Source organism: Berghia stephanieae, chromosome 3 (assembly GCF_034508935.2).
Source record: "Berghia stephanieae isolate SIO BIC M18660-M18661 chromosome 3, UCSD_Bste_1.3, whole genome shotgun sequence".
NCBI classification, from domain to species: domain Eukaryota; kingdom Metazoa; phylum Mollusca; class Gastropoda; order Nudibranchia; family Aeolidiidae; genus Berghia; species Berghia stephanieae.
Genome location: NC_088362.1, coordinates 27,199,605 through 27,260,839, shown reverse-complemented (window position 1 = coordinate 27,260,839; position 61,235 = coordinate 27,199,605). Strand labels below are relative to the sequence as shown.

General features: G+C 34.3%; 2 protein-coding genes across 3 annotated transcripts in view; one reads left to right on the top strand and one right to left on the bottom strand.

Annotated features, from left to right (window-relative positions):
• The first annotated feature begins 1,544 nt into the window (after positions 1-1,544).
• LOC144967457 (L-sorbose 1-dehydrogenase-like) lies at positions 1,545-23,890 on the top strand. The gene is made up of 12 exons (XM_078904735.1): positions 1,545-1,657; positions 5,089-5,227; positions 7,539-7,747; positions 9,653-9,842; positions 11,487-11,615; positions 15,030-15,151; positions 15,794-15,961; positions 17,240-17,390; positions 18,018-18,166; positions 19,318-19,495; positions 20,304-20,526; positions 20,865-23,890. The coding sequence occupies exons 1-12, from the start codon at positions 1,655-1,657 to the stop codon at positions 20,992-20,994; spliced, it is 1,791 nt and encodes a 596-aa protein (XP_078760861.1). The 5' UTR covers positions 1,545-1,654; the 3' UTR covers positions 20,995-23,890.
• A 25,890-nt stretch (positions 23,891-49,780) lies between these two features.
• Positions 49,781-61,235, bottom strand: part of LOC144967456 (uncharacterized) — a 119,921-nt gene continuing 108,466 nt past the window's right edge. For both annotated transcript variants that reach the window (XM_078904733.1, XM_078904734.1), the window contains exons 5-6: positions 52,459-52,614; positions 49,781-51,498 (exon numbers count right to left, since the gene is read on the bottom strand). In XM_078904733.1, the coding sequence (XP_078760859.1) occupies positions 51,427-51,498; positions 52,459-52,614 (228 nt within the window). In that variant the 3' untranslated portion in view covers positions 49,781-51,426. The remainder of the gene's footprint in view (positions 51,499-52,458; positions 52,615-61,235) is intronic.

The following is a 61,235-nucleotide window of genomic DNA, read 5'->3' as shown; positions in this document are numbered from 1 at the left end:
AAAAAAACACACAAAAAAAAAAAAAAAAAACAAAACAAAAAAAAAAAAAAAAAAAAAAAAAAAAAAAAAAAAAAAAAAAAAAAAAAAAAAAAACAGAAAACACGCGCCATTAATAAAAAATCTGACTATAATTTACCATTTATTATATATCAATTCGCTATCTAGAATCTAGATTTTCCCACATAGGCGTATGGCGGTTTGATCATGGATGCGTAAAGGCCATCGTTGTCTCTATAGATGTCGTTGATAACGATAACACTCAACGTACACATATTATTTAAGCTTACGGTAAAACTCTATTTTGCTGCCTATACTGATTAATTTTTTTTTTTCTTTTTCCTCTCCCTCCCCCCTTCTCTCTCTCTCTCTCTCTCTCTCTCTCTCTCTCTCTCTCTCTCTCTCTCTCTCTCTCTCTCTCTCTCTCTCTCTCTCTCTCTCTCTCTCTCTCTCTCTCTCCCTCTCTCTCTCTTTTTTTTTTCTTTCTTATTTTTTTTTTTCACCAGTGACAGCAAATTTTTACTGCATATGTGACTCACCATCTCTCAACTCTATGCCTCGATGGATCTGACCCCGAAAATATTCATTTAGAATTAAAATGATAAGAGATCGGTATTATGAACTCATTTATTATATATATATATATATATATATATATATATATATATATATATATATATATATATATATATATATATATATATTAGCATTTGTATTTATTCTCCACGGGGGTCCTGACAGCTCAGGTGGTAGAGCACTCGCTTCATACGCAAAATGACCAAGATCGATCCCGGGTACGGACGAGATTTTTTCCGACTCTCCTATCCAGCCAACATTGAATGGGTAGTTGATTCTGTTAGGTTGTGCGGAAAGTACTATGCGATTTTCCAGCGTCCTGTCAAAAGGATAACAAGAAATTGCTATAGTCCGTTTCACGCTATAGAAACCAAATAAACTCGGCTCCATGGGCCAATTTAACTACTTTGATTTATTCTCCACCATAACGAGAAGCCTATAATTTAGCCCTGGGTTTCCAAATCATTTGTGGCTATAAATTCAATTTTCAACACCAACTTCTCTTCGACAGAATATCATTTCGAGGCGGTGGGTCACATAATTGTACATAATTTATGTGCGGCTATGTGGTCTTCTGGTATGACGCTCACTTTCGGATCGGAAGGTCCTGGGTTCGAGCCTCGCTCGTCGCATAGTTGAGTCCTTGAAAAAGGTTCTTTACTCACATACTCTCATTGTACCCTATTCAGGCGTAAAATGAGTACCTGGCCGTTAACAGCTCTGTCTCTGTCCGAAAAATTGTAATATCGTCTAACAGGCGTCATGTCCTACATGTAAAGTGTTGCCGTTGGTCAGGGACCTGGAGCGCCTTGAGCACGTTTAGTGGATATTGCTCTATATAAAAGCTCTAGTTTAAAAAAAAATCTGTGCAGCTTCATCAATCGGTCAATATACCATTCATGTTTGTTGAAAAAACTGCATGAACTAAAATAACCACGGAGCGTCATCGAGCTACAACTGTGTACACTTCCGCTTTCGCTTTTGTTTTTACATACCTAGCTATCTTTCTAGCTTAGCCTACATTTTTCCAACAGGGCCGATCCTTGCCCTTTGACTCCGATCGGCTGTTTATTGACACACAATGGTAAGCTTCATTGTTCTATTCAGAAATGGCTTTTCAATCTTTGTGACATATAAAGCTTCTTTACTTTTGAGAAATACAGTCTTCATACATTCATATTTTAACATGTTAAAACGTTACATGGTCTTGCGTCGGAGAGTTGATGAGCCGCTTGTTGATTTGCGGCGTTGGTGGATGCAAGTTGCAACGTAATCGTAACAAACGAAAGTAGGGTAGTGCTAGAGTGTCCAATACTAATAAATAAGATTTGAATTGTTGCGCGATAAACATTTTAGTTGATCCAATGCCGCATATTCCAAACACTATACATTATCATTTGCATCCACAACTTTTTTTCCTACTTAGTAATTTCTATCTAGATTTTGCCGAAGAGAAGAGGAAGTTGTCTTGGTCGAGACTGTTTTTTTTTTTGAAGCATTTTCATTTTTTACTTCATTTCATTCAATTACTTTTTATTACTTACCTACTACAACAACAACATCTACGACCACCACCACCACCACCATTACTACTACTACTACTACTACTACTACTACTACTACTACTACTACTACTACTACTACTACTACTACTACTACTACTTTATCAACTACTACTACTAGGTAGGTACTTTGGTAGAAAATTCAAATTGGATAGAGCTCAATGAAACCTATATCATTGTAAAGTGCTTTTCAACACGACTCTAATTCTAATGATACCAAAACTGTGAAAATCAGATAAGCAGAAGAAAAGTTATGCTAGATCTAGCTGAAAAATTGTCTTCTATTTGCCAAGGCGATTTGCCTTTGTTGTTTACTGACGGACTTTGTGACCTGAAACTGTTGCATTCCCGGTAGTAACCACCATTTGGATTTCAAAACTGGCCTAAGATTTGAGTAAGGATTTTGCTGCAACGAATTTCATGGATGCGGTATACACAGCTTTGCCCTGAATTTAATTTTATTAAAAGTTAAGATGTTAACTTAAATAAACGTGTCATCATGAAATATTTCTAATTTTTTAATTATCTAAAGCTATATTTATTATGCCCTATTTTATTCACAATCAAAAGATATCCTAAATTGTCATTGCTTTAAAAATAAACTACACCAAACGATAGAGTAAATTCCTCCTGAAGAAAATAAGACATAAATCATTAAAATCCATCCATAAACAAAAAATCTATGGAACTCTTTCTGAGACCCATCACTCAAAAGTCCAAAAAAAAAAACATCGGGTCACAGCACTAGGCCATTTATCAGCTCCCTGCTGGAGAGCCAAATGGACGTTTACCAAAGTACATACTACTACTACAACAACAACAACAACAACAACAACAACAACAACAACTACTACTACTACTACTACTACTACTACTACTACTACCACTAGTACTAGTACTACTACTACTACTACTACTACTACTACTACTACTACTAGGAAGTTTAACAAAAATTCTAAATGTAAGCACGCACTTGAAACCAATGTCAAATGAAAGAGCTGGAACACTGCTTACAAAACAGTTTGAATTTTGTTTCTATCTTGATAAGGAATGTAGTTATGACAGTTCAAAGTCTGAAATTTCAGACTGATTTTTACCCCAAAATTACCATTGGAAAGTTGTGACCGAAATCGCGTGCTGTTAATAAAAAAAATGGTTAAGACAGTCAATATGGAGTTCTTATTAACAGATTGTTCGTCTTATCAAGGACAATGCATTTACAATATAGAGGAAGATACAAATTTCAAAATAACACATTATTACATAATATGATGCAAATGTTACATAATTTAAAACGTTCAAATAAATTGAAAAGGAATCACACAAAGGCAGTTTGTCTATTTTAATGGGAAGGAAAGGTCTGGCTTTTAAAAATTCTGCTAAACCACTTTGGGTTTTTATTGCTATTACTATTACATCATTTGAACTGACAATTTTATCGCTCCCCCCCATGTGGGTTGTCAACATTTATAACTAAAAGAACTTCTTACCACAATTATTAAGACCTTTAGAATATGAATACAAATGATAACAAATATATCTAAACATATATTATGGGAAAGAAACTTGATGACTTGAGGGCAAAATTAAATAATATTAAAGCAATTGGTGGTTATTTTGTTTGGCCAAGAAAAGATTTGGAAGATCTTTTTTGGTATTTGTTTTGGAAAATATCTAATTTTCAGCAAACCATTTTTGTTGATTTCCAAGATCAGCTTCATCTAATAGAATTGACAAAACGTTACTTTTGAACTTGAATATGCATGGATTTATTTTCATTGAAATTTTCTTTGCATTCCAAAGTTTGTTAGGGTACCAAAAGTCAAAAGTTTTATGGGCTTTTCTTAGCCTTTGATTTAATTTATCTTCTTATTTGAGTCCCCATCTTCAGACATTTTAGCTCCAAGATAGCAAGCTGCGTCCATGTGTTCTAACTATCTCTTAAAGATTTATTAGGTTCCTTGTGTTTTGGGTTGTTTTTGTCTTGCTGATCAGGGCATTGCATGCAATCCTCTGTGATTTGATTTCTACGTCCTGCAATTTTTGTGACAAGAGAATGCCATCTAGAAAATCCAGATCTTCTAATATTTCAGTTTTGGTCTCATCCATCGATTATTTCATAACCCAATCAAATGCATGTAGGAATAGAGATGGGGATAGCATACATCCTTGTTTTACACCAGTCTCGATATGAAATCTCTCAGAGAGTCCTTGTTACTTTTGCTTTGCAGCCAGTGTATAGCATTTTTACACTGTTAACTATTTTTGGGGGCAAACTGTAATAACTCATGGTGTTCCATAGTGCCTGGCAATGAACACGGCCAAATACCTTTTCGAAGTTTATGAAATTTGCATATAGAGTTGCATTCCATATATTGCTCTGTTCAATGATTTGTCTCAATGAGGAAATGTGGTTGGATAAAGTCTAGATTATCTCTGTGTGAAGAGAATGAACATAAGTCTCTAAAGTGGGTAAATTGGAATTTTACGGTATATTTAATAAGAGTTCTATATTACTGTGTGATAAGGAAATTTGATTCTATATAATTGCTGGAGAGAAATAAAGTGAGCATTTTGTGGCTCAATTTTCACAGTGAAATGTTAACATGTGTGTTTTTATTTGTTTAATTTTTGAATAAAATAATAAAAACAAAAAAAAAGTCGTCCTTCAGAACCATCAGGCTAATGGAGCCAGATTTTATCCCAGATTGGATAGTAGCAATTGCTTGTTACCCTTTGGATAGGACGCTGATCTATTTCAAAGTTCTTTCAGCCAGATCTAACAGACCCAGCTACCCAACCACTGTTGGGTGGACAGACGGGTCCAAAAAATAATCTCAACTTCGCTTGGAATTGATCTCAGTCCCTTTGCGTGTAAAGTGGGTGCTCTACCAACTGAGCTGTTGGGACCCCCATTATAAAATTAACATCACATTTTTTGTTTGTTTTTCAGTCATACCAGATGGGACCTTGGTCTTACTTCCTGCTGATCACCAGTTCATTGCTGGTGACATATTTATCGTTACGTGCATATTTAAACAAGATTCCCCCTCTTGCAGACAGTGCTAGCAGAGAGTATGATTATATTATTGGTAAGTGTATATATATAATCCAGCTGTTTATTTACAACAGATGAGTATGATTATCGGTAAATAAATATATAATCCAACTGTTTAGTTATATCCGCTAAGTATGATTATTGGTATATATAATCCAGCTGTTTATTTACATCAGCTGAGTATGATTATTGGTAAGTGTATATAAATAATCCAGCTGATTATGATTATCGGTAAGTGTTTATATAATTCAGCTGTTTATTTACATCAGCTGTAATTGATTATATTATTGGTAAGTGTATATATATATATAATCCAGGTGTTTATGTACATCCTCCGTGTATGATTATATTATTGGTAAGTGTATATATATATAATCCAACTGTTTATTTACAACAGCTGAATATGATTATTGGTAAGTGTATATATATATAATCCAGCTGGTGTATATATAATCCAGCTGTTTATTTACAACAGCTGAGTATGATTATTGGTAAATGTGTATATATATAATCCAGCTGTTTATTTACAACAGCTGAGTATAATTACCAGTAAGTGTATATTTAATTCAGCTGTTTACTTGTATCAGCTATTTATCTGCATAATTTGACATCATAAGGTGACATCATTTTTTTGGTAAAATATATATGTACTGATTAGTTTGATAATTTGCATCATTTAATTTTGATGCTTTTCAAAAAGTTCTTAGAGGTAGTTAAAGGAGTTTTTTTCTACCAATTTAAAGGTTGTTTTGTTTTGCTATAGAAACTGATGCGAGATAGTGTAAAAAAAAAAGTGAGCTTTTATATAGTGCAATATCCACTTAACATGCTCAAAGCGCTTTACAAAGGGTCCCTGACCAACGGCAATACATAACAAATAGAATGAGACATGATGCCTGTTCGACGATATTACAATTTTTCAGACTGAGACAACGCTAATGACCAGGTACTCATTTTACACCTGAGTAAGGTGTAAGATCATTCGCTTCATAGCCGAAATATCTGATTGACATACTTCAGCCATGCTAATGCTGTGATTAATACAGTAATTTCCCCATAGGGATGAATAAAAGATATTTTATTTATTGATAATTTATATATTTATTTGTATGTATGTTTGTTTATTTATTTATTTATTTATTTATTTATTATTATTTATTAATAATTATATATTTATTTATTTATTAATAATTTATTTATTTATTAATAATTTATTTATTTATTAATAATTTATTTATTTATTAATAATTTATTTATTTATTAATAATTTATTTATTTATTAATAATTTATTTATTTATTAATAATTTATTTATTTATTAATAATTTATTTATTTATTAATAATTTATTTATTTATTAATAATTTATTTATTTGTTTTACTAAGAGTGAGATTAAGGTTCATTGTGAAGACCAATGATCATCATGATCGTTTTGCAGTGATTTTTGAATATGCTTAGAGGTCTCGATTGCTCAGTTTTTTGAGTACTCACTTCACAAGTAAAGTGGCAGGTATTCATCTTAGGGACAATCAAGAGTTTGTTTTTTTCACCCACACAGCAATAATTGGACAGATTTTTTTTTATATGGTGGAAAGTACTTTAAGACAGACCAGCATTCTATCCAAAGGATAATTCAGACATGCCTAATACTACGAAAAATTCGTAAAAATACGAATTTTTGGCTTCAACAGCAGAAATAAATGGACATTTGTGATTCAATTCAATGTGTTAAAATTAAAACTTTGGTGCCACAAAGCATATATTCAGGGTTTTGGAGGCACATTTAATACTGCTTAGGGTAAAATATTAATTTGTAAAGTTAATTATAGTAACTTGTATTTTTTTCCTCTGAAAACTACGAATTTTTAACATTTCAAATAGGCAGGTCTGGTAATGTCATGATCATCATCACCATCATCATTATCTGGCCGTTATCATCATCAACGTTATCATCATAATCAGCATACTCAATGTCTCAATCGTTTCTATGTTATATGTTTGTGTTGAGAATATTGGCTATTAAGCTTAACTGCTGGTCAAAATTATTCGCGATGGTGGTGTACGAACGAATCGGCGGTCTCAAGAAGTGGGTGAGAGAGGGATCTAGAATGACTTTGGGTTTGAAACGAATATTTTTGTGTTCGTGGATAGCTCACACGGTAGAGCCACGCTCTCACCTGCCAGGCGGAGTTGTCGTACCAATAAGGTCGCAGGTTCAAATCCCACCACCGCCGCGAAAAATTTTTATTCTCTATTGTCTTCTGGCACTTTTCTATTCACTTCATATCTTGTTGTTCATCATAATCACCCATCATAAATTTTGCTCTTTTCTTTTTGTTTTCTTAGTGGGTGGTGGATCGGCAGGGTGTGTTATAGCCAATCGTTTATCCGAGTCGTCAGGGACCAAGGTCTTGTTATTAGAGGCAGGCGTTGACGATAGACACAATCCATTATTCACGATACCCATTTTTGCCAAAATCAAAGATGTAACGGCATATGAATGGAATTATAAAACTGTCTCTCAAAAACATGGAATTACTGCATTGAAGGAACAAGTAAGTGATTTGCTATTCATATCCTCGTTATATTGTCGTTTTTGTTTTTTTTTGTTTTTAAATTAAAATAAAATTTCCAGTTAAATTTTTTTTTCTTTTTCATTAAATGTTCTTACTATTTTTTAACATATTATAATAATAATAGTAGTGGTAATAATAGTAGCAGTAATTATAGTGGTAAAAGTAGTAGTAATAATAGTAGTAGTAGTATGTATCAGTAATGATAATAATAATAATAACAATAATAATAATAATAATAATAATAATAATAAAGTCCACTCCGGATAATTGCAACTCAGTTAATAGCACCATTTCCCAAGAAATGGAATTAATTCTATATAAAAGTCACTGGTTAATCTCAGCAAGTTTTTGACCTCAAAAAGTGGCAAAATCAAGAAATCAACAAAATCTCATGATTAGTTTTCAAAATGGGTGAAATCATGACAGTTTGAAGAATCGAGATTGGGTGGGGTTTAATGTTCCAGTAGTGTGTCACCACTCTATTAGACACAAAAGAGGGTGGGGCATTGCAGTATGGGTTTATGAGGTCATCTGTGACCATTAGTTAAAAGGCTGGGTATAGTTTTAAAAAAATATAAAAATTAAATTCCCTTCATTCATCCCATAGGGGAAATTTGTCTCTTCGGTTTATTCCAAGGGAAGTCTGGAATAACCCAGGCATCAGCCACAGTGCAGCGCTTTAAATTGAGCTAGGGAGAGGTGACTTACTCAAGGCCAAACACTGCAGTGGCCGGTGATCGAACTCGGTACTATTCGGGTACGAAGAAAAGACCGTACCGCTGAGCCACGCTGCCCCTAAACTTGTCAAGGCAAAAGGAAGACACCGACAGTTGTAAGGAGAGTCTGAGCAAAGATATCCTTTGTTTTGGGATTGACAACTATGCATTTTGGCCAATGGGTTTGATGAGAGCTTATTGTCTCTCATCACACCTAATCTTGCAAATGTTGAGAACATAAGAATGAATGCTAATCCAATCTGAATAAGATGTGGGCTTGTATCAAAGCTGATTTTGCTTGTCAAAATCTATACAGGGCTGCCAAATTGTTTTTGTTATCAATCAAATTGCACAGTCTGTGTTGGACTATAACAACTGGTGTATGGTATGAAACTGGTCTGTGGTCAAATCAAAATTTCTATAAAAACTTACAACAAGCGGTAGTGAAAACGGTGTCCCATCATTCATCTAAAATCGACCAATGATGCTGCAGCCATGGACGGTCCCACGCTCATGTGAACTCAGAGGAGAAATGTTGCAATAGTGGACAGAAAACTCAACTTCGGTTAATCGCAACATTTTCGCTGATCCCAAGGTGTTGCAATTATCCGGAGTGGACTGTAATAATAATAATGATAATAATGATAATGATAATAATAATGATAATAATAATAATAATAATAATATAATAATAAAAATAATAATAATAATAATAATATAATAATAATATTATTAATAATAATGATAATAATAATAATAGTAATAGTAATAATAATAATGATAATAATAATAGTAATAATAATAATGATAATAATAATAATAATAATAATAATAATAATAATAATAATAATAATAATAATAATAATAATAATAATAATAATAATAATAATGATAATAATGATAATAATGATATTAATAAGAATAACAAGAATAATAGTATAATAAGAAGAATAAAAAATGATGATAATGTATTATTATAACACTGTACCCTGTGTGTAACACAGGTCTCTTAGACATTTGGAAAGTATTTAACACCTTGGAACTGTTAAGGTATGATTACATTGGACTGAACGCTCTGAGAAATTTTTATTTATTTATTGTCATTCATATGAATTGACATGAATATACTGACAAGATTAAGCAAAGCCAAACAAAAATTCGTCCCCAGCGAATGCCGTTGAAGACAGCTAAAGTTCTTGGTGGTTCATCAAACTTGAATGACATGTTATACCTGAGAGGCTTCCCCAAGGACTATGACAACTGGCATGAGCAAGGAGCCAACGGCTGGTCTTACAAAGAGTTACTGCCTTATTTTATGAAGTCGGAAGATAATGAGAACGATTACCTAGTCAAAACTGGTAGGTGTCCATTTCTTGTTTCCAATCAGGGATGCCTCCCATAGTGGGCAGGGAGGAACTTACTGTGTCTTCTCTATCCCCCTTTATCTTCTTTCCAACATGCTTTATGTCTTTTTCTTGGGATGAAATTACTTGGTTTTGTCCTGGCATAGACCGGATACCCTATCTAGGAGGGAAACAGTCAAATATATAAGTTTTGGGAAATGTAAATTGCTCTCTGTTATGCACTGTATTATGTTTTGTTAACATATTATATATAATGATTTATTAACATCTGAGTGTGTTCCTCTTAGTTGGGACCTTTGCTTGTGCCTGGATGAGACTTTTAGGTGATCTCAAACTAAGTACTTTGATCGTGTGCTCTTGGAATCTACATCTGTTTCCTATTTAAACCAATTCCCCTTTGTCTTACCTTTTCTTAGGTGCTCTAATTGTAATTCTAGAACTTTTTAATATCTCATTTTCTTCCTTTTTACTTGCGCTAATATGACCTTAATGTGTCGCAAACGCCATAAAACCCTTAAAAACAAAAACAAACAGTCAGGGATGCCAACTGTCTATTTTTTCCGACTTTTTCCATTTTTTTTTCACAACTTAGTTCACACCTCAGCAACTTTTCCTGTCTCCAAGAAGATGAGACCATCACAAAGGTCTTTCTTCTCAAGACAGAAATAAACAAGATTGCCAATTTTCCGTATATTTACGGAATTCAGTATGTTTTAAACCCTCAGTATATTTTCCAATCACCTACTAAGTGGTAAAAAAAGTAAGTAGGCTACATTATATCTTTTTACAGGAGTTCAGCACTCAGGAATGGGTCAATCAATGTGTTTGTGTAAAAGTTCAGTAAATTTTTGCCTCCTGAATTGGCGACCCCGAATAAAATTATTGAAATTGATGCATCAAAGGCCCCACATATTTGCAAAGGACAGGGAAGGGAAGGGTTAAACGAGTTTTTGTTCTTTTACAAGGTGTGTTTTAGGTGAGATGTTTTGCTTCTGCTTGATTTCACTTTTTTTTTTCCAAAAATGATTTGGCATCATCCCTGTGTATAGTATAAAATGATGATTATATTGATGATTTTAATGATTATTTAAATGATAAAATTAATTTTGGTAGTGATAATTGTAACAAATTTTGTTGATGTACAGCATTGCATGACACTTTCCATTGGACCTGTATGTCCCTGGTTTGAGTCTCATTGTTCATATTCTCTCACTGCACTCAGGTGTAGAGTAAGTACCTGGCTGGTAACAATGTTTTCTCTGTCAAAATGAATTGTGATAGCGCCTTACAGGGACCTTGTCTCATCTAAATGTCAGGTGTTACTGTTGCCTTGGGACACTTATAAAGTGCTTTTAGCACATGTATATATTGTTCCTTTAAAAAAAAAAACGTAGGAACAAAACAAAATTAAAAAAATGTCATTAGGGTCTATTCCAAGGGAAGACTGGAAAAACCCAGGCACCAACTGCAGTGCCGTGTCCCAAAGTGATCTAGAGTCAGATGACTTGCTCAAGCCCATATAGCACAGCCGATAGTCTTTCAGTACCTTTCTGGTACAAAGCAAAAACCATATGGCTGTACCATCCTTCCCCTTTCATAGATAGCATTAAAATTAATTCTGACAATTCTTGTTTTCAGGATACCACAAAATGGGTGGCCCATTGAAAATCGGGCGGTCGAAGACCCACAATCTAGACAATTTCTTGATCAGAGCAGGCAAAGAACTGGGTCTGAAACTATTGGATATTAACTCAGAATTTTCTGAAGGTAGGATTCCCATAATGCCGTTTGTTTAACTGGTCAGTTTAATGGATGAATGGGCTTTCCTGCGTGAGTGGGATATCCTGCATGAGTGGGCTATCCTACATGACAAAGGTTTTGACAAAGTTACTTGAATGCCATTTTTTTTGTTTTGTTACAATAGACATCTGTTAGTTCAAGAGCATACATTCTTTCAGATTAACATGCAGCGACCTGGGTGCTGAAAAAATATGAAAAGTGAAAATCTGTGTCTTGAAATATTATGGTATAGCCTTACTGTCCTTACTTAATGCCGTCCATCCAATTGTTTCTCTTTCTTAATCATCGCAATCAAATCAGTATTTTATGTATGTGGTCCATTAACACCTTGTGCAATGTAATATTTAGTAGTACCAAGTATTCAACTCATTATGTTTGCAGACCTGTTTACTTGAAATTGGAAAAAAAATTATAGTTTTTAGGGGTAATAATATATTAGACATTATGACTACCTTTAAAGATTACCAATTTCTCATCAAAACGTTAAAATGATGCTTTAAACTCCATTATATACCAGCTCTTGCACCAGAACATTGTTTTCAAAACGTTTTATTCAATTAAAGATCTTAATATAGTTTTACGGTTGGTACCAAAGATTTGTAATATTACAAAATTTTCATTGTAGAAAGCAGATCTATGTTTGATAGGATCAGAAGAGCATTTCTCGGCAGTTTTGTTTTAAATGTTACGAATGTATAACAGGGAACATGCCATAGATCACGTGACCTTTTAAATATTTTAAATATTTTTTCCCCTTTGAATCATAGTTGTTGTACACACTTAAGATAAGATGTGAAAGATAAAATGTGATAGATAAGATGTGATAGATAAAATGTACTTCATACATTCATAATTAGACATGTCTCTTATAAAGATAAATTCTTTAACCCTTTACAAGCCCAATTTCATTTTACTCTAATCTGACATGATACATTGATATTAATCAAGGTTGCCAATTTTCCATTTATTTACGGAATTCAGTATGTTATAAACCCTTAGTATATTTTCCAAACACCTGCTAAACAGAAAAAAAGTAAATATATAATGTAAACGAAAAAAAGAAATTACATAATGTCTTTTTACTGGAGTTCAGGGCTCGTTAAAGGGTCAGTCAGTGTGTTTGGGTAAAATTTCAGTAAATTTTTGTCTCCTGAGTTGACAACCCTGATTAATGTTATCACCAAGACAGTAGTAACAATTTATCTAATTGGGATTCCTCAGTCCAAGCTTCATCGGTGCCCAAATTGTATTACTGTTTTTTGCTCTCTATGTGGTGTAAAACAAAAAGGCTTCATGTCAGATTGGAGTAGCAGTCAAAAGATATTGTAGATAAAGATTTTTAGATCAGAAGTTAAAAAGAAAATTTGTGAATTAAACATTTAAAAAAACCCCAAACAAATCAACGTTTTTGGTGTTAAGGATATTTTTCTACACCTATTTCTATTCTACCTGTGATTTCCCTATTATTTTGTTTTTGCGAACAAAAATTTTATGCATTTTGTTAATTCCACTCAATTTGGAACTCCTTAGTTACATATCAAATGCTTTTTTTTTTTTGGTATACTTTCCAAGATTTTTTTTTACAGAGAGGAACTACATAATATCTCTGTTGTCTATCTGGAATTTAGTAATGTATTTGTCTTTATTGTTTTTTTTTTTGTTGTTGTCTGAAGAAGGATTTTGAGCCTGAAACGTTCCATTTTTGGTATTTTGTTCTTTTTTGAAGCTGTTATATTCATTTTTGTTCATTACTCATACCTGCCGAATTTTGCGAATTTTAGACAAATTTCATGGCCAAATACGAAATTTTATGGAAAATTACGAATTTTTAATTCTTAGTAATACTTAAATGATAATAATAAGGATAATAGTAAGAATAATAATAGTAATAATAATAATAATAATAATAATAATAATAATAATAATAATAATAATAATAATAATAATAAGAATAAGAAGAAGAAGAAGAAGAAGAAGAACTACTACTATACTACTACTACTGCCTACTACTACTACTACTACTACTATACTACTACTATACTACTACTACTACTACTACTCTACTACTACTACTACAAACTACTACTACTACTACACTACTACTACTACTACTACTACTACTACTACTACTACTACTACTACTACTACTACTACTACTACTACTACTACTACTACTACTACTACTACTACTACTACTACTACAACAATAATGATAATATTAATGATAATAATAATAATATTAATAATAATAATAATATTGTGGTTGTTCGTACACGATTTCAGAAATTACGAATTTCTTAGTCAAATTACTAAAAATTGACATAAAAATTACTAAATTTGAAGTTTTCAATTTGGCAGGTCTGATTACTCTTTAAAATATTGAAGTACATCTATTTCTGAACTGATCAATTTTCAATCAATATGATTACGACTAAACGTTTGGTTCATTTTATTGTCATGTCAGCTTTTGAAACTGTCACTGATACTTTATCTGAGTATATTGTACTGCACTGATAAATGTGATAATGGAAAGGGGCAATGGGGCAAATTCTTTCTCACAGGTTATCTAAAGTGTGATATTTTTACATGATTTACTTTTCCTTTTGTTTTTTTTTTGTATTCTTTTTAATTTGCTGATTTGTGAAATGTACATAACTTTTTTTTTTTTTTTTTATAGCTATAATACTCATATTCCCAATATACCAACTGGGGTATTCTAATATCATTTGGGGTTATCATCCCGTAAAACATGATAGTCAAGTTTCATCATATTATAATGTAGTGATATGATGGGATGTGATATGATCTTTTTGTGAATAATTTTATCATAAACATTCATATAAAAGGGGTTTAAACTCTTGCATCATAGTTTTATACACATCCCTCTGCCCCCCCCCCCTCCATTACCCTAGTAAATCATTTCTCTAATATGATGCAGTGACTATGCTTTGATTTGTACTAAAAGAATTTGAATTCTTGTATTTTGTATTTACTGGGATATTCTGCCTTTGTTTGTGTTGGACTGAACACTCAAGTTGATTTTCCCTTAGCCTTCATCTGCTCTGAGCTTTGACTCGTTCCCTTTCTTTTTTCTTTTCTGCTTCTAGAGGCAGATAAACACTTTTTTCATTATCTGTAAGAAGCTTTAAGAACGGTCTATTTCCTCATGCTTATAATATGACCTAAAAGTGTCTCAAGCACTGTTAAACTTAGAAAATAAAATTTTGTTTTGTTGATTCCCCCCCCCCCCCCCCTTTTTATTTATTTATTATTTTAAATTGGCAAATGAGTCATGGTAATTTTCGGGGTTCAGTTGCAATCTCCAATTGTCAAGCTTGACTTGGAATATAAGCTGAACTTATTTTTCTTTGATCTCATCAGGCTTGATAGAAGTCCAGTCCACCCTTCGTAAAGGTGCACGCCAGAGTACATCCAAAGCATTTTTGTATCCAGCACTAAAGAGGTCCAATTTAGATGTTCTCACTGAGGCTACTGCAACAAAGGCAAGTTCTAATTGGGGCAATGAAAAGTGTCCTGATTTGCTAGTTTATGTATTACATGTTTGTCCATTTTGTAATTGAAGATCGATTTTCCAAAAATCAATATTCTTGTAAGAAGTAGATAAGTATAAGCGATCAAAATGAATATTGATTTTAATAATTTTATAGCAGTATGAAGTGACAATTCATAGATAGAAGAGTTTTATATCCGACATTTTGAGTGGAAACATAAAAAAAATAATTGAAGTACAGATATTCAGATTTCTTCTTTTGCTACTTGTGGCTGGTCTGCTTTGTCACAGAATGTTAATCATTGAAATATTCACTTTAACTGGGCAGTTTGGACATTTCTTTCCAGTTCCCTCACCTGGCATAATGATACCAGGTGTTTTGCATATTGTTATACCGTTCTGAAAAGAAAAAGCGAATAGGTGACTCAGAATTTTCTCAATTAACTTCACACCTTTTTATTTTTTACCATTTGATTCATGCAATTACACAATTTTACTTTTATTTATTCATTTAATTTTTTACTTTTCCAGATTATATTTTATTTATGCAATTATCGTTATTCATTTTTATTCATGGCAAGGAAAAACAAATTCATCAAATTTTGTTTTTTTTTTCTTTTTTTTTCTTTTTCAGGTTATATTTGAAGGAAAACAAGCAGTAGGTGTTGAGTTTGAAAAGAATGGAAAAAAGCAGACCGTTCGTGCCAAGAGTGAGGTCATTTTAAGTGCAGGCACCATCGGATCAGCTAAATTATTGTTGCTGTCTGGGGTTGGACCTAAGAATCATTTGGAAAGTCTAAAGGTTTGGAATATATTTGACACTAAAGAGAATTTCAGTTTATCTTTTTTAGTTAATGGCTTCTTTAAGAATAGAAAAATAAAAAAGATAAAATTTCAAGGACTCTTTAATGAAATGATGGATGAAATTGAAGTAATTGATAAGTGAAGTGTTGTTTGATAAAGGTTGGCTACAGCTATTTTCAAATAGAGGATAACAAAATATAATTTTTACTTTGAAAGTTTTTCACATCACTACGAAGTTGCTTATGTCAATAAGTATGTAATTTAGTCCGTAATAGGCTGATGTAAGGAAAGTTTACAAGAAAATATGGTGGTCTTTAATGGACAAGAAGTGTAATTGAAATATGTCATAGTAACAATTTTATCAGGGGGGAAGGGGGGGATCAATAGAGCTTTTATCAGTTTCATTTTTAATCTTTTCTTTACTGTTTAGAATTTGTTAAAAGTGATTTTGATTGTGGAGATTGTGAAGTGTTAATTTTGTCAAATATGTCTATATCAAAGTAAAACTTTTGGAATTTAGATGTACTAAATTATTTGTCAGATTGAAAACTTGATTGTATTGTTTGAAATAAAAATACAAATTTAAAGTTTGTATCAAAATGCTGGAACTTGAACTGATTCTATGTTCAAGATAAAGGTATGAAAAAACTGTGTATGAATCAGTATCATGGCAGCACATCTGACTGGTGAATCAGTATCATGGCAGCACATCTGACTGGTGAATCAGTATCATGGTAGCACGTCTGACTGGTAATCTGCGGCTATGTGGTCTTGGGGACTCGCTTTCGGATCTAAAGGTCCTGGGTTCGAGGCTCGCTCGGCACATAGTTGAGTCCTTGGAAGAGACTCTTTACTCACATTCTCTCACCATACTCAGGTGTAAAATGAGTACCTGGCCATTAACAGTGTTGTTTCTGTGTGGAAAAATTGTAATATCGCCTAACATGCATCATGTTTCGTTCTACATGTTTCGTGTTGCTGTTGGTCAGGGACCCCTTGAAAAGTGCTTTGAGCACATTTAGTAGATATTGCGCTATATAAAAGCTCAAGCTCAAGTTTTTTTTTTCTTATTCAGTCAAGTCAGGTCGATCTTTTGGAATTTTAAAAATACTCGTATTTATTTTACTTGCTTTGTCGGACACTGTTTCATACACACTTCTTCAGATCTTTATCTTACACCAGCAGTGTCATTTTGAAATTTTCTACGTTAAAGACAGACTTAAATGTGTTGAACGAGATAACAATTGAATGCTTTCAAATTATTGTTCTAATCTAGATTCCTGTTAAAGCTGATTTGCCTGTAGGAGAAAACCTTCATGATGGACTTGAAGTGGAGTTCCCCATTGGTGTCAACGATAGCGTTAGCATCACAGAAGAGAAACTTGAATCAACATGGGAAAACGTGAAGTATAACCTTATTGGCAAGGGTAAGTGTAGTGAATGAGTCCAAAATGGTTACACACATTTAGAGTCTAAAGTTTTGAATTGGATGGGGTTCTGTGACCTCCCATAGTCTTTGTCTTGGAATGAGATTACTTGGTTTTGTCCTGGCCCTGGCCAGATACCCTGGCTGGGAGCGAAACAGTCAAATGTATAAGAGTTTTGGGAGGTGATATTTTTTGTCTTGTAAATCATCTCTCTGTTATGCACTGCATTATTTTTGCTTTACATATATATTATTTGTAAACGTTTGAGTGTATTCCTCTTAGTGGGGACCTGTGCTTGTGTCAGGGTGAGACATTTAGATGATCTCAAACAAAGTACACTGATAGTGTGGTCTTGGAATCTACATCTGTTTCTTATTTGAACCAATTCCCCTTTGTCTTACCTTTTCTTTGGTACTTTAATTGTAATTCTAGAACTTTTTACTGTCCCATTTTCTTTCTTTTTACTTGCGCTGATATGACTTTCATGTGTTGCAAGCTCCTTAAAACCCTTAAAAACAAAAAACAAAACTCTTGTCATATTTATTTTAATGCATCTGATTTTAGAAATTTTACATTGAACTTTGTAACTGAAAAATATTATTGGCTTTGTATTGTCGTTTGACACAGGAATGTTGTCATCCACTGGTGGGGTGGAAGTTGTGGTCTTCACGCATTCCTCCAAAAACAAAGATGCCAATTGGCCTGACTTACAGTTAAGATTCCTTAACAGCCTTCATCACCTCAAGTCAAAAGCAAGTTCATCTTTTGCTCTCGCGGTAATTATTGTTGTTTTATTTTGGATATAGAATCAATTTTTAGATAATTAAGGGTTAACAAAATATCACTGATTCTCCTCTGGGGGACCTGATAGCTCAGTTAATAGAGCACTCGCTTCACATGCAAAGGGACCGAGACTGATCCTAGGTGAAGTCAATATTTTTTCTGTCCACCCAGAAGTGATTGGGTAGCTGGGTCTGTTTGATCTAATAGAAAGTAATTTACAATAGACTTGTGAAGTATCCATCGGATAGCAAGGATTTGCTATTATCCGTTTTACTCTACAGAAACTGGGATAAACACTGGCTTCATGGGCATCATGGCACTGAAGGACTACAGTAGACTCTCCTTAAATGATTTTAACATCCCTGCCTTGCCTTCCACTTTCATTCCTATTTTCATTCTTCCTTTTCCACTATTCCGCCATTGTCTCTAACATTCCGATTTTCAATAATTGACGATAATGGTAAGAAGAAATAAATGGAGTGGGGTTAAAAAGGTGAATTTTCTTTTTCATGATTGCCGAAAGGGATCATAGTAGGAAAATTAATTGCACTCCTTTCCCTCTTCCCCATTCCATTTCCTGTTACATGTGTTATGTAATTTTGCCAGCTGTGCATGAATACTGTCTTTATGTATTTGGTGGCAAAGTTGGTAGCAATTTTGATACAGGATTATCCATTGTTAAGAAATTCCTATTTTTTGTCTCAAATTCCTATTTTCTGATATTCTGATTCCACTTTTGGAATATGAAGGGTTGGCAGGTCTTGTTTCATCACAATGGTGCTGCTATGTGGTCTTGTGGTATGACACTTGTTGGAAGGTCCTGTGTTCGAGCCTCGCTCAGTGCATAGTTGAGTGCTTGGAAAAGGCTCTTGATTCACATTCTCTCTCCGTACTCAGGTGTAAAATGAGTACCTGGCCGTTAACAGCGTTGTCTCCATCAGAAAAAAATTGTAACATCGCCTAATAGGTGTCATGTCTCATCCTACATGTTAAGTGTTGCTGTTGGTCAGGGACCCTTTTAAAGTGCTTTGAGCACGTTAACTGCGCTATATAAAAGCTCAAGATTTAATTTTTTTCTATTTAAAATGATTTTTTTTTTAATGGTATTTTTTTTTTTTTACCATTTGAAAATGACATTCTTCAGGGTATAAAGGAGCTTTCAGGTCGCTATCGACATGATGAAGGTATGCTATGCCTTGGGACCCTTCTCAGACCAACAAGTAAAGGAACTTTAAAGTTGAAGAGCTCTAATCCCCATGACCACCCATTGATTGATCCCAATTATCTCCAGAACCCTTCAGATGTTGACGTACTTTTGGATGGTGAGTAGTTAGGCATACCAAACGAAATGATCTAAGAATCTACATTGCCTGTTTTTAAATTACAATTTTTCTATCATCAAACACCAACTGATATAGATTTCTAATGACAGATTATTTTAATGCAATGAGACTTATTTATTTAGATTTAGGGGTAGAGCGTTTAAATAAGAGTAGAAAATGACCTCATACTACACATTCCGGTGCTGGACTGCGGCTGATGCCTTTGCTTCTTCAGTCATTTCTCAAGATAGACCTTAAAGAAAAATTTCCCCTGAGGATCAAAAAGGAGAATATTCTAACTTTCTCTTTTTCTTTCTTTCTTGCTCTTTTTCTTTCTTTTTTTTTTTTACCTTCTTTTTTTTCTTTCTTTCTTTTCTTTATTTCTTTCTTTTCTCTCTTTCTTCATTTTTTTTTTCTTTTTAAAAAATATTTCTTTCATTCTTTCTTTTTCATTGTTTGTTTCTTCTTTTTTTTCTTATTTTCTTCCTTTCTATCTTTTTGTTTGTTTGTTTCTTTAATTATTTCTTATTTATGTATTTATGAATTTATGAAAAACAAAAGAAAAATTAGCAGTGTGTAAATGGTTAGTAGAAAGTGACTTGGTTTTCAATTAAGGTGTCATATTGGAATCAGCAGTTATGGGTTACTTACGAATTTGTAAACAATGAAAAAGTGAGAGAAAGAAATAATATTTTAATTTTTTTTTTCAGTTTGTGTTAGATTCCAAATGAAATCCAAGTGTTGTTTATATCACTAGTAAATTCTATTATTTTTAAAAAAAATTTTTTTTTTTTTTTTAATGAATTAGGGATTAAAAAGTGCAAACAGTGGTTGACGCTGCCATCCATGCAGCAAATCGGAGCAGTGTACGCCGATGATCGGTCATCATCCTGTATGAAACATTCCGTTGGTTCTGATGAATACTGGCGTTGTGTCATTAGATCACGAGCCCAGTCTGTGAATCAACCTGTGGGAACCTGTAAAATGGGGAATCCTGCTGAGAAATCCACTGTAGTAGACCCTCAACTAAGGTAGGCTTATATCACTCTTTGTCATTCCCACCTATATGTGAATACAACACTGAAATGTCAACAATCCTCACATTGACATTGCCATCATTATCATCATCATCATCACTACCACCACCATCATCGTTGTTGTCATTATCTTCATCATCATCATCATCATCATCATCATCATCATCATCGTCATCGTCATCGTCATCGTCATCGTCTTTATCACCACCACCATCATTATCATATTTCATTTTAATCTCATATTTTGCCCCCAATTTTTTTTTTTCTTTTGTCATTGAAAATTTGGCACCTTAATATATTAATACATTCCAAATTCATTTTGGGTGTTTCAGAGTAAAAGGGATTCAGGGATTACGAGTGGCTGACTCGTCTATCATTCCGTCCAGTACAACAAGTGGTTCCCACATTCCAGATATCATGATTGGGGAGAAAGCAGCTCATCTAATAGGCAAATCAAAATGAACACAACATGAAATAAGTGCTCAGTATTAATTTCATTGTAGAATTTCTTTTTTAAATAATTATTATTAATAATTTTTTCAATTGATTTTGTTTAAAAATGTTTTAAAATAATGTATTTTCTAAACAGATTTATTTCTTTTTCTTTTCTTCTTCTTCTTTTTATTCTTCTTCTTCTTCTTCTTCTTCTTCTTCTTCTTCTTCTTCTTCTTCTTCTTCTTCTTCTTCTTCTTCTTCTTCTTCTTCTTCTTCTTCTTCTTCTTCTTCTTCTCTTCTTCTTCTTCTTCTTCTTCTTCTTCTTCTTCTTCTTCTTCTTCTTCTTCTTCTTCTTCTTCTTCTTCTTCTTCTTCTTCTTCTTCTTCTTCTTCTTCTTCTTCTTTTTTTAAATTATACAATTTCCATATAATGTGACTACATTTGTATGATACCTTGGTAAAATATTAATAAGAATGAGAATAACATGGAGGCATTAAAAAAAAATTGTATTTTAAATTCTAGAGAATTAATTAATGAAAAATCTTGATGCCATATTGAAATAATTTTAATTAATTGTGATGTTCATTAAATACTTAAGATGGATTCCATTGTGTGTTAATGTACAGTTTCAATATTGATTGGAGTTTTTAAAAAAAATATTGCACTTCAACTTAAAGCCATTCCCAAATATACGGATAAATGAGAAAATATCTATTAATTTGTTAAATCATTGTGTAATCATTTGTACATCGTGTACTTTGTAATAAATAATGATGGCTGATAGCCAATCCAACTCATTGAATAGAACGTTTTGTTTGAGCTGATAGCCAATCCAACTCATTGAATAGAACGTTTTGTATGAGCTGATAGCCAATCCAACTCATTGAATAGAACGTTTTGTATGAGCCGATAGCCAATCCAACTCATTGAATAGAAAGTTTTGTATGAGCCGATAGCCAATCCAACTCATTGAATAGAACGTTTTGTATGAGCCGATAGCCAATCCAACTCATTGAATAGAACGTTTTGTATGAGCCGATAGCCAATCCAACTCATTGAATAGAACGTTTTGTATGAGCCGATAGCCAATCCAACTCATTGAATAGAACATTTTGTATGAATAACTCGGATCTCCCCCAATTAAAAAAATCTTATTTATATGTTAACCTTCACACTTAATACTCGTAAATTTATATTCAAACATAATTTATGTAATTGTAATTTGTTTTTCTTGTTTGTTTTACTCCATTAATAATATCTGTTTTAAAAAAATTATTGTAATTTGTATTCTGGAGTGAATTGTCGCAATGAATTTGCAATATGAATATTTGTTTTTTGTTTGTTTTGTTTTTGTTTTTAAAAAAATCAAAAAAATCAAATTACACTTTTTTCTAAAATCACCTTATATATTAAAAGTGGTTAACTTGCAGTTAAATATCTCCCCAAAAAAAGAAAACATATAATCAGTGATAATGCTACTACAAAAAAAAAGACATCTGAACATAAGAGCATAATTTATTTCTGTGACTGGTGAAATGGGTGAGCACCAAAATCATTTAGGAGCACATTGAAAACAAAGATAATAGGAATAATTCATTCAAATTTCAATGAATATTATTGCTTAAATGAAAGGTAAAATATTATCACAAGATTTCAATTGTGAGTAACTCTTCTGTATTAGAAATTCGTAAATGTCCTTTGCCTTTTTGTATAGAACCCCGTTGATTGTTGTTTTATTTCCCTCTCCAAAAAAATATTGCTTTAACTGCTGAATGAAAAGTGATTTATGGCAAAGTCTGTGTGTCAAATGGAATGTTTATATAGCGTGTTCTAACCTCATACTAATCTACTTATTTACTTTTATCGCTTACTTATTCCTGTTCATGAAATTATGATGTGCGACTCTCCACCTTAAACCAGTTTGATGTGGATTTGAATCAAGATGCCTAAAAGTGAATTTTAAATTATCATGATCAGTTGTATGAAATTTTGGCTTTTTTGCATTGAAGAAAAATATTTTTTTTCTTTAAATTATTCTTATAGACATAACCCAGGTCTTATGTTATTGGCTTAAATGAATTTTTTTTTAGCATCTCAACAACCCTGACATTAAACTCATTTGGGGTGGTTGGTCACATATATTCATTGGAAAATTTTATTGTGACATTGAGAAAACAGTAATGGCCATGTCATGTAACATGGACTTCTTTGGCTTGGGCTTCGACACTCCTGATCCGTTGGTGAAACAGGTCATGTTTTTGCCGTTATCACCTGATTTTTAATGGAAGAATTTTTGGTTTGAAAGGATTTTTTGAATTTGTCACTTAGGGCTTTTATATAGAAAAATCTAAAATTTAGGAAAAGAATAATTTTGACCATTTAATTTTTTATACTTTTGAATAATAATATAAGATATATAAATTTTCTTGAGTTGTGCTTGACTGAAAGTAGAACATATTTGTTTGATTGCCGATTTATGCGAATACAAGAGAGTTTTAACTTTATGAGTTTCATTTAAGTGAAAATCTCAAAGCAAGATGAAAACGTATTGTTTCGTTTAACATCAAACTTCTACTATTTGTTTTGTTATTGTAATTTTTTTCCAAACTCACACTTTTTATGTTTCTTCCTCTAAAACTATGATCTTCCCACCTCTGATTACTGCTCTCATTAAATTGTTGTTAATTTTTTAAAATATAAACACAAAATTCCCACATCTTGAATCATTTGTCCACGAATCATTTAAAAAAATTGTCTTTTACACTATACAGTTGTTTGGCTGAAACTTAGTTCAAGTTTTTATTTTCTATTTGCCGAGCTCCATATTTGGGTTGTGTTCTTTTCTGTAACAGCCAATGTGCTTTATACCATCCTGATGTCATTATTTTGTCATATTACGTTTGAAAATAAATGAATTTGTCTATGTTGTTGTAGAGGTTCCATCTTTTCATAAAAAAAGTTACATATTGTGAATGCAATGGTTCTGATAGAAAGGTATCCGATTTTGACAATCCATTGAACAGTGACAACATTATTCCGTTTCGATTTACCAGTGCCATATTCAGATTTAACCCAAAAAAAAAAAAAAAATTTTAATTTTAAATTTGGTTTAGTGTATTCGATTTCAACATAATTTGTCATCATTGATAATTGTTCATTCTTCACCGTAAAACAAATCTCTTCACCTGTTGGATGGAATGCATAAGCCAAGTCTTTTAACTCAGATTTGAAATGATCAACAATTTATTTCTGATAGATTTAATGTTATTCGGAAATATGTTCATTTTCAGGAGTTGTAATTGCTGTTTACACCCTCTAACTACACAATTTGAACTTGTATAGGATGGACACCATCATCCTTCACATACTTCACATTATCTCTAAATACAGGTATTGAACGACCCTCAGCCGGGATTTGATACTAGGCTGCTAGAAGCTGTGGACTGTAAAAAGCAATAAACAGAAATGAATATAACACCTTAAAAAAAGAACAAAATACCAAACATGGAACGTTTCGGGCTCAAAACCCTTCTTCAGCCAACAACAAAAAACAATAAAGACATAAATACATTACTAAGTTCCAGATAGACGACAGAGATATCTGATATATGTATATGTAATATAACTGTTATATATTTTAATATTAATCAGTATTTTGGTCTCAAGATTAATATCATTTTTAAAATAAGAGATTAATGGCTTAAAGATCAAATTGAAAAGCTTTACTTAAACTATACTAAGAATAAAATTGTCTTCAACAATGTTAATAGTGCGTATTGTTTTAAATATGAGATTTCTCATTATACTGTATATTGACTGTACTTCATAGAAACTATAGCCAGTGTTTATAAAGTAAACACAGTTATCCGTATTCAGAATTCTGCTGTATAATGGAGAAAAATATTACCTCATACATCAATAGATTATAATGATTCTCAGCTCGTGAAAAAGTCTGAAAATATGACGAGTCTAAGGAAGTCTTTGGTAAATAATACACGAGGGGTCTATTAATCTATGGATATATGAAGTTTTCTAACTAAAATATTTAAAAAGATAGATGTTTTAAAATTGCACATCCCCATAATGGGCAGGAAGGTCACTTACTGTGTCTTCTATACCCCTATGTATGTTTTCTAACTTGCTTCTTACTTGGAATGAGATTACTGGGTTTTGTCCTGGGTCTGGCAGGAGTCCTTGGCTGGGAGGGAAACAGTCAAATACATAGTTATAGTTTTGGGAGATGATTTTGTTTTCTTGTAAATCATCTCTCTGTCATGTGCTTTTGTATTTAAAAACATTATGTTTTGTTTTTGAATGTATTAATGATTTATTATTATTCTAACAGAATCATTTATTATTATTATTATTATTTGTAAAAAATTTGATTGTATTCCTCTTAGAAGGAACCTGTGCTTGTGTCTGGGTGAGACTTTTAGGTGTTCTCAAACGAAGTACACTGACAGTGTGTTCTCGGAATCGACATGTTCCCTATTTGAACTATTACCCTTTGTCCTACTTTTTCTCGCATGATTTTGATTTTAAATCTAACAGTTTTTGACTATCCCATTTTCTTCCTTTTTACTGATACTTAAATGTGTCACCCTCGCGCAAAACTTGAAAAATAACAAAACAAAACAAATTGCTCATTGCTTTTGCTTAAGGTTGTGATTAGCTTATTTCAAACATACAGCTTCTTTACATTATCACTTTTTAAAAAGAAGTTGACATTAAGCATTTTATATCATTTATCTTACTGTTCAAAGTTTCTTAAAAGAATGCCCTCTGTTTTGTTAATAGTCAAATTGGTAATCGCACAATTTCTTTTCTTTTTTTTTTTAATATTAAAATAGATAAATATATTGTCATAGCTGAACCCCAATAGCTAAATACTAACATTTATGAAAGTTATGCTGTGACACTGTCAACGCAGATTATTGATAGCTATGTCGGTTTTCTCTAGTCTTTCAACCTACCTCATGAGAAAATTTCACAATAACAAAAATAGTTGTTTGGAATAGTCATTTTGTGGTGTTGAACTCACAGCAAGACTTAAATTTGACCATTTTCAGGACATGGAGGCTATCCCATAATTCTCCCATAGGTATATGCTCACTACAGTGCACTCTCCCGATAACGACCTCTCCGAATAACGACATTCTCCCGATAACGACATTGGCCCCCGGTCCCGATTTTTTTACTATATGTTATTAGTAATGAAACTCTCTAAGTAATGACATACTTTTTAGACCACTCTCCGGATAACAACATTGAGTTAGCAATAATCGGCTGTGACTTTGCTAGATACAAAAATAAAAATACAGTGCACTCTCCCGATAACGACCTCTCCGAATAACGACATTCTCCCGATAACGACATTGGCCTCCGGTCCCGATTTTTTTACTATATGTTATTAGTAATAAAACTCTCTAAATAATGACATACTTTTTAGATCACTCTCCGGATAACGACATTGAGTTAGCAATAATCGGCTGTGACTTTGCTAGATACAAAAATAAAAATAGCTAAAATGTTGTTTCCGGTAAGTTTCATTTCATTCTCTGAGCCAGAGGCACCTCATAGCCAATGAGATCACTTTGTTATCGGCCAATGAAATGTTTAAACAAACAAGAGCAATAAATGCCCCTACTTCTGGCCCCATTATCCGCGAGCAGGCCCGACTTATTGCGGAGAGGCTAGGCGTAACAGATTTTCAAGCAAGCAGCGGTTGGCTGATGACATTCAAGCAGCGACACGGCAACAGAGGGAAAATGACACACAAAAAACAACAACAAAAACAAACAACAAAACTACACACACACACACTTCGTGTATTTTACATGTTTGGAAAGTCCGGTCACTGATCACCCACTATGGTTGGTACATTAATGTACATTCTAAGGGTCTAACCACACCCCTTTTTCCGCTATCTTGAAATTTTCCGAATAACGACATGTTCCCGATAACGACATGCACCTCTGGTCCCGAGCCATGTCGTTATTGGGAGAGTGCACTGTATTTATTACTTTTTAGATATGAGTCTCAGCCAAGTTTTGTTCATCACACAATGTGAGTATTTCATGTGAAGATTTATAATCATAAAAAATGAATATTCTTTAGATAAAAGAAGCCTAATAAAATTAATGGTATCCAAAGACTTTTTATGGCTATGTGGTCTTGTGGTATTACACTACTTTTGGATCGGAAGGTCCTGGGTTCGAGCCTCGCTCGGCACATAGTTGAGTCCTTGGAAAAAGGCTCTTTTCTCACATTCTCTCACCATACTCAGGTGCAAAATGAGTACCTGGCTGTTAACAGTGTTGTCTCTGTCAGAAAAAAAATTGTATTATCGCCTAGCAAGCGTCGTGTCTCTTTCTACATTTTACGTGTTGCTGTTGGTCAGGGACTCTTTTTATGATGCTGGATACCCCATTTGTACTGAAAATTAAACAATTATTTATATTTGGCGCAGACCGGACTACCTGAAAATTTGAAAATTGGTAATTTTTAGGAGATCAAAATTATAGTCACTATAGTTAATTTGAAACATCATTTACCCTAACAAGTATAATGACACTTCAAAATCCTTACAATAGATAGGAATCTTGCTAGGAATTAGATACAGCTATTTTTTTTTTCCTCTCGTTACTTGTTATATTTGGGATCATTTTCGATTGTTGGTTATATGTTTAGCTTTCACATTGTGCTAATGTCTGTATTCAAAAATCATTTGTACTTCCCACCACTTGCAGCGTAATCAGTTTTGTAGAATGCTACGTTACTTCTTTCATGCATTTAGCCAGAATTTTTGATATTCTTTCAGTCTTTATACAAACAATTGTATGCTTATTTGACTTGATGCTTTTTGTAAAGTGATTTTTAAAAATTGAATTGTATCCACCAGTGGATATTTTGTTCATCGCCATGTAGATGAAATTGTAGATAAAAAGGACGATTTTATGCTACTTATCATACAAGGAAATTCATTGCTCAATTATTTAAATTTAGCTCCTTGTGATAAATTTTCTCTCATTTGTCAAAGTGAGGGTCCTTGACCTTCCCCCTCCCCTATGTGGACAAGGGAAGACAACTCTTTTTGCCTCTTTTCCTCTATATCTGTTTTCTCTTCCATGTTGCTGTCTATCTTTGCCCCAGGCTTGGCTGGGATTCCTCACTGTACGGGATACCGTATGTTTCTGTTTTCTTTCATATTTATTATTTTATTTTGGGAAATGATTTATTTTTTTCCCCATCATGTTTAATGGTAGTTAATAGGCTTCAAATTCGTGATGTCACTTCCCTCGAAATGATGCATAGTAACTTAGTAAGTGGTTCTAAACTATCAGAACAATGGCGGACGTCCTTATGAAATACTTCTCTGACGGGCATAAAAGTGTATCCAGAGGAGAAAAACATTATAAATCTGATCATGTTTTGACTTTTATAAATTCTGATCACATGACATGTGAAAAAGTTCTAGCCAGCATGAAGAATACGAAGTACCGATTTTCTTTGTTTTGAACCAAGCTGCTCGTTGCTGGGCGGATGTGACAGCGGGATGTTTGGAAGTCTCAGATGAGTCACTTAGATACTCTGCCTTTGGGATCTATATCCATTTTCTATCTAAATTATCCTCTTGTCTGATTTTTACTTGAGTGCTTGTTAGTCCAGCCTTACCGTGATCTATAATAATAATAATAATAATAATAATACTAATAATAATAATAATAATAATAATAATAATAATAATAATAATAATAATAATAATAATAATAATAATAATAATAATAATAATAATAATAATAATAATAATAATAATAATAATAATAATAATAATATAATAATAATAATAATAATAAGAAGAAGAAGAAGAAGAAGAAGAATTAAAATAAAAATAATAATGCATTGCATTTGTTTAGGAATGACTATCCTTCACAAATCTTTGGGCCTCTTTTTCACTCACGAAGTGCCCGAATTCGCGTCAAAATATGGGACGAAGCCGGTTTTGTATATGCTATTTAAAAAAATTAATTACGACGCTGTTTATCGATGAATATGACTGAAAGTTGGCACACAGTTAGAAAAAAGGTCATTTTAGATTATGTCAAGCGACAAAACTCGTGCGATTACCAGAAGACAGTTAAAAATAGATTTTTACTCTTTGGAGTAAAATATTTCTAAAACTACCGGGCGTGGAGGTTTTGTCGCTGACAAGGTAATACATGAACATTTCTTCTTTTTGGTTGTAAAATTTCATATGAATATGAGATGGGAGCATCACCCTTGAATCGTATACCTATGATGTTCGCATGGGTGTACGATCCGATAGTGATGTCGTTTCTTCTTCTCTTTACTAGCCTATCCTGCTTCTTTGGTTTGTGATTGTATTTTTGACAGGGGATATTTTTTTTCCTGTAAATCCTCTGCCTGTTTGTTCTTGGTTATTTATAATTTAGCTTATGATATCTTTAGGTTATGATTTTGATTGACATTTGTACTATTTTTGTTAGATTGCTTGTTTTTTTGTTTCAGCGGTCTCTCATATAACCTCAATTGTGTTGGAAGAGACCTAAAGCAACAAACAAACAAACAAACAAAAATATGACAAGTACTTTTCCCGTATTTTACAAAACACCATCCTAATTTGCTCTTCAAGTTTCAATCTTTTAATCCATTTATTACGCAAGATACAACCATAGGTCGAAAAAAAAATGCCGAAAAAGCGTCCCATATTTTCGCGTTTTTTTCCTCTTTGCGGTCATCCAAATAAATGACACCTTTGAAACTGCATAACTTGTTTATTTATGAATGGATTTTCAAAATTCAAAAACATTTTTACTCAGTGGAGATAGGGCTTTGATTTTAGACAAAAAAAAATTCCTCAAAAAGAGAAAAAAACATTTTTCATAGTCATTGCTAATTTGTTGAGGGCTCTACCATATCATAAGGAAATGGTCAGAGTGCTTTACACGTGCATCCACATTTTAGTTCGGAAAGGAACAAGGTCTCTAGATGCTTTTTTAACATATCTTCCAACCAACAATGCTCTATATCTTTTGGAAGTTTGTTCCAGAGTGTTGCGATGTTTCTAGAAAAAGTGCGTTCTCGAAACGACTAGAAAGATCTCTTTCCTAGAGCAGTTTTCTGTTGGCTGACAAGTGAAGGAATTGAGTCGTGGTATAAAACTTTCAGTTTATTATAGAGATAAATTGGTTGGCGTATGTTAAGACATTTAAAGCAAAATAACTTTGTCTAATCTTTTGCATTTCTTTGTCGTTATCTTGTTACTGGTACTAATGTGGAAAGTACCATAATGCTCTTTGAAAACAAAGTTTCTTTTGTTTATCTTGCTTTATCATCCACTTCCTTTTTATGAAACAACCAATCAGATTTGGTGTAAATTTTATTTGTTTATGAAGATTTTTGCTTAAACTCATTTCTTTCTCCATGTTTCCTAATTAACAGGCAAGGAAATGGATTACTTTAATATGTCGGTGAAAACGTCAGATATTGACTTCAACAACTTTGGATTTACGTCGTTGATGATTAAATTTCCAAGGAAATCCAAATATGAAATTCCTGATTGTTTTGACAGTTGTTGTCTATTCATCTACAAAGCTGTTTTAAAATTTTTTTTTGCAACTGTCCAGTTTTCAATTAATATTTTAATCTCCTTTTGTACCTATAGTAAATATGTCAACAATCCTCTTTATGTATTTTTATTTTTATGAAGTTCATTCAAAAAGGCTTTTAAAATTATTAACTCTCTTGAGTTCACCATAATTGAAAATCAAACAAATTTGTTGGATTTTCCATTTATGGGAACTTGAGAGAGTTTAGAAAGAAGTAGAATAATAAAATGGTTCTATAACTTTTTGATTTTCACAAGAATTGAATTTATAACTAAAACATTGAAACGACAACAGAAATTTGGTTTATCAGATTCACCCCCCCCCCCTTCCAAGCTTTCTAGTGTTGGTTTAGAGGTTAAAATGGTCAATTTTGTAGTTATTTCCATCTTATCTTATATCTTATCTATAAATAATTAAATTTTATTGTGTAAAGATAAATATTTTTTTTTTCCTTTTTTCTTTCTTTCTAATTTCATCAATTTTTCCTCTTCCTATCATTTCTGCCTTTGCCTTTGCAATATGCATGTATAATCTTTTCCCATCTCATATTTCATAACACAATTTTAAATATTTTTTCTTCTCTTTTTGCTTCAATTTATTTAACATTCATCAATCATAAAAGATGATAAAAATAAATGATATATTTCTAAATTCTATTTTTTCCCTTCCATATGGTTACTGAATGATTTATCCCATGAGAAAGTCATATTAAACCACTATGTTCTATGTGTCTTGAACCAAGGTCATCTTGAAATTAACAGTGTGTGTGTGTGTAAGTGCGTTTTGTGTGTGTGGTGTGTTGAAATAGTCAGACTAAAGGCCCATTCCCATGATATCATTTTGGTTGTTTTATGATGTTGTTTCAGGCTTATTATTTATCACACGTGATTCGATCCATTTATACAACTACTTTTAAAAAATCTTTTTTGTTTTTTTTTTTGTTTGCCAAATTCAGATATTTATCAAACATGTAAGGATTTTTAAACTCAAGATTTGAGAAGGTTAATGCAGGTTTCGTTTTTTTTTGTCATGAAATTTTGGATTGTAATCAGTAATAGATACACGGATTGTAAAAAGTAGTGAACAAAAACGAATATAACAGCTTCAAAATAGAACACCAAACACGGAATATTTTGGGCTCAAAACCCTTCCTCAGGCAAAAACAAAGATAATAAAATCATCATTACATAATTACTTACAAAATAGACAGATAGCAGAGAATTATATCCGCCGTTTATCTGTTTTTTAATCGATTTATTTATGTTTTTATTGATTTTGTTATTGACTGAAGGAGGGCTTTGAGATCGAAACATTCCATATTAGGTACTTTGTTATTTTTTATTATTTTTTTTTTGTTCATTACTTTTTCCAGCAGTTTCGCATCACTTTAAAAAAAAATATTTTTTTTCTTCTCAGAAATGGATAAATGGTCAAACTGAACTCATCAAGTCTAAGGCATTTAAAAAAAATTCATGGAGAATAGAAATCTTCCATTTCAAATTGATAAGAATTTTTTTTCTCCTTCAAATTTGGATTGACATTTTTTTTTTTTTACATATTTTGTTTTTGTTTGTTTGTTGAGTGTGTTGTTCTTGTCTTCAGATTTTGGGAAAAGACCCCTTGGGAATGAACAGACCTTTAGTAAATGAATTCCTTTCAATGTATCTATTGGATATAATGCAAATGTCGCTGCTGCTCGAAGCTCGAAGAAATAAATAACAATGATAGTGCGGAATAGAATCTTAGATTTAACCTGTTAACTGTGTTGTACTCTGGAAAAACTTGAATTTTAAAATTTGGCCAAAAGAATTCGTCCTTTGAATTTTGATCGATTGAAATGACCCTCATCTTGGTAAAAACTCTCAAACCTGGGACTTTGCAAAGTGTTCCTTAAGTCCCAGGTTTTAGAGTTTTTGCCAAGATAATGGTCATTTCAATCCATGGAAATTTCAAGGACGAGATTTCTGGCCAAATTTTTAAACACCAAGTTTTTCCAGAGTGCGGCAGTTAATTGGTTAATTTCCAAAGACAGATGATGTGGACATTTTGAGTTTCCTCATTGTCTACAAAACATGATGCATGAAACACTGAAGACAAATGAGAGGTGAAAGGATGGCATTGTTGAGGCGAATATTCACCACTTTAAACATAGCCGTCCTCTTATCTCTCATTCACCTTCAGTGTTTCATTCATTATGATGATAATGATAATAATAATAGTAATAATAATAATGATAATGATAATAATAATAATAATAATAATAATAATAATAATAATAATAATAATAATAATAATAATAATAATAATAATAATAATAATAATAATAATAATAAACTCATAGATCGCATGGTATCCTCAACAATGAGGCTCTTGGAGCTTTAAATTACATCAACACAAAAAATATAGAAAGTATATGACATCAAAAAAGAAATGTTTTCAAGGATTTCTTGAAAGCAGACAATGATTTGGATTCTCGTATGCTCTGTAGAATGGTGTACCATACAGACATACCAAAATGAGAAAAGGACCTTGTTCCTGCCTTTGTATACGAATGCGTGGGATAGCCAAATGGGTGGTGTCATTGGAGGAACGCAAAGGTCGGGTTGTCGAATATATCTTTAGGAGGTCTATGAGCTGGGGAGGGGCAGTATTTTCCCGACAATGATAAACTAGGACACGTGCTCCGAATTTGACCCTTTTCTCAACAGGCAGCCAGTCTAATTTTCGAAGGAGATGTGGATAAATGGGAAACCCGAAACACCCACATCATCTGTCTTTGGATATTAAATTGAAGCTTCTATTAGATTTTATTACTGTTTTTTTTTGTATCTATTGGATGTATTTTGTGTACTATTCAGATATACCCACCACCGTGCCACAATATATACTGAATTGATGATATAATATACTATAATATATCATATATCTGATAATATATAATATCCTTTTTTTAATGAATTCTTTTTCGTAACTCGTACTAACACACTTTTTATTCTATAAGATTATACTGTATGTTTATGTGTGTGTGTGTGTGAGTGTCTGTGTGTGTATATGTGTAAGTGTGCGCTCATTTGGGAATACCATTTTTGTTTTCGAGCTTTCATTTTAATTTTATCAATTCAACTTTTACAGATCAAGCTTTTTATATTTTCCTATAGACTAGAATATACAATATTTCAAAGACGGAGTCTACGAGAGGTCTTCTCTCGAGTTCAATAAGTTACCGACTTCAGTTAAAAGCTAGATTATATTATAACACCTTATCCAGATGTCCAAGAAAATTTAAGAATATAAAATGGGAAAATTGAATGGACTCTAACACCATGACTTATTTGTTTGCGTCCCACACACATCATCAACACATCATCATCCTTACCACACACATCATCAACCTTACCACACACATCATCAACCTTACCACACACCTCATCAACCTTACCAGACACATCATCAACACATCATCATCCTTACCACACACATCATCAACACATTATCAACATTACCACACACATCATCAACCTTCCACACACATCATCAACCTTCCACACACATCATCAACCTTCCACACACATCATCAACACATCATCAACCATCCACACACATCATCAACACATCATCAACCTTCCACACACATCATCAACACATCACATCCAACATCATACAATCACTTCCACACACATCATCAACCTTCCACACACATCATCAACCTTACTACACACATCATGAACCGGTCAGATATATTTTTTTATCCGACCCGTGTTTTTGTTTTTTTTTAATAGAGACAAAAATGGAAGTGAGATGTTATGCTTTGGAATTATCATCAAGGTAAAGAAAATAAATTGTTATTAATACAAGTCATCTCTCTTAAATATTGATCAGATTCAGTTCAAAAGATGATGATGTAAATTAATCATTGAATTTTCCAACGTTAACAACCTTCATTTGTCAACAGTTAATCGTCTTACGGTCTTCCCATTGGCGCTTAAATGACATCAAATCCTCGCAATTTGCCTTGAATTCCCTGAAAAGAAACATTATATACACACACTCAAATGTTTTTTATGAAAATGCCTAAAACTGGATTGTCGTTATAGCAAAAAAGGAAAGAAAAATAATGATATTATGATGAAATAAAGTATACCGTATTCATAATTTATGGTTTAGTTTCTTTTGTGTCTCTTTTCAATCTACTGGCAGTTTCTGAAGCTACTGATAAGGTCTACTTTATCCCGCCTTATATCTGTAGTCCTTTGTAGTCTTTAATCCTTCATGAGAAGTCTTGGTTTTGCCCAGGAACTGTCTGGGTTTCTCTGTCTAGAGGGAGGCAGTTGGTTCCATGGGCGTGTTTTTTGTTTCTTTTAGGAACGGTTGTTTTTTTTTTTTTTTTTTTTGATCCCCTATGGAAGTCCATTGTGACCAGACATCTCAAAACGTTATTATGTTGGCATGGACCTGATGCTTAAAATCAAAATAAAATTTTAACTAAAGATACATGTCACCATTGAGGACAGCTGTTTTTGTTAGTTAAGCGTTAAAAAACCTCCAAAACAAACTAAAAAACAAGAACAAACACATGCACACACAAAACCCACAGAAAACAAAAATAAAAACAAAAAACGAAACAAAACAAAAAACCCCAAAAAACAAACAAAAATCACGAAAAGATGAAAGAAACAACCATATTAACAACAGCCCCCCCCCCCACCCCTCTAAATTTCCCATTCCTATTTATGATGATTTAAAAACCGAATTGTCTTCATTTCGTTCATAGTAACACAATACCGTATTGACTCGGTTGTCACAGTTTTAGTTGGGATTACTCAGAATTCCAGGGCTGCCAAGCGTCCCAGATTTCATACTGCTGTGTTGCAATCTGGCGACGTCACGCCTTTTTTGTCACGTATTTTTCCAAAAAAATATAAGTGGAAAGAGAATGTGTTATATCTGCACCCATTTTTATTTTGCTTTTGGTACAAAAGTGTTATCAGTTGTAAATTAAATTTCAGTTGTATAATAAATCATCTGAATATTCCTTTTTTTTTTTTCCTAAATAGTTTGAGGATTTTTAAATTTAAGAATTCAAGAATATTCCATATAAGGAATATTTTCGTAGTATATGTATTTTTAAAAGTATATGTGCTATGAGTCATGCCTAGTCTTAAAAACAACTTCAAAACATCTTTTGTAATCACACATTGAACCAGAATCTTGAATTTCGTGACGTCTGAAATGTAAGGGCGATAATTAATGTTGAAAATAGTATTAGTTAGTTCCCTTATGGCATCTCAGCTCCTGATTTATTTTTTCTAGTCTAATTTACATGTATATCTTATACCGCGTAAAACACGTTCTGTGTTAATATTAATAGGCTGTCTAAGTATGGCTGCTGGGTGGGGTTCCTGACCTCCCACAGTGGGCAGGGAGGTACTTACTGTGTGTTCTATCCCCCTATATCTGTATTCCAACTTGCTTTCTGATTCTGTCTTTGTCTTGGAATGAGATTACTTGGTTTTATCATGGTCCTGGCCAGATGCCCTGGCTGAGAGGAAAACAGTCAAATGTATAGTTAGTTTTCGGAGATGATATTCCCCCCCCCCCCTGTAAATCATCTCTTTGTTATGCACTGTATTATGTTTTGTTTTATGTTTTATATATGATTTGTAAACACTTGAGTGTATTCCTCTTAGGGACCTGTACTTGTGTCTGGGTGAGACTTTTAGGTGATCTCAAACTAAGTACTTTGATAGTGTGATCTTGGAATCTACACCTGTTCCCTATTTTAACAATTTCCGCTTTGTCTTACCTTTTCTTGGATGCTTTAATTGTAATTCTAGAAATTTTTACTATCCCATTTTCTTCCTTTTTACTGGCGCTGATATGACTTTAATGTGTTGCAAGCGCCGTAAAACCCTCAAAAACAAACAAACAAACATTTTTTTGTTGCTTGTAAATCATCTCACTGTATTATGTTTTGTTTACATATTATTTATGATTTGTAAATATTTGGATGTATTCCTCTTAGTGGGGACCTGTGCTTATGTCTGGATGAGACTTTTACCTTTACCGATGTTCCATGTCGGACACGACGTTGGAGATCATGGTTCGCCAGCTCTCTCTCTCTCTCATCTGATTTATGGGGCTTCCTACGTACGCTGCGACATTTCCAAGCCAGCTTGTCCTTCTTCGTCCTCGACCACTCTTGCCTTCTATCTTTCCCTCTGCAATGGTCTTCTGTAGTGAGTCGTGCCTTCTGATGTGGTCGAAATATCGGGTTATCCTCTTTGTAATAGTTGAAATGATCGTTGTTGATGTTATTCCTAAACTTGGAGTACTTGTTGATTTGTTTTCTTTTCCTTCCAGGATACCCTTGCAATTCTTCTATAGGTCCACATCTCAAATGCTCTGAGTTTCTTTTCTAGTGTCTTTGTCAGAGACCATGTTTCACATCCATAAAGTAGTGTTGACCAAATGTAGCATTTTGCCAGACGTGTTGGATGAGACTTTTAGGTAATCCCAAACTAAGTACATTGACGGTGTGCTCTTGGAATCGACAACTATTCCTTATTTGAACCAATTCCCCTTTGTCTTACCTTTTCTTGGGTGCTTGGGTGCTTCTAGACCTTTTTACTATCCCATTTTCCTTCTTTTTACTGGTGCTGATATGTGTTTCAAGCGCCGTAAAACCCTTAAAAACAAAGCAAAACAAAAAACATAATTATGGTTACGAGTGATAAACTACCGGGAAAATTTTGTGTGTTCCTCTGTTCAAAGTCAGACATGTGCACTTAAAATTTTACTCATTAAAAAAAAATAATCCGAATTTGCGTTCACAAGTGTCCCTCAGTGACTCCTAAAATGTTCCTCTATTATACTTTGTCAACTTGGCAGCCCTGGAATGGGATGAGTGGGTGGGGGAGTGCTAATTTTATTATACTTGAGTGTTCTCTTTTCCTTTATCATGAATGACAAATCTTTATATCCATTTTATTACAATGCAGTTTTTCATCGTTTTCTTTTCAACATTGTTTAGTTTTTATTACATTCTCTCTCTATTTGTTTTTTTCTTCCTAAATCTTTTTAAAAAAATTGTTACCGCAACTAAAACTTGTAATTCCTATGCCCTGGAGAAATAATAAGAAAGAGTGAAAAGAGGTGTATTTTAGATATTAATTTATTATTGATGAGATTTCTTTCAGTAATCGCCCACCACGAGTACCACGTCTGGTTTCCATTATCATTGTATCAATTACCATTTGATGCTGGATTCGAGGTATAACATTTCAATGTTGTAATAATCAGTCACAATCTCATTCATTGGAATCGAATACAATCATCCCACTTACGAAAGCAGAATGAAGTTTTGACTTAAATGTCCATAATTTTGGTTTAAAATTGGTACAACTGAATACAATTCAGAGCGGAGTGAAATTTTTAACTGATTATAATGGTATCGAATATAATCCTTCTTGCAAAAACAAGATGGAGGTTTCTGCCGTAAAATCACAAAACGTGTTATTTTCTCTTCATTTTGTTTGATTTTAAAAAAATCTGTAGATACCAAAGAACTCTCGGGTTTAAGAATTTTTTGGCAATTTTGGAATTATTTTAATTTATCGATATTTGAAGTAAAACAAGTGTGGCTAAAATATTAAAAAAGAAAAAAAGCCGTTTGAAAGGTGCGGCAGTTGCTGAATTGTCGATAATTTAGGTTGACAATTGAAAAGTATGGTAGAAGGTAATGCATTAACGTAGCTTATAAAGGTAGATGGTGCGTTGTCCAATGAAATGTGATTAACAAAAATGAATATAACAGCTTCAAAAAATAAGCTGTTGTCTTCATTTTTGTTGACTACTTTAACAGTCCAAAGCTTCTAGCAGCTTTGTATCACTTTGACTTGTAGTCTATTGAACGAATCAATTGTAGACGTATTTAGGTATATAGAATGGAAAATAAAATAGAATCTTCTCTGGTGATGGGATGATCAAATGGAACCGCCGCCCCCCCCCCCTCCCTCCCTCTCAGTGTTATTTTAAATGCAAGTCTATCTCTTTCCTTCCCCCCCCCCCCCTCTCTTTGTCCCTACCTGTGTCTCTTTCTTTTTTTTCTTCTTTCTATTTCTGTCTTAATTTCTTTCTTTTATTTCTTCCCTCCTTACATCCATTATTTTTCCTTTCTTCATCTTTACCTCCTTGTTCTCCTCCTCCTCCTCTTCCTCTCTTTCTTCTCATCCTTCTCTTCCTTCTTCTTCTCCTTCTCTTTCTCCTCCATCACCACCTACACCTTCGCCCTCTCCTCCTCCTCCTCCTCCTCCTTCTTCTTCTTCTTCTTCTTCTTCTTCTTCTTCTTCTTCTTCTTCTTCTTCTTCTTCTTCTTCTTCTTCTTCTTCTTCTTCTTCTTCTTCTTCTTCTTCTTCTTCTTCTTCTTCTTCTTCCTCTCTTTCAACAATTTTGTTGTAGTAGTTGTTTTTGATAACGCCCCCTCTCCCCCCCCCCCCCAAATGATAATTAAAAGTATACGATTGCGAGTCTGAATTTGTTTTCATATATATATATATATATATATATATATATATATATATATATATATATATATATATATATATATATTTGTGAGTGTGTGCGTGTGTGTGTGTGTGTGTGTGTGTGTGTGTTGTGGGTTATGTTTGACTGGATCCAATAAGGCCTTTGATTAGAAAATAAATAATTTTGGGGCTGATAGCGAAGCTTCAATGATAGTTGCTTAATTCGAATGTGTTTTAACGATGACTTAAATTGTAGCGTGTGCTTTGACGAGTTCATAATAAAATATTTAAATTGTCGTATGCTTTTGTGAGTCTATACTTAATTTGTGTGCTTTGGTGAGATTATATGGTATGGAAATAAAATTATATTTCATATTTTTATTCAGAAATATAACTTTTTTCTTGCCTTATTTTTTTTTTACAAATCTTAGCGTCAGTCTGAGATAAAATGGATAATGACGTTCCTGTGGACAATTAATGCGACAATTTAAGAACTGAGCGTGTTCTTGTGCTGTTATATCGTGCAAGGATGGGGTCCTCTGATCTCTGAGTGGGGTTCCTGACCTCCCATTGTGGGCAGGGAGGCACTTACCGTGTCTTCTATCACCTTATATCTGTTTTCCAATATGCTTTCTGCCATTGTCTTGGAATGAGATTACTTGGTTTTGTCCTGGCCTTGGCCAGATACCACAGCTGGGAGGGAAACAGTCAAATGTATAATTTTGGGAGATGATATTTTTTGTCTTGGAAATCATCTCTCCGTTATGCACTGTATTATGTTATGTTTACATATTAGATATAATTTGTGAACACTTGAGTGTGTTCCTCTTAGTGGGAACCGCGTGCTTGCGTCTGGATGAGACTTTTAGGTGCTCTCAAACTAAGTACTTTGATAGTGTGCTCTTGGAATCTACATCTGTTTCCTATTTGAACCAGTTCCCTTTTATTTTACCTTTTCTTCGATGCTTTAATTGTGATTTTAGAACTTTTTACTATCCCATTTTCTTCGATTTTACTGGTGCTGATATGGCCTTAATGTGTTACAAGCGCCGTAAAACCTTTAAAAACAAACACATCCAGGTTTGACCTCTTGTGGTAGGCAGGGAGGTCTTTTGACATCTTACGGTAGACGGGGAGGCATCCTTTGATAGACGGGGAAGGCTTTTGGATCCTGTGATAGACGGGACGGGCTTTTGGCATCCTGTGATAGACGGGGAGGGCTTTTGGCATCCTATGATAGGCGGGGAGGGCTTTTGGAATCTTATGATAGGCATAGAGGTCTTTTGGCATCCTATGGTAGGCGGGGAGGTCTTTTGGCATCCTATGGTAGGCAGGGAGGTCTTTTGGCATCCTATGGTAGGCGGGGAGGTCTTTTGGCATCCTATGGTAGGCGGGGAGGTCTTTTGGCATCCTATGGTATCGAGGAGGTCTTTTGGCATCTTACGGTAGACGGGGAGGTCTTTTGGCATCCTATGGTATCGAGGAGGTCTTTTGGCATCTTACGGTAGACGGGAAGGTCTTTTGGCATCCTATGGTAGTCGAGGAGGTCTTTTGGCATCTTACGGCAGACTGGAGGTCTTTTGGCATCCTATGAAAGGTGGGGAAATCTTTTGATATCCTTTGTTAGGCATGGAGGTCATTTGGCATCCTACGGTAGGCGGGGAGCTCTTTTGGCATCCTATGGTAGGCGGGAAGGTCTTTTGACATCCTTTGGTAGGCGGGAAGGTCTTTTGATTTCTTACAGTAGACGGGGATGTCTTTTGACATCCTTTGGTAGGCGGGAAAGTCTTTTGGCATCCTATGATAGGCGCGGGTGGGGGGGGGGGGGGGGGGGGGGGGGGGGGGGGGGGGTCATTTGACATGACCTACATATTAAATGTTGCTGTTGACCAGGGACCCCTTGTAAAGCTCTTTGAGCACATTTAGTGGATATTGATCGATATGAAACCTCTTTTGTTAAAAAAAAAAGAAAGTTGTTCTAGAACACTTGCTCTGGAGCTTGAACTTGAGAATCGTAAATCGTTCCATGACCTTGAGAATCGTAAATCGTTCAATCTGAAATGATCCAACTTTGGTCACTTACATCACAGAGAAAGAGTCTGCACTGAGATGCGTGACGTGAAGTCATTAGCCACACCCTCGAATCCGGTTCGAAAACTGTATACATAATAGTATTCAACGTTACCATGACAACTCCACATCGCTACGGATACTGGAATAACCAATGGCGTGGTTGTAAGACAGCCATCTTTATGTTGAACCCCCTCCTCCCCAATACAGATTCCATTGAAGACACACACACACACAAACACACACACACACACACACACACACACACACACATATATATATATATATATATATAATATAAAAAAAAACAAAAAAACCAAACAAACTTGAGCTTTTTTCTAGCGCAATATCTACTTAATGTGCTCAAAGCGCTTTACAAAGGGTCCCTGACCACAGCAACACGTAACTTGCAGAACGATACATGACCCCTGTTAGGCGATATTGCAATTTTTTTCCCGGACGGAGACAATGCTGTTAACGGCAAGGTACTCATTTTACACTCGAGAGAATGTGACTAAAGAGCCCTTTCCAAGGACTCACTCAACTATGCGCCGAGCGAGGCTCGAACTCAGGACCTTCCGATCCGAAAGCGAGTGTCATACCACTAGACGACACAGCCGCAATGTCGGAATGAACTGAGGACTGGAAATTGAACTGATTGCCTCAATTATGAAACTTGGCCTAGTTTCTAGTGGTCACGGTGGAGAATCTTCTTCTTCTTCTTCGTTCCTCTGATGGACATCTATGGCTGCAGTCCGATATCTGCTATGAAGTCTGTGGTCCGCTTTAGGTCCTCAGCCTCACCATAGAGCTTTGTGTTGAGTGTTGTAGGGGTGACCCAGTGGTTCGAACGTTGCACGTTGTATAATGGGCAATCCATAAGCACATGTAAAGTGGTTTCATGGTCGGTTCCACATGGGCAATAAGGGTTGTTCCAATACCTAGCTTTGTAAACATATGTCCTCTTAGTCTATTGTGTCCTGTTCGGAGGCGGAATAGAGTGACTTGGCTACTTCGCTGAATGGCATGGATTGGATCCTGCTTGTTGTGTTCTAGGTGTGTGTCATTCCTTTCTTTGTCTATTTTTAGCTTTATTATTTTCTTTTGCTGATGGTAAGTGGAGAATGATATACGATTCTTTCATCTCTTTGTATTTATTTCGTGCCCAATAACACAACGAGCTTGCGAGTATGTGTTTTTTGCACGATAGAAATATAACGAAATTCAAAGAAATGAAAGAATACGTTTATTCCATCTCTCCAAGTAAGATTTTTAGATATTTTATAACCAAATGGTATGGTATTAGTTCTTCAATTCACCATAGTTTGTATATTATTTCTCTTTCTGCTTGAATAACAATTGACCCAAAACGAAAAACGTTGGATTTGTATTCATGCGCACCAAAAGATTATTTATAACTGCCAATCAGCTGTCTTTTACACCATATTTCACACCAATAAAATGTGCGGATATAGTCCGCAATCGTTGAATATAATTTTTATTCAACGCGTTCAAATCATTATTCAACGAATACGTATTTACTAAGAAATGTTAGGGTTTTCCAATGGGAGGGGTGGAATAAATACAATTTCTGACATTGCAAAACACAAAAAGCCCGTATTTCTTATCATTTCAGTTTTGAATTCACAATCTCCAGGTCCGATCCATCTCGAGAGACGTGCACATATTTGCAGGTCTGATAACCCAATTCATTATGGGCTCATTGTTGTAATAGAAATCTTTAAAAAATGACGCGAAATATTGTCCATTACATTACAACAGTGTTTAACTAGGCCCATATGGATGTTCGGATGTCAGACCTGCATATATGTACACGTCGATGTCGACATAATTCCGTTTTGAAACGGCGGGTTACAGTTGTGCTGATTGATGGGATTGTAATATGCGATCTATCGTCTCCAAACGGTATTATGTCGGGATGGACCAGATGCTAGAAAGTCAAATTAAAATTCAACTGGTCAAAAGTTTGAATGGTTGTCTATTTAGCATTCAAAATATGATATTCATTCTCCTCTATAAAGCATAACAAACTCAACGCGAGTCTGATCTTTCTGGCTATACATTTCATTTTCGGTATCTTAAATAACCAGACGTCATACCGTTTTGAAGCGAGGGGTCACATATGTCTTTACACAGGACTGTCAATTTTATTTATTTATTAAAAGAACAAAACAAAACAAAACAACTAAAATTAGTCCTTCAGAGCCATTGGGCCCATGGAGCCGGAGTTTATAGCCTGAAACAGCCAACAGCAATGGCTTGCCATCCTTTGGATAGAACGCTAGTCTTTCGGAGAGTGCTTTCCGCCAATTCTAATAGACTCAGCTACCCATTCACTGCTGGATGGACAGGGGGGTGGGGGGGGGGGGATCAGATCTCGACTGCACCCGTTAAGTGGGTTAAGCGAGTGCTCTACCAACTGATATATCGGGACCCCCCCCCCCTTTGTTTTTACAGAGATAAATAGAAAATGTTTATTTCTTATATTTTGATTTAATTAAATTCTTCATCTAGCCAATTCACTCCGGAGTCCTAGCCTGGGCAAGAAACCGTCGAATGTATTGTACTAATTTTGGGAGATGAAATTTTTCCCCTTGTGTTTGAAAATAGACTCAAGACGCAATCCTCAAAACACGGTTTTTATCGATTGTTCCCGACATTCTACCAACCAGATTGACAGGCCAGGTCACATGATATGTCCAAAAAGTGTAGTAATGTCAATAGAGATCAAAAAAGTGATGTCAATATAAAAAAACATCAAAAAAAAAAAATAAAATAAAAAAAGAACCAAAAAAAAAAACCAAACAAAAAAACAAAAACAAAAAAAAAACAACAAAAAAAACAAAAAACAAAACAAAACAAACAAAAAAACAAAAACAAACAACCCCCCCCCGAAACAAACAAACAAACAAACAAATCCAACAAACAAACAAACCAATAACTGGTTCCAATCTCATTGTAAGTGTAAAACTAATCTTCCGGGGGACTGAATACATACCTTCTAGTTCCAGAGTGATTGTATCTTATTTTCTAGTCTAAATATATGATGGTCGTCAAGAAAGATCATCCATCCTTGCTCTTTTACGTCCCGTAATCCCAATAATCTGCTTCCACACCCTAGTACCAAAATATATAGTTATGCCATCTTTTGATTCAATTTGTAACCTATTCATTATTTGTCCTCCGAAGGGCTGGTTACATACACACTGCCAATGTTTTTTCTTTGAACCAGAAAATTAGAGAGTGTGACGGCTTTTCTGCCCCTATTTGATTAAATTGATGTGGATGGCATTGACTCGGTTACTCCGAGTAACTGAGTCTTTGGAAAAGGCTCTTTACAAGCATTCTCTCATCGTACTCAGGTGTAAAATAAGCAGCTGGCCGTTAACAGCAGCTATGTCTCTGTCGGAAAATTTTTTTTTAATTTCACTTCTTGCCCTACATATTAAGTGTTGCTGTTTGCTTGGGATCCCTTGTAAAGCGATTTGAGCACGTTTAGTAGATATTGCACTGTATAAAATAGCTGAAGTAGATACAATTACTCACATTTCGATAAACTCAAATTCTGGGTCTAATTCATCCCTGACATAATACCGTGTACGGTGGGTCACACATGTCGTTCTCTCTCCCTCCCTGTATTTTAAAATACCCGAGTTTTGTTCAGCACACATTGCTGTTAAGTGTTTCATCATAACACTTTTTGTCTTTAAAAAAGGGATCAATTTCTCAGCAAACTAAGTCTTAGCTCTATATAATAATAATAATAATAATAATAATAATAATAATAATAATAATAATAATAATAATAATAATAATAATAATAATAATAATAATAATAATATCGGAGGTCCCAATAGCTCAGTTGGTAGAGCAATCGTTTCCCAAGTAAAGGGACCAAGATCTAATAAGGGTGAAGTCGATAATTTTTTCTGACCTCTTCCCCCCCCCCCCCCCCCCTTTTTTTTTTTTGTCCATCAAGCGGTGATTGAGTGGCTGGTTCTGTTAGATCTGGAGGAAAGTACTTTACGATAGACTGGCGTCAAAGGGTAGCAAGCAATAGCTATTGTCCGTTTCACACTACAGAAGTTGGGATGAACTCCGGTTCCATGGGCCTCTTGGCTCTGAAGGACTATCCACACGATATAATCATAAAAAGCGTCAATTTAATTAAATAATACCGATGATGTGGATCGGACGTTTCGGGTTCCTTCTTCTTCTTCTTCTTCTTCTTCTTCTTCTTCTTCTTCTTCTTCTTCTTCTTCTTCTTCTTCTTCTTCTTCGTCGTCGTCGTCATCATCATCATCATCATCGTCTTCATCATCATCATCATCATCATCATCATCATCATCATCATCATCATCATCATCATCTTCTTCTTCTTCTTCTTCTTCTTCTTCTTCTTCTTCTTCTTCTTCTTCTTGTTGTTGTTGTTGTTGTTGTTTTTGTTGTTGTTGTTGTTGTTGTTGTTGTTCTTCTTCTTCTTCTTCTTCTTCTTCTTCTTCCTGCTATCTGCAAACCGCCTGAGGTGTATTGTCGCAGATTTTGGTGTGCATGTTGGTGTTTATTTAGAGATTCTGTCTCTGAAGGTGTTTAAGGTTTTCAGAGCTTACCACATCCGCAGGCAGGCTGTTCCAAATTCTAATTGTTGATGAAAAACAAAAACAAAAACAAAAACAAAACAACTGATCATAGCATTGCACTCATGAGCGTGGTATCTGGTACCTCTGATCGTGTCCTCTGATTTCCCCCTTGTTGTTGCAAGTTCGAGGTCGTGGGGAACTTCAATAAACTTATTTATTGAACGATATAGCGTGGTTGCTTTATCTTGTTTTCGTTCTTCCAGAGTCGTCTATTGAAGGTTGGTAAGCATGGCTTCAACGCCGTGTCTTCTGTCAAAATCGCCGAAAACGAAACGGGCAGCTCTTCTTTGAAAATATCAAATTAAGAAAAGAATGAGCAGGCACCAGTGTAAGATAAAGAACTGAACAATAAGTGTCTATGAAAGGTGCCAGACAAAGCAATAAAGAAATCAACAGGAAAAAAAAAAACCATCCCCAAAAAATCAGTCGACCTCGACTGGGGATCGAACCTCAGACCTTCTCATTACCTTCAGGTAACTTTAAAATGGTAATCAGAAGGTCTGAAGTTCGATCACCAGTCGAGGTCAACTGATTTATTGGGATGTTTTTTGTCTTGTATTTTTCCTTCTTGCTTTGGCACCTTTCATGCACACTTGTTCAATTCTTTTTTTTCCCCCCCAGCTCAACCTTTTTTTCTTCTTTGTATTAGTAAACCCTCTCCTTACCAACTATAGGAAAATCGTCACATTCGTTACGATACAACCAACCTTTTCCTTATTCAATTTTCTTTTGTACATCATAAAATTTAAAGAAAATAAACAGTGTGTTGTAGAGTATGTAGTCCTAAAGAAACTATGAATCGCAAGAATTTTACTGCTATTATGTCTGAGTGATAAGAAATATATTTTTGACGTTAATTGGGTGTGACATTTTGGGGAAAATCCTGAAAATACCTGGTAAGGAGAGGGTATAAAGGGTCCCACAAGAGTGCTGGCATATTCCACGGCAGGTCTGACCAGAGTCGTGTTGCATTTGGTCTTCATGGTTCTTCCATTAGTCACCAAATCACGATGACTGAAACTCTTAAGACGAAGAAGACGAAGATTCGTCTTTAATGATTCATTGTGTTTCGTTGACAAAGGGGAGACCCAAAATGTCCTCATTACCCTGTCTTCACTAATGAGAAGTAGAAGTCGTGACGTAACAGCCTCCTCAGTTCCAGTTCAAAACTCCTTGTAAATGTGTAACCAGTCCTCATGAGGACAAGGAATGAATATATTATATATCAAAAAAAAATATTTGAGCTTTTATATAGTGCAATATCCACTAAACGTGCTCAAACGCTTTACAAGGTTTCCCTGGCCAACATCAACATTTAACATGTGGAACGGGACATGACGCCTATTAGGCGATATTACAATATTTTTTTTCGGACAGAGACAACGCTGTTAACGACCAGGTACTCATTTTACACCTGAATAAGGTGAGAGAATGTGAGTAAAGAGCCTTTTCTGAGGACTCAACTATGCGTCGAGCGAGGCTCGAACCCAGGACCTTCCGATCCGAAAGCGAGTGTCACACCACAAGACCACATAGCCGCACATATTGAAGCATAAGATGAATAACAATTTTAGAAGCAGGATGTATAGGCATATTAAAAAAAAAATTATGTGGCTTAAAATAGCCAGGATGGGTAATCTTTATTGACGACCAGAATTTATTTAGGCTACAAAATTAGAAGCCATCACTCTGAAACAAGAAGATCAATTGCACAAAGCTTATATCCAGTCTTCCGGAGGACTGGTTTCACACTTCCAATGAGATTAGAACCAGTATTTATATTTTGACCTCATTCTATTATTCTCTATTAAATTAAAGTTTCCTTTCCATTTGAATAGTGTTATTAAACAAACCCCAAACAAAACAAACAAAACAAACTTGAGCTTATCTATAGAGCAATATCCACTAAACGTGCTCAAAGCGCTTTACAAGGGGCCCCTTGCCAACAGCAACAATTAACATGTAGGACAAGGCATGACGCCTGTTAGGTAGTATTAATTTTTTTTTCCAATGGAAACAACGCTCTTAAAGGTCAGGTACTCATTTTTTTACACCTGCTTACCGTGAAAGAATGTAGGTAAAGAGCATTTCCCAAGGACAACTACGCGACACTCAGAACGGAACTCGAACCAAACTCCTTCCGATCCGAAGGCGAGTGTCAGACCACAAGATCACAAGGCGTACAGCATTTGGTGATGGCTAAAGTGTAAAAAAGTGGGGGTCCCGATAGCTCAGTTGGTAGAGCACTCGCTTCACACGCAAAGGGACCAAGATCGATTCCTGGATCAGTCGAGATTTTTTTCTGACCCCCCTGTCCGCCCAGCAGTGAATGGATAGCTGAGTCTGTTAGATTTGGCGGGAAGTACTTTGCAATAGACAAGCGTCCTGTCCGAAGGATAGCAAGCAATTGCTATTGTCCGTTTCACGCTGTAGAAACCGGGATAAACTCCGGCTCCATGGGTCAAATCGCTCTGTACAAAGTTGTTTTGTCAAAGGACGACAAGTCGATCCCGTATAATCAGTTCAAGCCTTTCAGACTGTGTTGACTTTGCTGCCGATGCGGGGTCTACACACATTCCGTTTAATTAGGTTACAGCATTTGTGTATTCTATTATAGCCGTATTGATATTATTAGCACTTTGGTTGTAATTGGACAAACGGGATGATCAATGTTCTTGTATGGGACGGGGATAGCATGTGTCTGTATGTATGTGTGTGTGTATGTATGTATGTATGTATGTATGTATGTATGTATGTATGTATGTATGTATGTATGTATGTATGTATGTATGTATGTATGTATGTATGTATGTATGTATGTATGTGTGTATGTATGTATGTATGCATGTATGTATGTGTGTGTGTGTGTGTGAGAGAGAGAAGGAGAGAGAGAGAGAGAGAGAGAGAGAGAGAGAGAGAGAGAGAGAGGGGGGGGGGTTATAGTGAGGTCAAAGAGGGACACAACGAGGAACCCGATGGGAAGTTTATCGCGAAATTGTAAGCCACTCTTGACCACGGCAAACATAAAAAAAATAAATTAGTTGGACCATTCCATTGAGAGTATTTATCGCAATGGTTTTACAGAACGATGCTTGTTATAACACTACAATATTGTACCATGTCATGAATTCTCTAAATTGCTTGCCTTAATTAAATCATTGTAGAAAAAAATGTCTTCAGGATCGAGGAGTCTTGATTGTTTCGGCTGTCTCTGAATGGAAATAGCCGCCGTCAGTAATATGTGACACGTCGTGTCAAACCGGCACTATGTCATGTGAACAAGATGCCAAATAGTGATTGTAAGTAAGATTATCAAAAAATGTGAAATTTTGGGGTTTGTCATTTCACGAAACTATATCTATTGTCCTCATTAAAAAAATAAATAAATTGAAACCCCCCTCCCCCCCCACCCCAAAAAGAAAAAAAAAGCAAAGACAAAGCAAGCAAACAGACAAACAAAAAATGAACAACAAAAGAAGAAGAAAGCAATATAAAAACAAAACGAAGCAACAAAACAATCACATTATCCAAGCCCAAAACTCACAAATGTCTCTGAATTTTGATCTGCTAAATCACATAACACCGTATTGATAAGGTGAGTTTCATATTACGATATTATAAAAAAGCCCAGCCGTTCTACCTGGCAAAGCAGTAACAATTAATACCAAAAATGCATTAATTTTAACAGAGTTGAAATTAGAATTCTAGATTCTACACTTTGGAACAAAAATCAAATCAAGACTTTAGTTCATTTTTATTTGTCTTGAGTTATTTGCCCGTGCCCACGAACAAACACTAACTATTCGTCATCACACACCAATAACTTCTAGCTTTTTCATCAATACGTACGAATAGACACATTGCTTTTGTTTTTGATGTCAATCGTTTTTCTTATTCTTCTCTGCTAAAGTGAAGGAGACAAAAAGATGAGTAATTTTAATAATTTATTTACCTTTGAAATTCAAATTTATATGATTAATATCGTCCACAAAAATTTCAATTTTGATCACAGAAAATAAAGAGTTTATCCACGTAATAGACTTTAAGATGAGTCATGTTTAAAAAGAAATGGATTGTAAGACATGGATCGACTTTAGAATGAATTTTTCTCCCGATTGTATTTTTGGTCACAACAACAAATCTGACTCAAATTTTTATCAAAAATGCTTCCGGTTGACATGCTCTTCTAGAGAAATTGAGAATTTTGTTAAACGAGGCCACAGTTACTGTCAAAATAGTCAGGAATTTTGGCCTGAACACTGAGCGTCAAAGGGAGATAAAGCATTATTAACAAAACCAAAATATGACAAGTAACTAACTGTCTCGTTCATACAGAGGTAAACCACATGATCTGCTGGTATTTGAGTAATATCTTTATGGGTTTTCGAAAGGACCAGAATTTGCTGCTTTTCCCAGAGACAAAGCATATTTATTATCTCTTGGTGAAATTATTTTTGATACCCTTTAATGCAATTTTACTATTTTAAGTCAAAGTGTAGAATTGGATTTCGAGTACAGAGGTTTGGCGTAAAATAAAGATATAAATTATAATCATTAAAAAAAATTATCTGATTTTTTAAGAATCTAAATCTCAAACGATAATTGAAAATTTAGTATCACATTCTTAGTCTTAGGCTCAACAAACTGCGCCCGCTGTTTGACTGTAGATTTTCAGTATAATTGACTTATTAGGATGGGGTTAGTCCTATCGTTTTGCAATGGAAACATTCCCGTTCACATTGCTAACATCCCTTAATTGCTACACTTTTTAAATCCTTGCGGCGGATCATTTAAATTCTCCTCATAAAGAGATAAAAAAAAAAAGAGCATTATTCTAAAATAAAATGAATTTAACAAGCATATTTTGTGATTATAGCGCAATATATTTTTCGAAACAATAATTCTCGCCTTGTTTGTTTTCTGTATGTTATATATTATTTCATATTTGTTCACTGTAATTGAATATTACCGACATACCGTTTTATCATGTTTTAATGTTTTTAATGCTTATATTTCACGAGTAAGCACGCTTTTTTAAAAAACGCTTTTAACATTTAAAAAAAACTCAACAGAAAAAAAAAAAAGAAAGACCAAGGTCAACCTGGAGGAGAGACCTTCTGGTAGAGCTAGATGGAGAGGTCTGGGATGCGCTAGCAGGAGAGATGGAAAGACTGGCCAACGATAGAAGAGGATGGAAAAGTTTCAACGGTGGTCCATACCCACTGTGGGGTGAGGACTGAAGAAGAACAGTAAATTGTGCAATTATCGCAGCATGAACTTTACAAGATAAACTATCTTTATAGTAATATATTTTAGTATCAATAATTTTTTACTGGTATCAAAAGAAAACAAAGAAATTCAAACAAATTCAATACATGGAAAATCAAGCATACGGCCGGTCACTTCCCTCTTCAGAACGGTGAGCAAATGAAAAATTACAATTTGAATGAAAAATATAACACGTGATGTCAATTACATTCTGTCAGATTTATTAGAACCAAATCCTTTTGCAGACTGCTGCAAATATTCCCTCATGACGCATTATCCCGCCTTGTGATTGGCTGACGAATGATGACGTCATAACATTTCATCTCGAGAGTCCATATTCCCATGCCTCAATCCGTCAGTCCTCAGTGCTCGCTTTAGTGTCTGAAAAGGAATAAAAATAATATTAGAACTTGTAGATGATTGAATCCATCAGTTGTCTGTTGTATCTATCCATCTATCCATCTATCAATCAATCAATCAATCAATCAATCAATCTATCTATCTATCTATCAATCTATCCATCTGTCTATCTATCTATCTATCTATCTATCTATCTATCTATCTATCTATCTATCTATCTATATCTATCTATCTATCTATCTATCTATCTATCTATCTATCTATCTATCTATCTATCTATCTATCTATCTATCCATCTATCTATCTATCTATCTATCTATCTATCTATCTATCTAATCTATCTATCTATATATCTATCTATCACAACTACAATCTATATATGTTTCTATACACAACCATAATATATATATATATATATATATATATATATATATATATATATATGTATGCATGTTTCTGTATCACAACAACCAAAATAACAACAAACACCAAACAAATAGAAAAATAAAACAAAGAAAGAACAACAGCAACAAAGTATATAACAAAAAAAAAAAAAAGACCAACCCCCCCCCCAAAAAAAAACAAACCCCAAAAAACCTACAAAAAATAAAACAAAAAAAAACAAAACAACTAAACGAACAAACAAAAAGTAAAAAACAAAACAAAAACAAAACGCCAACAAAAATAAAACAAAAAACATATTATCTTAATCATGTTCCAAACAAAACATACAGAAGACATTTACAAACACAATAGAACAAGATTAATCTTGAAAGCGAAACGAAATAGATACACCAAAAAAGAAATGAAGCAGAATAAATTTATATTAAAAAAAAAAGAACCGTAATGTAACGACCAAATGAGATGCATTATACATCGGGATCGCATCCATTGTTCTCTACAGAACGGACATAAAACTATTCGTGAAAGCAGAAAAAAGTATGGCGTCGAGACACAATACAAAAGGCTGGCTTGGCTAACCAGTGCTGTAATGATATCCCGAACTGTTTCCATGTCATCAGGGGTCATATCCGCTTCGTCATTTGTGACGTCATTGACAGTGAAGTCGTCTCCCATTCCGTTCTCTAGTGGTTCCAAGATAGGTTCGACCGGTTTCTCTCTAGGGAGGTTGTCTTCCTGCGAAAGAGTGGAAGAGTTCATAAATGTATAAGGCGAACTATAATACCGTTAGGTATATTGAGTAATAAACAAAAATGAATATTATAAGAGCTTAAAAAAAGAATAGAATACCAAACACGGAAGGTTTCGGGCTCAAAACCCTTCTTCAGCCACAAAAACAAAACAAAACAAAACAATAAAGACATAAATACATTACTAAATTCCAGATAGAAGACAGAGACATTTTGTAGGTCTTCTCTGTAGAAAAATCTTTATTTAGTAATGTGTTTATGTCTTTATTGTTTTTTGTTGTTGTTAGCCGAAGAAGGGGTTTTAGCCCGAAACGTCCCGTGTTTGGTAATTTGTACTTTTTTGAAGCTGTTAAATATTATTCATTTTTGTTTATTACTCTTTACAATCCACATCTCCTAGCAGCTTAGTAGTATCGCTAGGTATATTGAGCGAGTTCTACGATTCGGGAAAAGAGAATAGAGTGAAGTATTTGTGTTTGTACACTGTACTCCTTTTACATCCACGTTGTCGGTGGAGATGAAGTTACTGCTGGTTTTTTAAATTTTTTTTTAAAGACTCAATTTCTCAAAGCAATTGCTTGTTCTACTATGGACAGGATGCTATTTTATTGAAATGTGACAGACTGGCTTAAACTGATGATAAGTAGCGGTGATGTAGATGTTTAAAAATTGCGGCTATGTGGTCTAGTGGTATGGCACTCGCTTTCGGATCGGAAGGTCCTGGGTTCGAGCCTCGCTCGTCGCATAGTTGAGTCCTTGTAGAAGGCTCTTTACTCAAATTCTCACCGTACTCAGGTTTAAAATGAGTACCTGGCCGTTAAAAGCGTTGTCTCTGTCCGAAAAAATTGTGACATTGTCTAACAGGCGTTGTCCCATCCTAAATGTTAAATGTTGCTGTTGGCCAAGGACCCCTTGTAAAGCGCTTTGAGCACATTTAGTGGATATTGCTCTATATAATAGCTCAATTAAAAAAATTGATTTTATAGTCCAGAATATGAAAATTCAGCCGATTTTATATGTATCCATGAATACAACAGACATAATGTATTTAAAATTACAAAAAAAGACATTTCATGTGACTTTTACTTGAAAATCACTAATTTTGCACCTGGTTCACTTCAAAAGGTGATCGGTTTAAGATGACGTCAAACTGTCAAGCTTTGAATTTGACCCAAGTAAGAGAGACAGACAAGTGATATCATCAAAAGCTTTAATTAAATATAACGATATCTTTCGATCAGATATTTTAAGAAAACCAAATCAAATTAATCAGAGGAGTAGAATAAAAGATTTCGTGCACTTTCTCGTTTTATAATCCGAACTTTGTTCTCTTGGCGCACTCACAAAATTCGGTCAGCGATTGGGAAAAGGTCCGAAATTCCCACCCAAAACCGCGAGAATACGAGAATTTATGTTTATTATTCTATCCCTCTCCTTAAAAGTAACGCGTAATGATATAATGATTACAATAATAATTAGTGGCGTCAGATTATCAAGCATGAATTTCACTAAAATCCAGTTTATTTTTTTAAAAGAGTATTATTTAAGTGGTTTGTGAACATATCTTTTATTCAAAGATGACGAAATTAGAATCAGTTGAGGGGTAGAATAAACGATTTCTTAAACTCTTGCGTTTTGGAATTGGAACTTTATTCTCAATGCGCACTCGCAAGCTCGTGCAGCGGTTGGGAACACGTCCGGAATTCCAAAAAGCGAGAGTGTAGGAATCGTATAGTGTTGCAGCTTTCATTGTGTGTGTGTGTGTGTGTGTGTGTGTGTGTGTGTGTTTATGTTTGTCTCGAGGGATCAAACTGAACTATCGGAATGAAAAAAAGTGATTTGCGTCTAGATCGAGAGTTCTTCTTCTTCTAAGTTCCATGCCTGGTCCAGGCTTCGGATACTGCATGAATTACCTCTCTCCATTCCTCCCTGTCTCTTGCTTTTTCAAACAGCTCTTGGATTGTTAGGTTGGTGAAGCCCTTCAGATCGAGAGTTATCACATTGATAATAATTTAAGTTCTATTGAACGCTGCCTTAGGGCTAAGGGTAAAACAACTCTCATGAACGTAAAAACACCAACAATTTATAGGCAAGGCCTTCTTCAGGTAAATAAGTTTAAGTTTAAGTTAATTCAATCTTAGGCTTTCGCCAATAAATCAACAATTTTCTGACAACATAGATACATGAAAGTGGAAAAAATGGTAAATGGAACCAAAAAATAAACTGATACCATTAATAACCACACAAAAAATACAACAATCGTAAGAAAAGGACATATGTTATATAGTTTCTAGCAAAACCAGAAACTATTAGTTGCCTTAGGTTATTTATTGAAGCATGACGTTTCATCGTTTTGACCAACGCTTCAATCAGCATTATAGACCAAAGACCGAAACGTTGTTTTCGTTGTTTTGTATCTTTTTTTATAAGAGTCATTTTTACTCCCTTTATTTTGATATAGAAAATAATATTGTTGACATTTCGGGGTTTTTCCTTTAAGAAATGTACACGTAAACTAAGCAGAAAGAAAAAAGGTAAAAAAAAAAAGGCTGATGTTTGGGGATGATATTTTAAAAAATCTATTTATTTCTACTTTGCCCATTATACTTATGATAAACACCTTTTCAGATTTACTATTGCACCATTGTGCGGCTATGTGGTCTAGTGGTATAACACTCGCTTTCGGATCGGAAGGTCATAGGTTCGAGTCTCACTCGGCGCATAGTTGAGTCCTTGGAAAAGACTCTTTACTCACATTATCCCACCTTACTCATGTGTAAAATGAGTACCTGGCTATTAACAGCGTTGCCGCAGTCTAATAAAATGTAATATTGCCTCAGGCGTCATGTGTCGTTCTATTTGTTACGTGTTGCTGTTGGTCAGGGACCCTTTGTAAAGCTGCTTGAGCACGTTGAGTGGATATGCTCTATATAAAAGCTCACACACCAATGCCCGCTTCCCAATCTGACGCGGTACCAAGGCAACACGGACTGTCGTTCTCCGGAAAACAAAACGAAGCGCTGAGGCTATATTCGCATTTCCGTCACAAAATTGCTGACACCTGATCGAGGCAGCATGAAAATGATAAGCTAAGACAAAGCGACATTCGAATTCGGCGCAAAATCTCAATTAAAATACCCCCTAGGGCCAATTGAATGTTCTGATGAAAGAAATGATACCATTGGTTCAATCTACAGTACTTTTGTAGGAAGTAGGATTGGATTACATTATTATTTTTTCCTTTCAAGACCGGCCGCACTGTGTGGTCATTGGCCAGTAGAACAGATTCTGGGCGCATAGTGCGGTCAATGGCGCTGAAAGAGTTAAATGACCCTCATATTATCGGATGTGAAAGCTGGACAATGACATCCTCCATTATACAGAAGCAAGAAAATTTTCAAAACAAATGTCTAAAAACAATTTTCAACATATTTTGGCCTGCAAAAATACAAGCAGTGGATCTATTAAAGAAAGCTGAATGCACTAGCATAGAAAACCAAATAAAAAAAGAAGAGATGGCGTTGGCTGGGTCATGTGGCCAGAATGGAAAAAGGGTCACTTCCCAAGACAGCCCTGCCCTGTACTGGACAGCAGATGGGAAGAGAAACATGGAAAAAGAAATATAGGAAGCAGGCCTGTCATGGATTACAGCCACCGCAAAAGAAGCCGACTGCGAAAAACGGAGATGTCTGGTGGATGCCCTATGTACCCCAAGGCCCGAGGAGGATAAAGCATCTTACCAAAAACTTTCAAACCTGGGATCTCGCGAAGCCCCAGTATTTAAATCGATCGATATTTATTGAAGGACGAGTTTTCTGGCCAAATTTTTAAACACGAGTTTTTCCAGAGACCAACAGTTTACTGATTAAAGATACCATTGTGTAGACAAAGAGTTAAAGGAAAAGTGGAATAAAGCCAAAATTTGAAATACGCGTCTTTTCAGATTATGGCCGTGAAATGATTAAAGAAGTAGATCTATATTTATTTTAGGTCGTTGACAATGGGAGCCTCAGCGTCAGATGGTTACGTTATAAGTTCACCTTTATTTAAAGATACAGTTTCTGGTGAGAACAAGAAATGAAGTGAGTAGGAAAGTGTGCGAAGACAAATAGAGAATGAAAATTTCGTGGGAAGGGATGGGGGGGGGGGGGGGGGGGTGGTAAGGGGGAGAGGGGCCTGGCCTGGGAGTGCGTGACTCTACTGTCTGAGCTCTCCACCACTCCCCGAGCTACTTTTAGAAGTAACACATTGCCACATGGCCACCCATAGAGCTAAATAAAGCACAGCATTGAACCAGAATTTTGAAAAAAGATATAAATAGAGAAAAACCCAAGGCTTTGCAACAGATTGATAGATCCAAAGATTTGGCCCAAAGCCTCAATTGTATTTAATTGATCGACTGCTGGTAACTGTAAACAGTAATAAACAAAACTGAATTTAACAGCTTCAAAAAAGAACAAAATACCAAACACAGAACATTTCGGCCTCAAAACCCTTCTTCAGATAACAACAGTCGTCGATCTGATTTTTAAGTCATGTATTTATGTTTTCATTGTTTTTTTTTTAAAGCTGTTATATTCATTTTTGTTTATTACTTTTTCCAGTCCACAGCTTCTAGCAGCTTAGTATACGATTCTTTCATCTCTTTGTATTTATTAAACCGAGTTATTTTTATCGTGCCCAATAACACAACGAGCTTGCGATATTATTGTACGATACAAATAAATACAAAGAAACGAAAGAACACGTTTATTCTACCCCTCCAAGTAAGATTGTTGTATATTTTGTAACCAAATGGTATAGTATTTGTATTTCTATTCATAATAATTTGTATCTTTCTCCTTCTGCTTGAATGACAATATGACCCAAAACTAAAAACGTTGGGTTTGTATTCATGTCCACCAAAAGTTTATTTATAGTTACAAATCAGCTGTCTTTTACACCTAATTTCACACCAATAAAATGTGCGAAAATATTCTACATTCGTTGAATAAATTTTTATTCAACGCGTTCAAAGCATTATTCAACAATTACGTATAATTTACTAAGAAATGATAGGGTTTTCCAATGAGAGGGTGGAATAATAATATCGTTTTGGTAACTGTAAACAGTGACATTGCAAATGTTTGGTCTAGTCTAGGACGTGGATTTTTGGGGAGTTCAATGTTGAGTAAGTTAATGAGTGTAAATTACGTTTCAAATCGCGTGCTCTAATGTAGTTATACTTAGTCATACAAATATATTCCCTCCAAATGTAAACAAAGATCTCAAGTCGGCCTGAATAAGCTCGTCACACAATAATGGAGGCGTGAAAATGTGTGTGGATGCCTGCATTGTTCATTCTTCAAAAGCACTTTCTATTTTGGAACTGGTTCGTTAATTGCTACTCGAAAACTTTTACAAATGGGTGTGGTTTGTCATTTTGAGGCTTTCAAATATTTTTTACGCCAATCTCGATAAAAATTAGACGTCTAGGTATGAATTATTTTTTATTTATGTTTAATTTATTGATTTAAAAAAAAAATGTGTGTAGAATTGTATTGCATTTTTTTATGAATATGATTCTATGCTGAAAATTTAAGAGGTCAGAAAAATGATGATAATAATCAAATACGCCGAGTTTTAACATCTCGTGGACATGTGACAATTTTAAGAATCATTATGCACAAAGTTTCTTGGAGATCTCGGTTTTATTATTTTTAAAAAGAGTGTTGAATTAATGATAATCAAAAACAAAAGAAAATTTTCCCAAATAAATTCAGCAACAATACCGTACTGAAATTCTTGAGATCTTTGTCGAACTTGTTCTACCCAACAGAATCAAATTGCTAACACCGCGCGTTTCACGACTGAGACCTTGAAGCATCGAGATTCAAATCAGACACAATTACAAATGGCATTACAAAGCGATATGAGATTAAATAAAGGGTGTCTAGTTTGGTTACTTATAAAAAAAAACGAAAAAAAAACAAGAAAAAACAAAACCAAAAAAAAAACAAAAAACAAAGATAAGAAAGAAAGCAAAAAAAACCAAAAACAAACACACACACACACACACACACACACACACACACACACCCCCCCTCCCAAAGAAAAGAAAAATTTCATCAATCCTGATTACACACACACACACACACACACACACAAACACATACACACACAGACACACGCAGAGACATATTAACCATCATCACAAATTATCTTTAGCAATCAAAATCATGTTTTAAAAAGTACAGTTCCCTATCTATGGCATTTTTTTAAAGATGACTGTTTCAGCTTGCGGTCTAGTGATGGCACATAGTATCCCCCCAAAAAAATAAAAAAAAATAAAAACAACAAAAAAAAGCACTTTTCATACACACTGTTTATATATCGTTTTCCTACACCCATATGGGAAACAAAGACTTGATAAAATTGTTATCCCTTATAATCAAGGCGATGATATTATGAGGGAAACAGTTAATAGAATGGTGCAATGAATATGACTCAATAGTCACCAACACACAGGAAGGGAGAGAAGTATACACATATACACACACACACAGCACACACACATATATAATAATATATATATATTATATATATATATATATATATATATATATATATATGTGTGTGTGTGTGTGTGTGTATAGTGTGTGTGTATGATAGAGAGAGAGAGAGAGAGAGAGAGAGAGAGAGAGAGAGAGAGAGAGATTTGAATGGATTGATGTTGTTGTTATGCGCCTAGAACTTTATTGTATGGAGGATTGGGCGCAATAAATAAATTTGATTATTATTATCATTATTATTATTATTATTATTATTATTATTATTATTATTATTGTTATTATTATTATTATTATTATTATTATTATTATTATTTTTATTATTATTATTATTATTATTATTATTATTATTATTATTATATTATTATTATTATTATTATTATTATTATTTATTATTATTATTATTATTATTATTTTCCTCTCTTCTTCTTCTTCTTCTTCTTCTTCTTATTATTATTATTATTATTATTATTATTATTATTATTATTATTGTTATTCAAGATGTAGCTAAAATTCGAACCAGACTTTCTAAGTTCTAACAAATGACCTACAACTAGTCATTGCAATATCAGCCCAGAATAAATTCGAAATACTTGGACACCTTCAAACTACAGAAAAAAAAATCTAATTGTCTTAAAAAGTCAATCTTCTAACCATTGCAAGAACATGTTCTTTTCGTGAAAAAAAAAATAAACATGAGAAATGAGTAAGAAAACAGACTTTTATTTCATAGAGTCCAGCGTGATTCTATTGTAAATCGTGCTTCCTTTCAAAGGAGCACACTATTTCCTGCCCATCAATGTTTTTGTTTATTTCATCTTAACAACGCCAAAACCACAATATCTCATTCGTTTGTAGCGTTTCATTCATCCTGTTTTGTTGATAAAGGGGAAATCCGAAACGTTCATTTGATCTGTTTTCGTAGATTAAATTGAAGCTTACATTCAATTTCACATTGTTATTTAGAGTCCAGTGGAGAGGCGAAACGTCATAATTAACCAGTAAACTGATGTACAAGGGAAAAAATAAAATTATATATATATAAATATTCCCTTTATTCATCCCATTGGGAAGACTGGAATAACCCAGGCGTCTGCCGCAGAGTAGCGCCACAAATTGAGCTAAGGCCAGGCCACACAGAGCAGCAGCTGCTGATCGAACTCGGTACCTTTCGGGTACTAAGCAAAGACCGTACCGCTGAGCCTAAAGCCACGCTGAAACTAAAAAAAAAACCCATAAAAACTAAAAACTCGCGAAGTCCCAGGTTTGAGAGTTTTTGCCAAGATGAGAGTAATTTAAATCGATATTTATTGAAGGACGAGTTTTCTGGCCTAATTTTTAAGCACGAGTTTTTCCAGAGAACAGCAGTTTACTGGTTAAAGACACCATTGTGTAGACAAAGGGATAAAGGAAACGTGGAATAAAGCAATATAAATATATATGATATATCATGGAAGAAGGATATAAACCGTTTGTCTCCAAACAAAGGATCAAATCAATACCATCCAAAATGTTACAGTTTGTATTGAATTCAATGTTTACTTTATTTTATTAACTTTACCTCTTCTTTTTTTTATTCTCTACTCATTTCTGTTGACAATATCCTATGTTATTCATTTGTTAACAGTTTGGGAAAAGGTAGATACATATTTGGTTTGAATTTTTAATATAAAAAAATCAAGCAAATTTAACGAGGATATAATACCCCCTCCCCCTCCCCCTCCCCCGCCCCCACCTCCCCATCTCTCGTATTTTCTATAGATGTCATGTTGTGCTGGTACACCTGTCATCATAACAGCTCTATGTGACGTCATGAACAGAAAAGTCAACATTATCTAGAATGAAAAACTTTTCGTAACATCGATACACAATTATGAACATTGTTCTCTGACAGGGAGACACCAGGAAACAACACGATATAATATTGTAAACATTGATTTATCTTAGTAGACTTAAGAATTAGAGTGCTGCTGCTTCTGTTGCTGCTGAATGTTTTAAGAGGGAAATGCTAAAAATTCTTCAATGCAAATGTTATTGACACATCCAATGCGTTAATGTG

Excerpts from the sequence above, each read along its gene's own strand:
- LOC144967457 (XM_078904735.1), top strand. Across the intron at positions 7,748-9,652 it reads TTACTGCATTGAAGGAACAA|CGAATGCCGTTGAAGACAGC; the intron begins GTAAGTGATTTG and ends ATTCGTCCCCAG. Across the intron at positions 11,616-15,029 it reads TAACTCAGAATTTTCTGAAG|GCTTGATAGAAGTCCAGTCC; the intron begins GTAGGATTCCCA and ends TGATCTCATCAG.